The 71,519-nt window shown below is 38.6% G+C and overlaps 6 protein-coding genes across 10 annotated transcripts; 2 read left to right on the forward strand and 4 right to left on the reverse strand.

The window, feature by feature from the left end:
* The first annotated feature begins 9,895 nt into the window (after positions 1-9,895).
* Positions 9,896-14,812, forward strand: LOC143620373 (uncharacterized). 3 transcript variants are annotated; one of them, XM_077092081.1, is made up of 24 exons: positions 9,896-10,057; positions 10,156-10,330; positions 10,522-10,739; positions 10,805-10,910; positions 10,995-11,096; positions 11,191-11,250; positions 11,337-11,415; positions 11,494-11,641; positions 11,790-11,913; positions 11,995-12,178; positions 12,265-12,293; positions 12,385-12,533; positions 12,610-12,712; positions 12,801-12,896; positions 12,978-13,030; positions 13,113-13,239; positions 13,325-13,387; positions 13,457-13,516; positions 13,585-13,820; positions 13,919-14,012; positions 14,088-14,224; positions 14,297-14,377; positions 14,459-14,564; positions 14,650-14,812. In XM_077092081.1, the coding sequence occupies exons 2-24, from the start codon at positions 10,157-10,159 to the stop codon at positions 14,719-14,721; spliced, it is 2,601 nt and encodes an 866-aa protein (XP_076948196.1). In that variant the 5' UTR covers positions 9,896-10,057; position 10,156; the 3' UTR covers positions 14,722-14,812. The 3 variants fall into 3 exon arrangements, with proteins under 3 accessions (XP_076948196.1, XP_076948197.1, XP_076948198.1); XM_077092082.1 differs by lacking the exon at positions 9,896-10,057 and having other exon boundaries at positions 10,097-10,330; XM_077092083.1 differs by lacking the exons at positions 9,896-10,057; positions 10,156-10,330; positions 10,522-10,739 and having other exon boundaries at positions 10,884-10,910; positions 11,315-11,415.
* A 673-nt stretch (positions 14,813-15,485) lies between these two features.
* Positions 15,486-18,387, reverse strand: LOC143620375 (heterogeneous nuclear ribonucleoprotein 1-like). 2 transcript variants are annotated; one of them, XR_013151328.1, is made up of 3 exons: positions 18,005-18,387; positions 16,540-17,756; positions 15,486-16,128 (listed from the first exon to the last, which is right to left on the reverse strand). XR_013151328.1 is itself a non-coding variant. In XM_077092084.1 (2 exons), exons 1-2 carry the CDS (start codon positions 18,224-18,226, stop codon positions 16,641-16,643), a joined length of 1,338 nt encoding a protein of 445 aa, XP_076948199.1. In that variant the 5' UTR covers positions 18,227-18,387; the 3' UTR covers positions 16,135-16,640. The 2 variants fall into 2 exon arrangements, 1 of the variants encoding a protein (XP_076948199.1); XM_077092084.1 differs by lacking the exon at positions 15,486-16,128 and having other exon boundaries at positions 16,135-17,756.
* Positions 18,388-20,937: 2,550 nt separating this feature from the next.
* On the forward strand, positions 20,938-21,600 carry LOC143620206 (protein PROTON GRADIENT REGULATION 5, chloroplastic-like). The gene is made up of 2 exons (XM_077091940.1): positions 20,938-21,343; positions 21,422-21,600. The coding sequence occupies exons 1-2, from the start codon at positions 21,065-21,067 to the stop codon at positions 21,524-21,526; spliced, it is 384 nt and encodes a 127-aa protein (XP_076948055.1). The 5' UTR covers positions 20,938-21,064; the 3' UTR covers positions 21,527-21,600.
* A 1,473-nt stretch (positions 21,601-23,073) lies between these two features.
* On the reverse strand, positions 23,074-24,257 carry LOC143620207 (acid phosphatase 1-like). Its single transcript, XM_077091941.1, has 3 exons — positions 23,772-24,257; positions 23,478-23,687; positions 23,074-23,361 (listed from the first exon to the last, which is right to left on the reverse strand). Exons 1-3 carry the CDS (start codon positions 24,158-24,160, stop codon positions 23,184-23,186), a joined length of 777 nt encoding a protein of 258 aa, XP_076948056.1. The 5' UTR covers positions 24,161-24,257; the 3' UTR covers positions 23,074-23,183.
* Positions 24,258-27,818: 3,561 nt separating this feature from the next.
* LOC143620376 (uncharacterized) lies at positions 27,819-29,769 on the reverse strand. The gene is made up of 2 exons (XM_077092085.1): positions 28,193-29,769; positions 27,819-28,106 (listed from the first exon to the last, which is right to left on the reverse strand). Exons 1-2 carry the CDS (start codon positions 29,660-29,662, stop codon positions 27,951-27,953), a joined length of 1,626 nt encoding a protein of 541 aa, XP_076948200.1. The 5' UTR covers positions 29,663-29,769; the 3' UTR covers positions 27,819-27,950.
* Positions 29,770-47,916: 18,147 nt separating this feature from the next.
* On the reverse strand, positions 47,917-50,255 carry LOC143620208 (uncharacterized). Of its 2 annotated transcripts, XM_077091944.1 has the most exons (5): positions 49,504-50,255; positions 48,714-49,412; positions 48,432-48,623; positions 48,200-48,334; positions 47,917-48,031 (listed from the first exon to the last, which is right to left on the reverse strand). In XM_077091944.1, exons 1-5 carry the CDS (start codon positions 49,555-49,557, stop codon positions 47,924-47,926), a joined length of 1,188 nt encoding a protein of 395 aa, XP_076948059.1. In that variant the 5' UTR covers positions 49,558-50,255; the 3' UTR covers positions 47,917-47,923. The 2 variants fall into 2 exon arrangements, with proteins under 2 accessions (XP_076948059.1, XP_076948057.1); XM_077091942.1 differs by having other exon boundaries at positions 48,432-49,412.
* Between the last annotated feature and the right edge of the window lie 21,264 nt (positions 50,256-71,519).

Here is a 71,519-nt window from a genome sequence, read left to right on the forward strand (position 1 = left end):
TCATCCACGCTCTTCATCATATTCAGCTCTAGTTTTATGTTGAATCTATCAATTATGACACATAATTTTAATCAAAAGTAGTTATTTCATGATACATGTGAATTTAGATAATCATAATTTTTTTGGACAAGGATATATTATAAAACAAGGCCATTAGCAAGAACGCTAGAGTCTCGCAAACAAACAACAATATGTTCATACTGAAAGTATGCTAACACATATAAATTGGCTCAATGAGTATATTACTATATTATGCCGATATTTGAAGTTGTGAGTGTGTTATGTTGAACATAGAAACCTAAAAAGTATGTTATTTCCAAAAGGTTTAGATTAGAAGTAACAAGTTCACTTAAACTTAAAATCTTGTTCCCTAATTCAAAATTCGACTCTTTTTGTTCCGTCTATTAATGGTTGTGAGTTCTTCCATAACCCATTAGAGTATTACACCACCTGCCTACAAGTTCTGTTTGAGTTCCATCTGTGGAATTATGGTAACTGGTTTGAAGATGAAAAGTATATTGAAGAAGATTGAAAATTTGAAAAACAAGTTGAAAACCCCGCACGTTGCGACGACTCAAATTTGATTCGAAGGAACCCTAATGCATCCGTTGGTTACCTCGTCGGAAACCTGAAAGGATTGAAACCCACTCTCTAAAGTTGTTTAAAACCCGTAAGTTACGGTACCCTTGGAAAAAAAAATATATTTTATAACAACATTTGAAGTTTAATTGCCAAAGTATATGACACAAAAAGTTTGGTGGTCTGAGTATAATAGTCAGAAGTAAATTTGATATTCAAAAGATTAAAAAACAAAAATTGATGGCCAACGTAAAAAAAAAAAGAAGCAAAATTTATAGTTTGTGGCCAAAGTATAAAAACAAAACTTGTAGTTTGTGTCCAAAGTATAAAACTAAAACTTTTCATGTTGAAGTTTAATATATATACCTTTATTATTTTTTTAGAAGGTTGAAACTAATAAAAGTTATTGAAGTATGTATTTCGTGAATTCGTGGTAATGTTGATTTTTTACTGTTTTTTTTTCCTTAGTTTTATTTAGAATTTTAAATTAGAATAAATAAACGTAAGTTATATATTAAGGACAAACAGGTGATGTTTGTATTCATGTGTTTTATACATTTTCGGGTTCATGTAAGGATTTCATGCTTGGATCAAACACGTCAACCTGCAAGCCTTAAACTTGGATGGAGTGGACGGTTTGTTGGAGAGAAAATTGGGCCAAAAATGGGCTATGAACTGTCTTTTAAAATAAGCCTTGTTTTAGTATAGCGGGCCAGCAGGGTAGGACCCGTATGTTAACATGACATCGTGAGTCGTGACACGATGTTTTGGGCATCAAAACTGGGACTATTTTAGGCCCATTGGCGTAAAAGAATTCTGACACGATATTATTTTACAAATTTACATTTTTATGGATGTGTATACGATGAACGTTTAAATATTGTTTTTAAATTATTTTTGGCAATCAAATAAAAATAAATTTTAACATGAAAACAATGAGAACCAATTTGTTTTTTATTTTTTGTTCGTATTTGCTAATTTCAGATTATTAAACGTTATAAGTATTTGTTAATTTATATTTTGTTGTTATCATTAAGTTATTCTCCTTGTTATTATAAAACATTGTTTGTGTAGATTGGTATTATAGTTTGTATTGTTTTCTACTCTCATTTTTGATAGAATGATACATTTTCCTACGCTCTCATGTTAAGATTATTTTATGCATGAACTCTGCCCTACAAATTATTATTAGTATATTAGTTCTTTGTTGAGTTGGCATTCCCATTTTGGTGGGGGTGGTAAGGTGGTTTGAGTGTAGAATAGAGGTCAAAGGTTCAATCATTATAGAGTTTAACATTTAGTCGTTTCAAAATACAAAAAATCTTAGTTGAACTCGAGAATATTTATAGTAACGAGTGAGTATAAGTGAACCGGTATATGGCATGCCGTTTATTAGCATATTATTCGCTATTTCTTGGCTAGCTATAGAGGTAGTTGACTAGTTGTGTGTAAAATAAAACATTTTTTTTTCTAAAATTTAAATATATTTTTATAAGAACCGTCATATAAGTATATTAGGCACGTGTTATTGTATCATCAATGCACCACAGTTTCCATATGTACGAATGCGTTGAATGATTGTTTAATTGCTTTGATTTTTTTGTTAAACAGCCAATCAACCATAGTGCCTAACTTTCTTATTTTTCCAAGGCCATTTAAATAAAAGAACAAATTCGAACCTGCCTTTCAGCCTTTTCAACCAATCATCTTCGTTCCATTATTATTACAAGGAAACCCATTAGATCATTCTATATATGATAGGAGGCATCAAAGACCCTCTGCAGTGTCACGTAAACACCGGAGGGCATTGAAGTAGGGGGGTGCGTGGTGCGGTTCGGTGCGGTTTTTGCCTAAAACCGAACCAAAAACCAAACTTTCGGTTTTATAATTTTTTAAAACCATTCGGTTTCGGTTTTTTCGGTTTTTGGTTTTCGGTTTTTGGGTTTGGTTCGGTTTTGAATGCGGTTTTTTCGGTTTTGCTAGTCGAGCCAAAACTTTTTGAGCAAAAAACGCTTGACCCAAGATATTGAAATCGAGCATGCATTTTTTTTCTTTAAATTTATGATTAATAGAAAATTGAATATTTGGACCTAAAATATTAAAATATTAAAAGATAATAAAAGACATATTTAAAATTAAAATTCAAAATCAAAACCGAAAGTACCTATTATTGGTTTTTAATCATACTTGCAAAACAAATATATTTGTATTAAGAATATGTTAAAATTAAACAAATATTCATCGGTAGATTTTGTTTTAATGATTATGGTTAAGATGTTATGGTTATTTTGGTTCGGTTCGGTTTTTTCGGTTCTTAAAAAAATACAAAACCGAACCAAAACCAATATTTCGGTTTTTGCTAAAGTTCAAAACCGAACCACCGGTTTCTATTTCGGTTTGGTTTTTTCGGTTCGGATTTTTGGTTTTATTGGTTTTGTGCACACCCCTACATCGAAGCCCCAACCAATAATGTCCCTCTATGGTTTAATGTCCAAATAGCGTCCATATATATATATACATATATATATATATGCATATGTATGTATGTGTGCGTGAAAGATGGAGACTGGAGAGAGCTGTTGGAGGGAGGGGGGGGGGCACTTGTTTTACTCTTCATGTCGGGCGCGTTCCAACCATCGACAGCAACAGTGCCCACCACTAGGGCGCCCCTTAGTGGTGTTTCGCGCCCAACAACAATAAAAAGAGTTACTTGCAAAATTAAAAACAATAAATAATGTAGTTTATTTTGATAAAATGCAAAGAGTGTCAAAGACGAGGGAATATGGTTCTTTTGACTTAATTAAAGGAAGGGCTACGAAGAATAACAATTTTAATTTGTTAAATTGTTGTAGTTTTTATCTTTACTATAGAAAAATAGCTACTTGCTAATCTCGCCTGTTTTAAATGAAATTTCGCTCTTTAAAAAATACATTAGCTAAAAAAACTTAATTTACATATTAAATCTACCAGTTACGTTTTATAGATAAACGGTTAATGAAATTTTATGATTAGTTTAATCATTTCATCAAGGCGTACTCCCCATGCTATGCAAATAGAATAGCCCAATTACATTTTACATCTAATGGTAAAGAGCCGTGCTTCAAATAATTAAATATGATATATTGAAATATATTTTCAAGGATACGCTAAATTACTAAATAACAAGATGGATATTTATCAAAGAGCTATAGTCTTATGGTATCGGGCGAGTATAATATGATATCTCTTCCTATAAGATTGAGTGTCTGAGTATTATGGTGGACAACAAAATAGACTTGAAAGTAGGATTAGTGTGTGTTATAGACGTGCACAAAAAACCGGTTACGGAACCTAACTGGTGAAATCGAACCGGAACCGGTTCCAGTTCCTACCCGGTTTGGGTATTTTTGTACCCGAAAATCGTACCCGGTTCTCCTATTTGTATGTCCCCATCGGTTCCGACCCGGTTCCTACCCGGTTCTTATTTGTAACCGGTTCGGTTCCTACCCGAAAAACCGGTTCCAGCAGGTTTTTTTTGAAAAGTCAAACACAGGTCAAACTAGCCGTTGGAACCGGTTCCAACGGTAATATAGCCGTTGGAACCGGTTTTTGAGACACAAAATAGCCGTTGTAACCGGTTCCAACGGTAATATAGCCGTTGGAACCGGTTTTTGAGAGAGAATAGAGCCGTTGTAACCGGTTCCAACGGTAATATTGTCGTTGGAACCGGTTTTTGATGCCCGAAACCTATATATAACTTGTTTTCCACCACTTGTTTCACCACCAAACTCAAAAACAAACTAAAATACTACTCCTTTAGCAAACCCGTTCCGTTACCCAATCATCCAACTAAATATTATTATGGCACCCATCAAAAAAACTAACAAGAAGGCTAAGAAGAGTGTTTTTGTTGCCCCCGTTCCTGCTACGGAGGACCCAAGGGTTGTTACGGTAGTCAACCATAACCGCAACGAAGACATATGGAAGAATTGTGATTTGATTGTGGATGACGAAGGTTATCAAAAGGCTCGTTGCAAACTGTGTGGTTCACTATTAAAGCAAGATTCCAACTCTACTTTGAGAAAGCACATCGAGAAGTCATATTGCAAGGCGTTGAAAGGGATTGGCGCGACCGATCAAATTGACTTGGGTAAAGATGGTACACTATTTCGTTACAACACGACTCAAGTTCAAGATAGAATGACAAAGTTCGTTATTCAACGAGGTTTGCCGTTTAACCACTTTGATGACCCGGATTTGACGTCGTTGATTCACAAAACTCTACAACCGCGATACACACATGTAAGTCGTACTACCTTAAGACGTCATTGTATCAGGTTGTGGGAGTGTGCTAAAAAAGAGTTAATCGAGTCTTTTCATTCTTTATAAGCCATGGTTAGTTTAACTACCGATGTTTGGTCGGCACCACACAGGTTGCCCGAATCATACATATGTGTCACCGCTCATTGGGTTGATCCGGTGACATGGCAATTGATGAAACGCACCATCGCTTTTGAAAACTTCCCATTCCCACATACCGCCGAAAAATTGTTTGAATTACTTGATGAAGTTATAACGACTTACAACTTGAGAAATAAAATATTTTCGATTTCGTTTGACAACGCTTCAAACAATACTAAGGCGGCCGAAAAATTTATCATTAAATATTCACCACCTTGTTTCGGGGATTTTTTTCATGTTCGATGTGTTGCACATATCATCAACTTGGTTGTTTAAAAAGGTCTTGACAATGAAAACATTTGTGACGATTTAAAATTCTTTAGACTTATGTTACAAGATGTCTTCAAAAGTGGTAAAAGAAGACATCTTGAATATAAGAACTATTGCAAGTCGGTTGAAAGAAAGTATTTGGGGCCGAATTGGGACGTTCCAACCCGTTGGAACTCAACTTGTCATATGTTAAAGTGTGCTTTTGCCCAACGCCAAACTTTACAAGCTTTTCATAACAATCTTGTTGAAGAACGCGAGGCCGATATGTTTCCGGAAAATGTTTGGGTCCAAGTCGGTTATTTATTGGAGTATCTTGACGTGTTCAAAAAGTCAACAACAAAATTATCGGGAGTCTATTACCCTACTAGTTGTTGGGTTTTGCAAGAATCGTACTATATGTCTTGTGTTTTTAAAAGCTTTGCGGAGAAGAACAAACTCTTCAAGAATATTGTTGCGGTGATGAAGGAAAAGTTCATAAAATATTTTGAAAACATACCGCCGGTCTTTACTTGTGCCGCCGCATTAAACCCCTATTGGAATGTTAATGGGGTTGAGACAACGATTGAGGAAATATTCGACAACTTAGGTATGCACGAGATCGACCCGAAGTTCTCGACGGAAGCGAAGGAAAAGTTCAACAAAAACCTTCAAGACCTTTATGACAATTATTTTCAAATGTATGGTCCAAGCACGAGATCGTCTTTTGTGAAAAAACAACAACTAGTAAGTCGTGCAATGACCCACTTATAAACTTGATGAATGGGATTCGTGAATCGGCATCTAAGAGGCAAAGAGGAAACACACCAACTAGCGAACTTGGTCGATATAGTGGAGCAAACTATGTTGAGGGCGCAACGGTCGACGAAATTCGCAATATTGATTTGTTGGCTTGGTGGAAAGGTAAACAAAGCGAATTTCTCATTCTATCCGCCATGGCTCGTGATTTGCTTGCCGTACAAGCCTCAACGGTTGCTTCCGAATCGGTTTTTTCTCTTAGTGGGAGGGTGTTATCTATGCGAAGAACAAAATTAACTCCCGAGTCTCTAGAGGTTTGCATTTGCCTAAAGGACCATTTGGATGCGGTGGATCGTGTACAACACAAGGCGAACTTTGAAGACGAAATAACAAAAGAGCGTCATATTCATGATGAGAAGGCGGAGGACGGGTTTTCTTCCGATAACGAAGACGAGGGTGAAGACGAGAATGAAGACGAAGAAGAGTTGTAATTTGTGTTTTTTATTTGTTTTAGTAAAATTATTTGTAACTTGTTCAACTAATATTTAGTTTTGATTTGTTTAATTATAATTACTTTTGTTACTCATGATTAATTTTTTGTTACTTTTTTAATAACGACGAACATTTTATTTATTTAAACAATAACTATTACAAACATTATTAAAACATAAACGATACTAAACATAACAATTAAAACTTAAAAAACAAAGTCCGTCGTTTTAATTCGGGAATACTTATTTTTGGGTTGTAGAGCCAGACGATTCTCCCACTTCCGCTTTTTTAGCATCCAAACTTCTTTTCTCTCGACAATACTTATTCGTATGTTTTCGTAATGTCGAGTTGGACCCTGCTTTAAGAAACTTCGAGCAATATTTGCAACGTGCCATCTCATGTGAGTCGGTTATTAGACACAAATCGTAATGAACCCAAACATCGGGGCATCTTGTTGTTTCGATCACCATAACAACGTCGTCATTAGTTGCCATTTGTTGTCGGTTTAAGCTTAATTGTGTTTTGGAGTGTGTTTTATAGTTTTGGAAGTGGTTTAACAAGTACACACTCATACATTGGTATTTATAGAATGAAAAATGGCTAAATATAGTAATAAAACCGGTTCCAACGGTCAAAAACGGCTATATAGCCGTTGGAACCGGTTTCTAACGGCTATATTGTTTGAATTTCAAAAAAAAACCGGTGGAACCGGTTTTTACGTAATAACCGGTCCGGTTCCAACCCTACCCGGTTCCTAAAAGTTTGCATTTCTGGGCATCGGTTAAGGTCGGGAACCGAACCGGTTCCTGACTGGAACCGGTGTTATTTTCTACCCGGTGTAAAAAAACCGGTTCCGAACCGGTTCGGGTTTTCAAGGTGAACCCGATTTGTGCATGTCTAGTGTGTTAGCCATTAAAAATTAAATTAAAAGATAGGCAAAGCACAATATGTTTAGCCTATGGTATTAGCGTGTGTAACGTGATTTCCTTTCTCATAAAATTGAAGTTCGAGTTATGTAGTGAACAATAATCTTGATTTAAAAGTTTTACATGTTATCCATAAACATTAAAAAATAAGAGATTAGCAAAGTATCGTATATGTTAAAAAGAGGTAATATTAAGTTAAGTTTTCTTAACAGAACGCTTTTAAAAGTATTTATCCGGTTTCATAATTTTTTTTATCTTACTATTATTAATAATTAAATACTCGTATTATAGTAGTAGCAGCCGGAGGGTCCTACAACAGGTCACTTTTTTTTTCCCAATATTATTTTCAACTTTTCAATCTCTAGATCTATTAACTTTTCATTTCTTTTTTATATAAAACAATTTTGATATAAAATTTTTGTGTAGACTTTACTGGGGTATCCTTTTTTTATCGGATTTAGGAACATTAGATTTGTTGTTAGGCATGCTGTGCTAAAGACAGAAGCAGGAAAAATTGTTAAGCACGAAAGACGTGTGTTGTGAATCAACATGTCTTCATTCATTTTGTTTTTAATACATTTGAGTCTCTTGCCCTCGATACTGCTTCGTTTTTAAAAAGAGTTTAGCGGGTCATTCACAGTAACTTAAAGACGCCAAAGAACGATAACTTTGTTTTCGAATTCGTTTTGCCATTCAAAAGAAAGTGGCGGCGCAGTTTGTTGTCCGTTTACCTGTCTCTCTATTGTAATCGAATATTTTTTAGTTAAATAAATTTATGTTTCTGTTCAAAATACTAATAATAATTATAAGTAACAAAGAAATATATTTGAAAACAGTTTTATTACAATAAAAAGCATACACGTGTTGAGAAAAAAAATATATAATAGTTGTGTAAAGGAATAGCGAGTGTTGAGTGGGTATGGGTGGCCTGACTGGAATAGGTCCGTGACAACGAAGGTATGGGCCTGGATGAAATACGCACCTCCATACACAACCACACACATTTAAGGGTTTGCAATGGACCACGTCACATCCTAGTTTACAGTCTCACTAATAAACAATATTACTAGTATAACATACTTTAAATCAAATAACAACCTTTACGTTTGGTGGAAATATCATGAGATTTAATTAATGTACCTACTTTGTGTCGAGTCTTACGTTAATAGTACTGTTTATAAGCCGAATTGACCTGAAGAGGTTTTGCTCGTGCTTAGCTTGTTTACGAACCAAACTAAACCGAGTCAAAATGAGCGAGCATTTTTCATAGGTCTTGAGAGGAGCGTACCTTTGCTCGTGCTTGGCTCGTTTTCAAACCAAACTGAGCTGATTGGCTCGTTTACAAACCGAGCTGATATCAAACGAGCATATTTCAAGTAAGCTACTGCAAGCGAGCGATAAGTGACGAACAATTTAGACAACCCTACTTACATGTAGCAACTTAAATCTTATAGTCTCTTTTATAAATTTACAAAGTATATTATAGTTGATCTAAACATATATAACAATAAATTGAAATCTTACGATCATTTCATTTTTTTTTAATTAAAAATTGAAGTGTGATACCTTTCACAAGATCATGACAATGGCTGACATATTATGTATAGACTTTCTATATTACCAAAATTAAATAAAATATGTGAATTAAAGAAAAAGAACAAAAAATGTGTTAAATATCTATCTATCTATCTATCTATCTATATCGAATCTCTTATCAATTCCATCTTCGTTGTCTTACTTTGTCTTTAGCATTGCATGTGAATTCCTATTGGTTGTTGGCCATCTTTCTTTTCTTAGTAATAATAATTATGAACGACTAGTCCAAAAAGTATATTTTTAAAACTTTTTGCTTCACAAAACATTTAGTGATGTAGATTATGACACATGCTGTATTAACTTCTTCTATTAAATAACTTAGTTTAAGATGCAACATATCTATATAAATGTACTATAAACCATAGCCTCTATTATATTATGGACACTAAGTAACTTTATTATTATTAGTAGTAGTACTAAATACTTATATGAATACGTTAAAAATAATTATAAAAGAAGAAAAAATAATAACTAAATTATCTTTACAAAATTTTAACTTACACATGACTCATGTATTCTCTTTTGATATATATTTAGCTATCTGCATATACATATTTTTTTTTCTGATTTGAATAATAAAAATCTTCCAAGGTATAATACAAAGAACAAAACGTTATCCGCAAAAAATCATGTAACAACCGTATAAATGTTGGTTGAATATATATATATATATAATATAATAAATATATTAATAATATCAAACATTATTTGAATAGTCAATACTTCCATGCTAAATAGTTTTTCTAGCAGTTTGGCATAATGGCAAATGTTTGTCGGTATCACCAAGCATGATATATATATGAGCTATATATTTAAATTTGATTATGCTTTACATTAAACATATGCTCTATATATCTATTCACAACTACTTGATGTACTATACTACTATTATCTATCTATCTATCTAGTTAGTTAGTTTTGTCAGGTCTCCACATTCATTTCTGCCACTAACTAATTACTCTTTTACAAAGCAGTTTTAACTGTCTTCTGTGAATTCAACTGCCTGCTTAAGACTTTAGGTGTGTGTTTTATACTTTTATATATTCAGAATCATGTATATATAACTTTTGTTCTCTTTATTAACTTACGCTTGGTGTTCATATATCTGTGGTGACAGGATGAGAGTGGCGGTGGTTGGTGCGGGCATTAGCGGATTGGCGGCTGCGTACGTGCTTACGAAAGCCGGTGCCGAGGTGGTGTTATATGAAAAGGAAGACTACCTTGGTGGCCATGCCAAAACTGTCACCATGGATGGTGTTGACTTGGACCTGGGCTTCATGGTCTTCAACAGGGTATACATTACTTAATTACAAAAATTTATAAACTGGATTTTTAATTAGACAAACAGTTTTGAAAAATATTTTTAATTAGCTAATTATTTATTAAATATGTAATGTGGAAGTACTTGATAAAGTTGTAGAATGCATATATAATAATTAATAAACTGCTTGTTTATATTAAGTTTGTTAATATTACAACGTAGGTGACATATCCCAACATGATGGAATTGTTTGAGACACTTGGAGTTGATATTGAGCTTTCTGATATGTCGTTCTCGGTGAGCTTAGATGACGGAAAAGGCTGCGAATGGGGCAGTCGGAACGCTTTATCCGGTTTATTTGCACAAAAAAAGAATCTGCTAAATCCTTACTTCTGGAAGATGATTCGAGAAATCGCTAAGTTTAAAGACGACGTTTTAAGGTAGTAGATTTAGATTACATTCCAAATGTTTTATCCGACCGATTTATCTATATGCATATGTATAGGTATCTTGAAGAGGTTAAACACAATCAGGATATTATTGATAACCAAACATTGGGAGACTTCATCAAGTCACATGGTTACTCTGAATTGTTTCAAAAGGCTTATCTTGTAAGTCTTATATATATAACTATTTGTTTTCTTTATGAATAATAATATACTTAATGTCATTTTAAGTTAGAATTTATATAACAGGTTCCGGTATGCTCCTCTATCTGGTCTTGCCCTGCAGAAGGAGTTTTAAGCTTCTCTGCATTTTCGATTCTTTCATTTTGTCGCAATCATCATTTACTCCAGGTATTTTATTGTTTAACAATTTTTAAAAATATCTAAATATTTCATAACATGCATTTGAAAATAATATTTCATCATTGTCGATTTCTTTGGTCAGCTCTTTGGTCGCCCTCAGTGGTTTACCGTCAAATGGCGGTCACAGACGTATGTTAAAAAGGTAATTCTTTATCTTCAAGGTTATAAAATAAATTTTTTCACAAATAAGAACTATATCATCTTAGACTGTTAGTTATATGCTCAAAGGTGAGAGAAGAATTGGAGAACAGAAGCTGCCAAATAAGAACAAGTTGTGCGGTTAAATCTGTCTCAAAACATGATGATGGTAATTATATTTGCATATATATAATGTTTAGGACTCTTCTACTGTTAATGTTATTGATGTTAAAGATTTATTGAGCAGGTCGTTTAATAGTGTGTGAAGATGGATCTGAAGAACGATTTTCTGGATGCATAATAGCCACACACGCACCCGATACTCTCAGGATATTAGGAGAAGAAGCTACATACGAAGAAAAAAAAATACTCGGCGCTTTTAATTATGTTTATAGGTATGCTGATAACAAAAGAACACATTTTAGCCCTCGGGTAGGACCAAGATCGAGTACACTCACATGTGAAGAAATAAATGTGACATAATTCACATGTGAAAAAGATTCAATTTTTTTATCTCATAATTTTTTTATTTTTTTTTGGCAGTGATATTTTCCTTCACCGTGACAAAAGTTTAATGCCCCGGAACCCGTCAGCATGGAGTTCATGGAACTTTCTTGGAACAGTGGACAATCGAGCTTGCTTAACATATTGGCTAAATGCGCTTCAGGTTCATATCATTCATTCGCTTTCATCCTAAATTTAAACTGAACTACGCTTTTTGTATTCAACAATCTAAAATAAAATGCAGAACATTAACGAAATTAACGGGCTACCATTTTTGGTTACACTAAATCCACCCCGAAAACCAAAAAATACGTTTCTGACATGGACAACCGGACATCCGGTCCCATCAGTTGCTGCATACAAGGCTTCACTTTTGCTTAATAATATTCAAGGGAAGAGAGGAATATGGTTCTGTGGCGCATACCAAGGTTAAAACATAAAAAATTAATTCATGTTAGTGAAGCAAAATAGCAAATGTATTTGATATTTATGGATTGTAATTTGATGTTTATAGGTTACGGGTTCCATGAGGATGGACTAAAGGTAAATAACTACTTTAGTACATTTGACATGTGAGCATTTAATGTTTGTAACTTTGTATCGCATGTATCTCAATCTTTTTACATTGTTTCAGGCTGGTATGGTTGCTGCAAACAGCTTGCTTAATAAGAGTTGTGAAGTTCTCAACAACCCTAAACATATGGTACCTTCGTTAATGGAAACCGGTGCCCGGTTTTTTGTTGCTAGGTTCCTTCAAGATTACATTGCTATGGGCAGTTTAATGTGAGTAACACATAATCACTTTTAAACTCAATACATAAGCCAACTTAATACTTAATATATTGTTTAATTTGTATAGATTATTGGAAGAAGGCGGTACAATGTTTGCCTTTGAGGGAACTAGAAAGAAATGCCCTTTGAAAGTTTATTTGAGAGTTCATAATCCACAGTTTTATTGGAAGGTCAGTTAATGCAGCAGTTGTCAAGAAACGGTATCTTTTGTTATAGAAACAGTCCAATAAGTTATACTATTTATCTGTTGTTTTTCAGATTGTTACAGAAGCTGATTTAGGTCTTGCAGATGCTTACATAAACGGAGACTTTTCATTTGTTGATGAAAAGGAAGGTCTTTTGAATATGTTTGTGGTACGATTAATGGTTTTTGGATGACATATAATATAGTAGTTACTCTTTATGCTTCCTTACTGAACTTGTCATGTTTCATAGATCTTCATTTTTAACAGAGATTTACAAAGTTCTGCCTCCGCATCTACTAAGAGGTAGTTGAGTTAGTTAGTTAGTTATACATAACCTTCAACCGAGTTATACACTTCATTTATGGATTATGTCTAATTTTATTAGAGGAGGGTGGTGGACGCCTATGTTTTTAACAGCTGGGGTTGCATCTGCTAAGTATTTTTATCATCATATTTCGAGGCAAAACTCTCTTACTCAAGCCCGAAGAAACATATCTCGCCACTACGATCTGGTACTTCAAATTATATTTCATCGTTTTAAGACTTTAGTTAGCAAACTTAGCAAGCAGTTTAACATATTTCATTTGTGGTGTTTAGAGTAACGAACTATTCGCCCTCTTCTTGGACGAGACCATGACTTATTCATGTGCAATATTCAAGGTGAGAATTTCAACTTTCAGTTATATTTTTCAAATTCTTGTTAAATTTTACTCTTTGTTAATGTAATAGAGTGAAAATGAAGACTTGAAAACAGCACAGATGAGAAAAATCACTTCATTGATTGAAAAAGTGAGTTATTTTGTGTCATTTTAGTTTTTGTACTTAATCTTAATATTAATGAATTCTCTATATAATAGGCAAAAGTTGAAAAGAATCATGAGGTTCTTGAGATAGGATGTGGTTGGGGAACTTTAGCGATAGAGTTAGTGAAACGAACAGGGTGTAAATACACGGGAATCACCTTATCCGAAGAGCAACTAAGATATGCAGAAACCAAGGTGAAGCAGGCTGGCTTACAGGACCGCATCAAATTTCTGCTATGTGATTATAGACAATTACCACAAAATTATAAATTCGATAGAATAATATCCTGGTGAGCGCGAATGGCCTAAAAATATATATAAATTTGCTTCATGACAGTTGCATAATGTATCAATATAAATATTGTATAACATGCATTTGTGCTTGCAGTGAAATGCTAGAAGCTGTAGGGCATGAGTACATGGAAGAGTTTTTTGGGTGTTGTGAGTCCGCGCTAGCCGATAATGGGATATTTGTGTTGCAGGTATGCTGTGGATTAAGAAGTATAATTATGTTATAAATTTATAATAATGACTAATGATAACTTGGGAATGTTTAGTATATATCAATCCCGGACATGAGATATGACGAGTATAGGAGAAGTTCGGATTTTATAAAAGAATACATATTTCCGGGAGGATGTTTGCCTTCATTTAGCAGGGTGACATCAGCTATGGCTGCTTCATCCAGACTCTGGTATTTCCTTTACTTAATTTTGTTTAATTCTTTGACTTAGACTATAATGCTCATATGAAGAGATAATGGCAGTGTGGAGCATGTGGAAAACATAGGGATACATTATTACCAGACACTAAGATATTGGAGAACAAACTTCATGGAAAAGCAAAGGTAAAGATTTATGATAATTAATTACGACTTACGAGTTGTTTCAATGTATATAACTTGACATGACTTGTTTTCTGGTTATAGCAAAATCCTGAGTTTGGGATTCGACCAAAAATTTATTCGAACATGGGAGTACTATTTTGATTACTGTGCTGCTGGTTTTAAGACGCATACACTTGGGGTATATCAGGTAAATTTTACTTCAAATTACACCAAAAGCTTTGCTTATTAACCTGATAAACATATCTGATTATATTGTTGTTTGTTGATTGAAGATTGTGTTCTCAAGGCCAGGAAACATGGTTGCACTACACAGCGGCATTCCCTCCGCTTATTCTTTTCCTTGAATTCAGAATGTAATACATTTTCATTCATCATTCAACTCTGATTTTTCTCTTTCCTTTTGTATGTCTTCAATATTTAAACACAAAATAAAACACAACAAATGGTTGTTTTAAGAAATTTATATACACAGATGGTCACAGCTTTTCAAAATAACAGTTGCAGTCTTCACCGTTCACTGATGCCTCAGTAGAAACATATGTTTGGTCCTTAACACTAACTGTAGTAAAATTATGTTAAATCAATTTAAAATGGTCAGTTTAGCCTCACTAATATAACCCAATTTTCTTTTTCATCTTCATCACTCCACCTCACCCCCTCCTTACACATACCATCCTCATCGACCCCCACCTTCATCACCGGTTGCTCACACCTTCATCACTGGTTGCTCACGTGTCAGTGATCCGTCAGATTCCAGTCAACCATATTACACAAGGTGATCACCTATAAGCAAGTTGTCGTCAAATGTTGAGTTTGTCGCTCTGTTAAAGAGTATCATTCAAATGTGTTACGAAAAAGTTTCCAAATAGGGTGTTGGCGAGAGAGTGACGGCGAGTAAGAAGGGTTCAAATGTTACGTCACTGTCAACCTAGATCAAAATTATGAATTTTAAATATTCACCAGCTTGATTATTTTCTTTTACATTATATTGTGCTATAACTTTCATGAATCATTGAATCCATCTGTTTTGAACACAACTCTTGAATAATGGTATTTTTCTTGATGAAATTTGTGGAGTTTTAAAATTAACATTTAACCTATATATAAATTGTGTTCTGATTTAAAAAGTTGAGATAGCAAATCACTGTAATCCATTTCAGCATATACTAAAATTGACAATAAACTTCATGCCATACAACAAAATTACTAAAAGCACTGCTTCAAACTTCAAACCATACGTGTGACATCCAACAGGCATGGTCTTGTTTAAAAACACAGCAGGAGTGTTCTGTATCAGACGGTTCAGAAGCAGTTGCGGTTGCTTGATCAGCCAACTTTCATGCATCAAAACAAGTATGCAACAAAAACCAAATGTCGTCATAACAATGCGCACTTATTCTTACCATTTTGGTTTGTCTTTGCCTAAATCATATACAGATAAAATGACAAACATGTCCACTTTCTTACTTTAGCCCATCATTTCATATCCAGTCTAATGGACTAATGAAATATGTTAAAATCCTAAAAAATAACCCAAGCAATAACTACAGAGAACCGTGACTTGCAGGTATCAATAACCCTACCTAGTAGTCAAGTGAAAATAATAAAATAGACCCCTTCCTAAATTGACATACCATCCAAAAATGGAAACTCCACCCGAATGATGATGAATGATGAATGCAACGTGTTATGTGTCTTCTTCCACATCAGCATAATCACTTTCAAGCTCCAATTCACCGCTTTCTCTCCTCCTGTACAACACAAGGGCACAGGGGACAAATGATTATGCCATTGTCAAAGTTCAACTACCACTACCATTACCGCTACGACTACCATTATAACTACCGCTATCCACTACAACTAATCAATCAAATCCTTAAGCTAGCTTTACTCCTACAAGAAACTTCTTCTTACTCCTACTTGTATACGACCTCTCACCTGCTAAACACATCAGATAATCCATCCAGCACAGCATTCAAAATGTTAACAAAATTATCTTAAAACACCATTATAGATAACAAAATCTAGTACACACTATAATAAAATTAAGCAAGCCAACACAGAAGCAAATCATTAATCAAAACAAACTACTCAAAAACACTGCTTATTTTAAACCAGCAAAGTAAATAAACTGCAAACTACTGAGAATCAAGCAAGCCAACCAGTCTTGTTGTGGGCATGATTATCCATCCTCAAGAGCCATCATTTTTGCACCCGCAACAGAACAACTGTTTTGCATTCTCCATGATCAAAACCACTGTTTCTAACCCTGTCGAGCTGGAGCACTGCCATAACCGCCATAACCGGCTTGCCCACCATTTCCCTGATCACCTCTCCACCCTGAATTGCCATAACCTGAATTTCCATTTGCATCACCGCCATAACCACTTCCAACATAGTTACCGCCACCACCAGACTGAAAATCAGCGCCAGCACCAGCATTGCTATTTGGACCACTCCCAATACGGCCGCCAACAGCACCATAACCCGCAGGATTACCATACGACCCATCACCACTACCATACCCACCACCATAACCGTACGCTTGATTTCCATATCCAGCAGCTCCACTAGGAGATTGACCTGTAGGTGCCGCTGCTTGCGGACCACCAGCACCGCCAGCAACAGAACCGCCCCATGGAGCATTACCATAAGCTCCAGCACCACCATATCCAGAATTTGGCTGAGCATTCCATGAACTTTGTGCCGGACCAAACGGACCGCTTCCATAAGCAGCACTCGGTGCATTAAGATTTCCATAAGGTGCACCAGCTTGACCACCAAAACCTGGATTCCCACCACCATACCCACCATAACCGTTGTAACCCATTCCATTACTTCCAGGACCATACCCATATCCAGGCGTACCATATCCACCAGACCCATAAGCCGGAAACCCACCGCCATAACTCTTATTCTGCATATACCTACCAGAATCCATTCTACCCTCATAAGAACCCGAATCCCCCCCAGCCCCACCAAACCCTTGATACCCACCACCGCCCATCGACCGCCCACCACCACCACCAGGATTCGCATCCTTCGGAAGCGCCCGTTTCACCTCCACTTGCTTCCCATTCAAATCATGAAACGTCTTGTGCAAAACCCTATCCACCGCTTCCTCCGAATCAAACGAAATAAACCCAAACCCACGCGGTCTGTTCGTCTGCTGGTCATACATTACTACAACATCAGTCACCTGACCATACCCCGCAAAATAATCACGAAACGTCTCTTCACTTAACGTCGCTGGCAAACCGCCAACAAATATCTTCTTCGTCCTCATATTCCCACCACCTTCACCACCCCTACCACCGCTAGGGTTTGCAGCTTTTGATACCTGTTGTTCCTCTCTTGACAACGCTCTTTTAGCCTCAACCTAAACACATACACATATAAGTACATAACCACTAGAATTCGAATCAAATACAAATGAAATTAACGTACTAATTGTCAAAATCAAGTATATATACAAGTAGATTAATTATGTAATTACTCTTAGTGTATATATAATTACTCTATTTGATTCTCACAATTAGCACGTTAATTTCATGAATAATCAATTATCCCTAATTTACAAAATTAGGTTTACAAGATCTAGGGTTTGCAGGATAAATTAACACATACCGTACGGCCATCGATGGTGTGTCGTTCTTGAAGAACAGAGTCGAGAACAGAAGGATCTGCGAAGACGACGAAACCGAAGCCACGTGGACGGCCGGTGATCTTGTCACGCATAATAACAGCCTGTAGAATGTCACCGTAGTTGGAGAAATAGTCCTTGAGCTTATCCTCTGATGTCTCCCATGATATACCGCCGATTAATAGCTTGCCTTGATCTGAATCCATGGGGATGGATTAATGTGTTGTTAGGGTTTGGGTTTGGGAAGTATGGCGGATGGAGGCGATGGATGATGATTGGTCAAAGTGATGAGAGAGAGAATAATAATAATAATAATATTAACAAGTGATTTGGGGGTGGACGGTATTCTTAATCGACGGACCAGATTTAATCTCACAAGATATTTTCACCTCCGAATATATACTATCGCACCTCACACGGTTGTAAAAAACCCGTTAATAAGTCGACTAATTTTCGATTAATCACTTGTTAAATCGGTTGAAACTAAATATATTTGTATGTGTATTTGAAAAACTACATATATATTTGATCCCGGTTAATCGTGATTAGCTGTCAATGAGCTGGTGATGAAGTAGTAAGGAGGGACTTGGCGTTCTGTGTGACTTAGATTCGATCCTTGCACCCTTCATTTAGTTTTTGTGACATCGGATGATGATGAGAGACTAGACAAGTAAGTGACGTTCATTAGTTGGATCCTTGAACTGAACGTATTTTTATCACACCGTACTGGGATGGTGACGGTTTTTATTAATCTCGATTAATCGTTAGTCCGTGTTTGAACGCTGACTAATGTCAACGATTTTTATAACAATGATTACACTTCACCTAGGCAAGTAAAGGTAAAACTTTTATATTTTTGGCCTTTTCTTTTTTTGTTTTGTTTTTGTTTTTTTCTATTTAAGAATGTCACTTTTTTGTTATTAAAAGATTGTTTGGTGCAAAATGATATCGACATGGCTTGATCAAATTAACAACCGATAAAAATAGAAATGATAGATAAGATGGTTGGGGTTCTGCTTTTACCCTGTTTAGCTACTTTTGGTTTAGGTGTGTTTTTTGGTTTTTAAAGTCGATAATTGGAATATGAAAGTGGAATGATTAGATGTTTTCATGATTAATTGTTTATTTCACTTTGGCTGAGTCGGTTTTAACAAAAGTTTGAATTGTTTAACTACAATTTTAGGAAAGTTGAAGTTGTTCAAAACTTTAGTTGATTGAATCTAGGGTTAATATATTTTAATAAACACAGGTTTGGGATTGTTTATTTTAAGCAACTTATAACCTATTAATTTTTAGAAAAATTAAAAGGTGTTTGGTATTGTATGTTATTGTGTGTTATTATAAGAGGGTAAATTAATAAGTTTCAAACTTGTATCTTATTAACTTATAGAGAAAATTATAAGAAGGTAAAATAAGGAAATCCTAAACACCCCCTTAGTTGCTACCACTCCCAACTAATGAGTTTACCACCACCAATCTATACTTTAAACTTGTTTTCCTGTATTACTCCCCAAACTAACCAAACACTAACTTGGTTAGTTCAGGGACAAAAATTGTCATTCTACCAAGTTGAATGGGGACTTGCTGTCATAACCCCAACTACTACACCATTTCCGGTCATCATCTTCGGCAATTCATTCGATAGTTGGGGTTAGTAAAATCCAATAAGCCTTGAATCTATATTAAAACATGTTAGTTAATACGACGATATTTCTCAATGACTAGTTTTTAAAAAGTAAAAGCTCATACTGAACAAGTATTGAAAATCATCGTACTCAATATATCCCACCAATAGCAAAGCTATGGTAGGGTCTGAGGAGGGTAAGATGTAGACAGCCTTACCTCTACCCCATAGGGATAGAGAGACTGCTTCCGGTGAGACCCTCGGCTCGATAGTAGTTTTGCATCAAGCCTTGGACATAAGACACATGACACCTAACCATCGGGACACCGACCGATTGGTGCATGTACCCTTGTCTTTCGGCTATCAACGCCACCACATGATGCCTGATTAACCTTCCGTCACTTTTAACATTATTTTCACGAACTAAGCAAAATAACGTCAAAATTAGTGCAATTTCACTTTTGCCTACCCGAGGGTTCACACATATATACATTATATGTGTGAACAAATATTGAAAATATAGATTGTAATGTTCATTTTCTTTATCGAATGATATCATACTTTTATTAATTATTTGATATGCATCTATTTTTGCATTGTATTTTATTTATGCGACTGAAGTGACCCAAATATAAAATTCAGACATCAGGTTAAAGAAATCCAAGCAATTGTAGGTGTCATCCGTTCTATTGTATGTATAAAGCAACCTGTGTTGGTTTGGTTAGTTTAAAAGGTACACTCGTCTCCTGAAGATCTACAATATGTTACATATGCGAGCCTCGTCATCAGCTTCACTACAACTCTACAAGCAGGACAAAACAAGAAGAATATGCGATTGGTATGAATTAAATCAACAAAATGTGTCATTAAATGAAGCTAGAGGAACATCCGAACATGTACATCACATATCATTCATTACATTGAAACTAGAAGAACATGTATGAGGTTTACATCTTTTAAGGAAGACCAAAAACCCCTTAACCTGTCACTATCTAGTATCTACAGTGCAAGCTAAAGAGCATCTTCCCACATTAAATACATTTGTTTTGCTTGCACGTTGCAAGTAGTTTGAAGGTTATTTGTAGATAAATTCAATCACATTTTAAAAAAGACAAGAAAAAAAAAAGAATAAATGTTAATATTATTGGCCATGTATTGTTTCTATATTCTTGAATGGTTATTGGTAATTACAACAAAATAAACATAGGAGAAACTAATAATATTTTCATGAAATAAAAAACAAGTGGTACTAGTACCACCAAGAGGGAAGAGAATATAGTCATATACCATTGAATTTAAAACAAGTACACAACAAAATCAACCTAAATTATAAGCCACCAAAGTACATGTGGCTCTCAAGAATTCTAAAACCTCGTATATACATAAACCTATCAACACACATATCTTACCTCACACTTCAATGGCAACTTCATCAATCTCTGCGACCGTGCTTTCTTCTTCCTTCCATGGAAGTTGGGGAACCTCCATAGCCGGTGAAGACTATTCCGCCATGCTGGCTAAGAGCTCCGTTGCACCAACATGGGTCAAAGTTGGGAAACCGTTACGTTATGGACCGATGATGGGAAATGTGAATGAAGGTAAAGGGGTTTTTGCTCCATTGGTGGTTGTCACACGTAATATCGTTGGCAAAAAACGTTTCAACCAGCTTAGAGGAAAAGCAATTGCGTTACACTCACAGGTACACACTTGTCTGAACGACAATACATGTATGATTGATTTCAAAAACGAACTTTAATTCAATGTAATTTTGTTTCAGGTAATCAACGAGTTTTGTAAAACCATAGGCGCGGATACAAAGCAAAAGCAAGGCCTCATTCGTCTGGCCAAAAAAAATGGAGAAAAGCTCGGGTTTTTGGCTTAAATTTATACACAACACACATGTAGTTTGTATCAAGATTTCTCATCTTAATTGTAATATCTTCTCAACTCAACAGTTTCTTTGCTATAACATAGACCAATATAATACGGATAATTGTGTCATTTGCTTGTGAATAAAACCAAAAAAAAAAAAAAAAAGTGGTATTGAATGTAACAAGTGAATCTTGTTTATGTTCGGTATATGGTTTTACTCATTTCGGTGATTTTGGAACGAAGACAGAGGAGGACAGGGCCAACAGGCTATTATGTTGTCCGCCCAATTAGGTTTATGAATTGTGGCTCAATATAACAAAGCAAAGAAGTTGAATTTTAATTTCTCAAGTATAATATTATTGGATATGATTAAGTTAAGCTTAATGTCACTGGCCCGTGTGGTGTTTGAAGGCCAACCGATCCCTCTTGCTTATAATTAGGGTCCTTTAGTTTCGTCCGCCTTCGACTCATTAGGCAATCAATCGCAACTCACGACCAATGATGCGTTCAATTACTCCGTAACATTATTTTCGATTACAATGACTATTTTTTCATTCCTATTTTATAAATTTATTCGAAGTTATATAATATTACTTGAGCTTTATAAAAGATCGGTATTAAAGTGATCTTTCCTTCATTTAAGAAATATGACTCGTCCTTTTATACATATAGTTTTAGACTTCTAAAGTCATATATAGAGTAATAACTTGGGATAAGCGGATTAGACAAGATTTACTAGACTTTCAGTTTTCTCCAAACATGATCGAGAATAGGAAATTATGGAGAAATGGGATTAGGGTTAAGTGACTTTATGGGGAGGGTACAGTTTTGATGTAGCTATGCCTACGATTTCTTATTTTTTTTATTTTATGTTATTGGTAACTTACTATTTACTAATGCAATATTTTTTCATGCATATATTGTTTTTGTTATTTAGATACATAATTTCTAAAAAATATTTCTTGTTCATATATCATTTTTGGAGCTCTTGTCTCGCTATAAATATATTTCTATTCTCTAGGATAAATGTACGGTGTGTTTACATTTCACTCTCCCAAGACATAACTATGTGCTTCTCGCAAACATAGATTTGTGATTCCTTTTGAGTTGAGTCTTACATTTTGGTTATAGAATAATGTAGGCCATGTCTTTTGTGTTTAAGTTTTAATGTGTCTTCAGGGTTATGTAGACAAAGGGGTCACCAAAAATTCAATCTTTCCCGTCTTAAACTAGATATTAAATTGTGTCCTAAGTATTTTTAACTAAACATTTACCCAACTAATGTACGCACATCATTAAACGTGAAAATTGTAGTTCTCGTACGTCAACAAAATTGTAAAAATTGTTGTTTTTAATAACCAACATCAATTTCTACATTAGTGTAGCTCTTGGTTTTCAATACTAAATGTGAAGTTATCAAAGCCACATACAACACAACATGTACAACCCAATTCTTATATTCATCTTAGGGCATCCACTAACACTAACTACATTTTCACCAAAAACTAAAACCAATGTCTAATTAAAGAAATCAAATGTCCATTCTCATTTTATTCAATCCATCCAAACATAAGATCACATCACAAAAATACAAAATACAAATTTGGAAACAAACCAAAAAAGCCAATTGCTTTGGATTGCATGCAAAAACAAGTGAAGGAAGATGTTTAAGCAACATAGTAAAGAGAATTTGGGAGCTTAAATGTCCTTCTAGCAGTTGGGAATCCTCTAATACTACTCCATTGGTCTCCCAATATTCCCCAAATACGGTAACCATTTTTGATCAACTTGTTCCTTACACCCGCCTTGTATTCTTGAACCGTTTTACATTCGTCTTCCTCGCTCCTGATTCGATAACACCAAACACAAATTCTTAAGTAGGTAATCAAATCAAATTAAATCAAATCATCAAGACATACACATGCGAATGTGTGTATGTAAAAGACATAAAGTTTGCATACCTTAGATAAAGACTCTTCCAACCATAGAATCCAACATCAACAAGATTGTCAATAGTGGCAGATCTTAAATGTTCTCTTCTAGAAGAAACCAAAAAGATTTGTATTCCTTTTTTCTTAATATCATGGTACAAGTTTAAACTACACTCGATAGCGGTCGCCTTCCCTTTGCTCATCCATTCTTCAAGACCAGTCACATTCAATGTCTCCCCACTAAAAATTAAAACTTGTTGATTGTTAGTAAACTTTTATGATGATGAAGATGTTAATGATGATGAGATTAAGATACTAACTTACCCGTAATCATGTTTCTTGTAGTAAGGGACGGTTGATAACAAGGTGTCATCAATGTCAAAGATCCAAGCATCTTTGCCATCATTCTTTAGATCGCAAAGGGTGTTGAGGTATACCGAACATTCATCTATGGTGGCTTCTGAGTCAGCCTTGTATTGGGTCCCGGTCATGTACTTTCCAATGTAACTAGTACATTCGGATGGAACGACTGAGAAATCGCGAATGTTGTTCAACTCAACATTCATTCTCCAGCCCTCACAAAAGTTCTTTAAGGTTATTTGGAGACCAGACTTTGTCCTCGTCCTCTGGTTCATGATGTTCCAGTCTGCAGCCGATGTTGTTAACACGCCGGCAAGGAACAATGTGGCTAACAACAGACTGCATCTGGCCATTTTTTAGTGACAAAGATCTCTCTAAATGACATGGAGAATGAGTTTAGTTTAAATAGGCTTAAGTTATTGTTATTTAATTAGAAAGGTGGGGTCACACGAGTGTTGATGATTAGATAATTAATCAGATAATTGATTGGTTGTACAAGAAATGGATAATAAAGAATGTCTATTTGTATTTATTTTGACAAGCTGGAGGCACGTTACTAAATATTATAACATTGTCAACTCAAACATCGTGCCCTCAATTAAACATTTGACCAAATAATGTAATGTTTTCCAGCTCAACAATTTCATTATCCATCAAATGGCATATAGATGCAGCAAAGACCTTTCTTTAAATATATATAGTCTTCTCCATGTAAACTGGACAATAGATGACAAACAATAAACAAAATGTCCAAGCGATGAAGCGAATATGGCCGAGAGGGTTAACTAAAGGTCCAAAATTCGTTGTACTTAATGAAAAAGAAAGTGGTGTTTTACAAAGGGAAACAACTTAAACAATGACATTAGCTGCAAGGAGTAGTACGTATATGAGCTTGAAAAACATAAGCACAGCCATAACCTATAGTTATATATGAACCTATCTTGTTATTTTTTTCAGCAAAACAAATTTAAGAGCCATGCTATAACAAAAAAATACCTAACCAAATTCTAGCTAAAGAGTATCATATCATTAATTACTAGTATTAATTGGCCAAAAATGTTAAAACAAAAACAAAAATTTACTAAACATGGTCCATTCAAGTCTATACTATCCAAATGTGAGCATGACAAGCATTTAGATATGTAACATTATACCTGTTAAATCATATAAACAAGCAACAATACTGACAAATAATGTACATAAATTATGTCTAACACATAAAAATCATTTTTAAAGAAGCAACCACATTGAAGTTTATAGGTGCAACAAACACTTAATTACTAACACTCATTTTAACCAAACACATAAACAAGATAAAAGTGAGTATAGTATATGTAACCTTCAAAGTACATGAAAACACCCTCCTTTCGGTGCCACGACTTGCGTTGTCTGACAATAACAGCCGCCGGCATGACCTTTTTATGAAGATCAGGCTTGCCTTTCTTGACAGTAGCCATGCCATGTCACCCGTACAAAATTTTGTTTTAGTGTTACATATTAGTGTATTTTAAAATCGAACCCGTAGAAATTTCAGTAACGAAAGGAATAAATTTTGTCTAAGTGATAAACAATCGGTCGTCTGTCCCTCGAAATTTTCTGAACCCGTAGGAATAAATTTCTGGCTACGCCACTGCCCACATAACCTCCTCGTCCTGAACACAGTTGTTCACAAATGTTTAGTCGTTAACTATGAAAAGTAAATCAGACATTGAAGATGGGGATTATGGGCTCGATGTGGCCCAGTGGACTGGCCCATTTTTCATCTTTATATGATTGTTGTGGTCGTTACTCGTTAGGACTCAAAAGGAGTCTTGGAGAGTTAAGAGGTGCATAAATCGGGTTTGGGGCCTAACGTGGTTCGGGTTAGGCCCAACCTGGGTTTGCTTGAAACCGGTTTATAAGGGAAAGCCAACGTTGGTTTGGGTTTAATCGGTCTCAATGAGAGTTTTCAAACCAGTCACAACTCTACAATTCGGGTCAGGTCCAAGCTCGATTAAGAAAATGTTTGATTCGGGATGAAACCATCAATCCGTATTTTATTCACCTCTAGTTGTTGATGAGAATTGGGGCCACACAAGACACCTACTTGACATCTAAGGTTGTCCTCTATGTTGAGGGGCTTCGAAGCCCCTCCCCAGTGCCACGTCAGCGCCACGTAACCACCGGGGGCTTCGAAGCCCCCAACCAATAATATCCCGCTATGGTTTAATGCCAATTGACGCCCATATATATAAATATATACATATATATCATATATGTATGTGTGTGAGAGGTTGAGAGAGGAAAGTGAGGGCCCCACCAATTTGTTCAACCGCACCGGCCGTTCAAAGGAGCCCACCCTCGCCCCCACCATCCGTCCGCGCCCCCTGCGGTGTTCGCCGCCCTCGGCGCCCAAAAAAATCCTCCATCCGCGCCGATAACGAAGAGTCTAATGTGTCATTTCAACAAAACTTGAAAACATGGGTGTCATTTCATAATTAATAATATGTTGACTATGTCAACCATTGTCACTTTATTATTCAATAGAATCATGTTTATTGTATAATGTGCTTAAGATTTTTTTAAAATACTGTATTTATAGTCTTTTTATCAAAATGCATATGTGCATATACACTATACATACAAAACTAATTTAGAGAAAATAAAATTAAATATGTGACAATAGATGAACCTTTTTTTTCAATTTACTTTTTTTAATTGAAGCACTATCTCTACGTGTTTGTTTAATTCTTATGGTTTTCAACATAGTTTTGGCTTGAAATGAGCGCGCCTATTTAACAACAATGGTTAAATACACACATAATGCCCTGCTTGGGTGCGCGCATATAATGTGTATATGTGTGAACTCTCAGGTGGGCTAAAGTGAAATTGCACTAATTTTGACGTTATTTTACTAATCTCGTGAAAATAACGTTAAAAGTGGCGGAAGGTTAATCAGGCATCATGTGGTAGCGTTGATAGCCGAAAGACAAGGGTACATGCACCAATCGGCCGGTGTCCCAATGGTTGAGTGTTATGTGCCTTATGTCCAAGGCTTGATGCAAAACTACCATCGAGCTGGGGGTCTCACCGGAAGCAACCTCTCTATTCCTACGGGGTAGAGGTAAGGCTGTCTACATCTTACCCTCCTCAGACCCTACCATAGCTTTGCTATTGGTGGGATATACTGAGTACGATGATGATGATTATGATGGTTAAATACACACATGGTTACATACATGAAACTGTCATGATTAGAATGTAATTATAACTTAAATATATACATCACTAAACATCTTTTTTTAAGAAATAACTCACACGCTCACTAATGATTAGTAATTATAACTTAAATATATACCTTTTGTTCATCATGTGACTCGAACTCTCCAAATTATGAGGGACACTTTTGTATCATAACATGAGATCACTAGACAAGAAGCCCTTTGAACATGTTTTGAAAAACAACAATCCAATAAAAGAAAGAGAGAGAATCCGTATACGACTTATAATTGTTACAATATGCTCTTAAAAAATGTACATTGTACTAGATAATGTTCTATCAAGTAATGTTCTATCATCTTCTACTTTATTGAAAAAACAATTATGTAAGATTTGATGATATCTTGTTTGAAGCTGACGTTTAAATCGTTGTACATCAACTTCTGAGAGGCATTTCCCTTACCACACATGTCCCTTTTAAAACCAAATTTGTAACTAGTCATGTAACATGGGTTCATTTGTTGGTTGGCCATAATATTAAATAGAATGTTAGCTTTGGTCCCCTTAAGAGCAGTTGTAGTAGAAAAGATCATGGACCATCTCCACATCTCACCTTAGCCGAAACGTAAGCTTCAAATACGTGAGATGTTCGGTATTCATACAATTTCATAGTAAAAATCATGACCAATAAAAAGATTAATAGTCAAAAACATGAAACAAAAGGCATAACCATCCCATTTAATACTAAAACCATGCCAATGCCATCAATATCAATATCATCTTCTAAGGTGAAGAAAGTGCAATAATAAACGTTTCGATTATACTCACACGATAACTTTTGATACAAACAAGAGATCCAATTTACAAATCTGCTTTGCTTTCCAACAACATAATATACCTCAAATCAATCCAAGTATAACTAACTCTCTCTTCTCTTAATCCTACTCACTTTCTATATAATTTAGGTTTCAGGGTCGGACTGTGACTATGAATTATCGCCACAGCAACCGAAAGAGGCTGCAATGCAGACAGTGTTGACTGGTAATGGATATAATATAAACCATCATGAACATTTGTCACTTCTATAACCGGCACACTTCCCTGAAAACAAATTTTAATTTTTTATCAAAATTATACAACAAACTAACAATGCAAGAAGATTAAAGCAACAGCTTACGAGATCATACCTGTGTATATAATTCAAATCTATTACTCTTCCCAAAAACACCATCTTGGTATAACGCATCTTTATTATTCGGGCCGGAACTAAGAACAGTTAGCGGACAACCGACGTCCCAGCCACCACAGTCACAAGCACCACCACTTCTCCATCTCTTAACAAGGCCAGATGGGCCTCCGTGTTTTGTTCTGGGCCCACCATGAAACCCTGCTGGGACGACAACATCCATACTTACCGTATGATTATCGCTATTGTGTCTACAAGCTTCACAAGCGACTGACGGTGTCACTAAAGCTGCAGCCTTTTGTTCTTTGAGAAATTTTAAACCCCACCCTCCAACTTCCACCTTTTTACACGGAATATGATCTTTCACAACAATAGCGGCTAACTCAAGATTTGCAGGAAACTGATTCGATTCTTCATGTGAATGTAGCATGTCTTGTTGTACACTCGACCCGTCAAACTTAGAAGCGGTCCTCTGCCTGTAAGTGTGATTTCCTCTTAAAATACTCGCCACTTTCTTTGTCAGACCCGTGCTCTTTTTAACCACATGGTTTGGAGTATTCATACCCGTTTCATTATGATGTTCATTATGATGCCCCGTGGCTGTAGCAGATAAAATAAACTCGGTATCCATAACTTCCGTCCCAAGTGGACACAATGTGAAAGCGGTAGAAACTCTCATTTTACCCACGAGATCCGACTCGTCATCATTATTTTTAGAATAAAACATGTAAACGTAACCAGAATCGGTTTTCAAAAGATTTGTTGTGTACACTTCTCTCTGGTCCTCTACAGAGAAAACATAACGCGGAGATCCGTTGTTCCATGAGCAATGGAGCATTCCGTGATTGTAAACACTTGAAGACGAAGATGAAGATGTCGATGACGATGATGTGGAGTTTGTGCTCGAGAATGAAACAATCCGTTGATGGACGGGATCATGTCGAAAAACTTGATCTCCAGGTACTATTGTTTTCATTTGTACGTCGGTAACCTCCGTCAGACTCGGATTTTCATAATTAATATTACTATTTTTAGAAGAACCTAACCGGCGTAGCAACGTACTGTTCATAAGATTTAACATGCTTGTGCTTCCCGTAATCGAACCGACAATCGGGTTTACAGAAGAGCTTACGACTACATTTTCATCTCCAGATGAAAATAATAACATAGCATCACCGCAGACTACTCTTGAACCAACTCTATCATTAAAAAAGCTGACATTTTCTCTCATGGAGCTCATATTTATTAATTCAAGGCAATGGCAAATGTATTTTTCTTCAAGAGTCATGATTTGCTTCGGAATCGTCTTCTGTAAGACGGATAGTTGCTGAAGAAACAACTTCTGTGTAGAAACATCATTAATATGTAACCTTCTAATACTTGAAGACTCCCCTGCCAATACCGTAGACAAACAATCCTCTTTCGATGATTCAAAATCGTTGCTTTTGCAAACAATTGCACCATCCATCATCTTTGAATAAGATATACGACGAGATATTCCAAAATCGTTACATATGTTCAATTGACATTAATCAGCGCGTCTTGAATTGTAAATAGTAAGCTGACAAAATTATCATAGGCATTTAAGTGTTAGACTATTAACACGAGAATCGCAAACAACAAAACGAAATACCAAAATAAACAATAATACAACTTGTTACCAACACGAAAAAGAAAACCATGAATTGCTTAAGAATTTAAGATACACACAAAACGTCACATACTAGTCTTAATAATTAAAAGAATTTCCAATTCAAGAAGCAATATAACTAAATGTAAAACCTAAAAATCAACTAATAATGAGTTTATAGTATATGCATACCAAATTTCTAATTAACAATATATTTATATGCCAATAAAAAGATTATGCTGCAAATCCAAGCAAATACCCAAAAGAACTGAAACTTATGACTTGATCATCAAAACTCTAATTCCTTAAACCAATGGATGGTTGAAATTTGATTTGTAGCAAAAGAAATTGCAATTTGAAACCACCCACACAAAATAATTAAATAAAAATATATTTTTATAACATATATTTAGATACATACATACCAAAGATTGGAAATTTGTTTAAAGCAGCAGCTACACACAGATCAAAGCTCCAACGGATAAATAATTAATGGAACCGTCTACACACAAAACAAAAAAGACAAAATAACGAATAATTAAAATTAGTATGTGTGTATATAAACAGGAACAAATAATAATAATAATATAATAATATTGAAGAGAAGAGAAGACCTCACCAAATCGGTTGGAAACATGCAAATTGCAACGACAATAGGATGAGGTTGAAATTAATAAGCACCGGTGGATAAACAAACAAACAAACAGAAGCCAGAAAGAGATTGCGCGTAAGCCACGTATTATTTGAGGAAATGGTGGTGGGTCCCCTATGGCTATGTATGTAGATGTTGTTGTTGTTCTTGTTGCTGTTACTAAAAAATAATAATAATAATAATAATTTGAAACCCTAATTGAATTTGTGGAGGAAAGAGGAAGAGAAAGTGGTGTTGGTGTTGTTAACAATGGCAACCACCTAAGACATGTGTAGTCTTTTTTTTTTTATTTCTTTGTTGTTGTTTGCAGTGTGAGAGGAGTCCTAGGGAGAGAGAGAGTGGTGGGAGACAACACTTCTTCAGACATGTGACTGACTTCTGGATCCCATTACTGTGTTTCAAGTATGTGGTCAAATTTGCTGGTCAAAAGCTATTTTTACCATCCCACATGTATATAAAATTTAATTCATCTTTCTTCACAACAATAATAATAACTTCTTCTCGTATCTTCCATTATGGACATAATGATAAATTCACTAAATAAAAATAAGTGAGGGCCGACAGGTATGGTTTTTCGAAAAACACTCAACAAACTTTAAAATTGGCGTGTGAAGAGGTAGGTCCCAGCAGAGCCCAGTTGGACCCGCAAGACTCACCCTGAAGAGGGACGTCTGCGCAGAAACCAACTGGATCCGCAGGACCCACCATGCTCAGAGACGTGACGTCCTTACGCGCAGTACGCAAGCTGTTCCCGCAGGACATGCCTCCCAATGGTGAAGGACTCTGCCTGTTCCCGCAGCTGCGGATACAAGCCATCAGGGAAGGCCACCCGCGCAGCAAGGCTACACGCACAAGGCACTTAGCTCTCAATCACTCAGTATCACCTGAAGGAATGAGCAAAGCCGGGAACAATCCCGCACAAAGGCGGGAGGGGGAATACTCCCGCCCAAAAGCCAGTCCGTACGATACGGGAAGATCTTCTGTACTGTACCTGACGAGGTATGGGCAAAAGATCCGACTAAAGATACGACAGCTTATTGACAACAGTATGGCGAGCAGCATGCTCCTGTACTGTATGTCACTATTAGCCGCTGCCTACTCACCAACTCCTGTCATACCACGTGCATAGCCGGCAGTTGGTGGAAAAGGAATAGTACACAGCAGGCCTGGTCACTGTCAGCCGCTGCCTACCCACCAACTACCAGCAGGGCACGTGCGTAGGCCACAGTTGGTGGAACTGGAATACTATTCAGCCGGCCACACCTCCTTGGAAACCTACCTTCGGCTATAAATACCCCAAATGGTATGATCATCTCATCTTATCATATCTTATCACATTACCATCATATTATCATCATATTATACCTGATATCTGCTCTAGCAATCTCTTAATATACATTTATATTTAAAGAGCAATCTAGTCTGATTCTCACGCCGGAGGGTGGTCACAAGGAGGAACCCCCCCCCCCCTTCTCAGTGACAAGCTCACGGTGTCTGTTTTGCAGGTTATCAGAAGAACCATCTTTTCTGGGTCTAACCCCTCGTGGGAAACATCTATCTAACCCCCAGGTTACACGTAATCTGCCCGGGGTCCGGTTAGTGTTTCTTCATTGGCGCCATCCGTGGGTAAAAGCTAGAACTTCATTTCTTTTCAGTTTTTTTCAAACTTCTGGAAAGATGGTTAAGGAAACTCCGGTAACCACAACCCCAGCTACTGGGGGGAATAATTGCTACACAGTCTTTACAAACACTACCCCGGTTACCCAAGCCGGGGCAAGTGAAGTAAATCTTACGAACACTACCCCAGTTACCCAAGCTGGGGCAAGTGCAGTAAATAATCGCTCACTGGGATTCACCGATACCCAGTTAGAGAAACGAACAAGACTCCCCCGCCAAACACTCGATGAAATTAAGGCATGGGCGGAGGCACGTCAGAAGGAATTCCAAGCTGAGTTGGACGAACGCTTGCGTTCCGTCCAACAGGCTGACGAATTCGAAGAATACTTGGACGATGACTCGGAGGAATCCGACACCGACGCGAACCCTCGCCATAGGGCAAAAGGGAAGCGTAAGGAAACGGACTCCCAACCGAGAAGGCGTTTTGGAGAAGCCTTCAAACCAAAAAACACAGGTGGAAATCCACGTGACTTCTCCAAAACATTCAGACCAACTGTGGCAAATGCGGGAACGTCCAAATTTGCAAGGGACATTGCGGAAGCAATCGCCCCAAAAAGTGCCAAACAGATGTCCAACATCGGCACTTATGATGGTATATCTGATCCAGACGATCATTTGAACAGATTCATAGCGGGGGCAACCGTCAGTAGTTGGACGGAACCTACGTGGTGTTATATGTTCCAAATGACGCTTGTTGGGGCTGCTAGAGCGTGGTTCGATCGTCTACCGGTCAACCACATCTACGACTGGGCAGACTTCCAACAGAAGTTTAGCCAACACTTCAGCCAACAACGAAAGTATACCGAAGAGCAATGGACAATCCTGAAATGCATTCGAGAGGAAGATGAATCTTTGCCAGACTTCATCACTCGCTTCAACTCAAAGAAGCTAAGTCTGGGTAACATTAGCGAAGATCTTGTTCGCGCTGCTTTTATTCAGGGCGCGAACGACCCAGAGCTCATCCGCACCTTAACGGGAAAGGATGGCATGCCATCCACATGGGATGCCATCATGACAGCAGCAAAACGCTTTGCGTAAACGGAGAAGCAACTGGGTAGAGATCTCCCACAGAGCACAAACCTCTACACCCAGAAAACAAGAGAAGACAACGTCCTTACCGCCCGATTAAACAAAAAGCGGAAGCTAGGCATTTGGCAGTCAAGGGTAAACTTTGACACCTCATCCGGCTTGCAACATCGGTTAGGCGGAAGGGATAACGTACGGTCGAACCAGAACTCCAGATGGACGCCACTCACCAAAAGCGTCACCGAGATATTCGCCACTGAGGAGCTCCCATGGCCAAAGGCTCCAATAATCCGACATCGTCCCAACGCTGATCGGAGCAAATACTGTGACTTCCACATGACAAAAGGCCACAACACTGAAGAATGCACAGACGTAAAGGATATGGTTGAAGCATTTGTCAGAGATGGGACGCGCGCGCACCTCGTGGCGCAATGAACGCTGAGCAGGCTGATGCGTGTAGAACCCCAGCTGGGGAAAACACGAATAAAATTGCAGCTTCAATGTGGAGACTACATGCTGCGTAAAGAACGAGATCCCGAACCAGGTATCGGCTCGATGGCACTCCCATCCCAACAACATGGAAGGGAGCTCAATTACACAGTTTGCATGTAGATCAATTCCAAATTTGTAAAGGCCCAGAGCCACTTCTAATGGAAATGATTCTCCTTAGAACATCGACGCTGATGATTTTACATTTATACTTTATGAACTATCAACACTGATGCCGGTTTTCACCGCATACATAAGTGTGAAAGTCGTTGCATGGGGAAGGCGGCAAAACCCGCATAAACCCAAAAAACGGCAAACCTTCACGCAGGTCAGTTGAAGGGGAAAAGTTCAGTCATCCCACTAAATGAAAGTGCCGGTCTATCCGCATGAATCATGATAGAGGAAACTGAACACTAACCTATTAACAACCGCGCGTCGAACGGTTAATTTATTCAACACTAATATGCCGGTTTTCACCGCATAATTACGTGGAAAGTCGTTGCGTGGGGAAGGCGGCAAAACCCGCATAAACCCAAAAAACGGCAAACCTTCACGCAGGTCAGTTGAAGGGGAAAAGTTCAGTCATCCCACTAAATGAAAGTGCCGGTCTATCCGCATGAATCATGATAGAGGAAACTGAACACTAACCTATTAACAACCGCGCGTCGAACGGTTAATTTATTCAACACGGATATGCCGGTTTTCACCGCATAATTACGTGGAAAGTCGTTGCGTGGGGAAGGCGGCAAAACCCGCATAAACCCAAAAAATCACGCAGGTCAGTTGAAGGGGAAAAGTTCAGTCATCCCACTAAATGAAAGTGCCGGTCTATCCGCATGAATCATGATAGAGGAAACTGAACACTAACCTATTAACAACCGCGCGTCGAACGGTTAATTTATTCAACACTAATATGCCGGTTTTCACCGCATAATTACGTGGAAAGTCGTTGCGTGGGGAAGGCGACAAGACCCGCATAAACCCAAAAAACGGCAAACCTTCACGCAGGTCAGTTGAAGGGGAAAAGTTCAGTCATCCCACTAAATGAAAGTGCCGGTCTATCCGCATGAATCATGATAGAGGAAACTGAACACTAACCTATTAACAACCGCGCGTCGAACGGTTAATTTATTCAACACTAATATGCCGGTTTTCACCGCATAATTACGGGGAAAGTCGTTGCGTGGGGAAGGCGGCAAAACCCGCATAAACCCAAAAAACGGCAAACCTTCACGCAGGTCAGTCATAGGTAAACTTTGGTCAACTAAATGAAAGTGCCGGTCCTAACCGCACAAATCATGAGAGGAAACCAAACCTATTGACAACCGCGCGTCGAACGGTTAACTTATTCAAGATAATTTCTAACAAAAGGATGAGGAAAACCTACACGCATGTCAGATATAGGTAAAGTTTAGCCATCCTACTAAGTGCAAGTGACGGTCCTACCCGCACAATCACGAAAGAGGAAGCAAAACTTCAACCTATTATCTACCACGTTCAAAGGTTAACTTATTCTAAATACTTAGAAATTTCAAAAAGATGAGGAAAACCTCCACGCAGGTCAGACGTAGGTAAAGTTTAGCCATCCTACTAAGTGCAAGTGACGGTCCTACCCGCACAATCACGAAAGAGGAAGCAAAACTTCAACCTATTATCTACCACGTTCAAAGGTTAACTTATTCTACACTTGGAAAATTGCTAATTTAAACTAAAGTATGCAAGTCATATAACGTTTATAAAGCAAGGAATCCAGAGAAAGTAGCGGTCTTACCCGCACAAAGATTTATATTTCATAATATTCATTACAAGAATGGCCGGGTAACTACCCGCATACAAGAAAATAAATCTATACAAGCTAAATCTATCCTAGCAGTGGGAAGGGATCTTCAGGATCAGGCTTCAGGGCCACTTCCACTTGGACCAGCACCATCAGTAGAGCGTGGCAGTTCAAGGAAAGCTTTAAGGATAGCTAGCCCATCATCAGCAGCAGCAACTTGGTTCACCTTCTCCACCACCGGATGCGGGAAGGCGGCATACTGATTCACTGCTTGGTCGTAAACAGCTTCAGTATCAACATTATACAAAGGGAAGTTGGAAGGCGGGATGCCTTTCTCAACGAACCTTAGACCAAGCAGGAAGCCGGCCTTTTCCCCATCCTCGTGAGAAGCGTTGAGGGCTGCGCTCATAGCATCGTTATAAGACGTATCAGCAAAGACCCGATGCACAACCTACAAGAAAATATACAAGTATCAGAACCTTTTCTATTTACAAAGAAAAGTGTAAAGACATGAAAAGCATACCTGAGACAACGCTTCTCGAAGAAGCCATTCCTTGGCAACCAGAGCTTCTTGGAGGGCAGCTTGAGCTTCGTTACGGGCGCGTTCGGCTTCACTCTTGTTGAGGTTGGCAAGCAACACTTCTTTAGCCGCAGCCTCTTCGACGCCCTTTAGCTTCCGCTCAGTATGGTCAAGCACCCCCCTCTGGTCCAAGATCTCCTGGAGCTTTTTGGCGTCTTCCATCGCCAAGGCATCATGAGCCTGCTGGAGAGCCTCTAATTTGGCTTTAAGCTCTTCATTCTCCACGCGTAGAGGCTCAGCAACAGCTTCAGCCTTGGTGGCCCTCTCGGTTGCGTTCCTTGCAGTTTCCTTAGCCAGCCGAAGCTGTTCATTAACAGCTTGGGCAGCCTTGGAACGGGCCTCGAGCCGGGCCTGAACTTCAACCTCGAGGGCCTTGAAGGCCTTCTCCTTTTCCGCAGCAGCTGCGGTAAGCTTTACGTTCTCCTCCCGGACAGCCCGCGCCCGAGCTACTTCTTGAAGACGAGCTGCTTTTAACTTGTCGTTTTCACGACAAAGCAGCTCATTGGTTAGCCTACCCTCCTGGTAGCTAGCCATGGCTTCCCCCAACGCACCACTGGGAGCAGCGTGACGAGCCCACTCCACGCACTCCACAGGTGTGCGAAGGGTTGTTCCTCGGCGGATGTTCCATCGTGGAACATACACTTCATTGGAATCCGACACTGCAAAAAACATAAAGCAGTTAGGAAAAGATGATAAAAATATGAAAAGGGCCAAAAAAACCCTACGCACCTGTAGGGTCAATAACAGGCCGATAGCCGCCAAACCCATCACCTGAACCCAACGGAAATCCATCCAAGAGGTCAGGCAGATGGGAAGGAGGCAGAGGTTGGCGATAAGCCCCAGGCATACCTGAAGGATCGGCCGTCGTGGCCGATGACGGGGGCGGCATGGTAACAGCCGCCGCGGTCGCCGCTGCGGAATCCGCAGCAAAAGTAACCGCCGGCTCAGTGAAAGATGCGGTAAAAATGGCACTGACAGCCGGCGGTAACGTCATCACAGCTGGAACAGTCGGCTCAACGGAGTGAGCAACTGAACCAGTGGAAGCAGGCGCAGGCGCAGCCGCCTGGGTCGTCGCCTCAGGTAGGCTGACCAAGCCTACCGTCATGGGCGGAGGGGTACTCCTCTGCGCTCCACCCTGGAATGCGTCAACATCCACGCCTGCACAAAGAAGATAAGTGTTAATGATATTAAGCTATGAAGTTAAAGATAAAGGAAGTTTGTACTTACGGGTTTTCTTGAGCCTAAATGTACGGACAGGCGGGGTTGAACCCGATGGAGCCGGCCTCTTCATGCCGCTCACCATTGTCATCCGGGGCTCTCCGGAGGTGACAGTCGCAGCCTCCGGAGCGGTGGTCTTATCACCACCGGGGTTCCCCGCCACCTCCTCGCTCTCGGCCTCTGAGTCAGACCGAGGCACTGGATCGGCAGTGGAGGCCACCTTCTCCTTCCCCTTCCCTCCGGCAGCCTTCTTCTTCCGCACCAACGGAGGACCATCTGCGGATTCCTCATCAGAACATACGATTAGAGGAATTCCAGCAGAGGTTTCAACATTGAGGGGTCGAGGGTTGAATAGCGCCTTACCTGGCCGCCTGGCGCTTAGGATCTCGTGGCCTAGTGGGTAGACCTCCACGAACCGATCCGCCGTTTGTTCTAGGATGGGCAACTCGTTCTCGTCTATAGCGCGAGTACCCATCCGAGCGGGACCGTCAGCCTCCCGCGGGTACATGAGCGACTGCAAGTCGTTCCCCTCTGAAATAAACAGGAAAGAAGTTAGAAGAAATTCTAAATCAACAAAAAGAAACAGAGCATACCGTAAGGAACAGAGTTCGAACCGTATTCAAGGACGATTGGGATCTTTTGCGCATCTGCATCCTTCCACACCCGGCTCATCCCCAGCATCACCATCCCGGACTCCGCAAACCGGTAAACCGGAGATTGGACTCGGGATATCTTCGAAAACCATTCCGCCTCCTGGTAGTTGGAGGCGTGAAGGCTGGGAAGTGCTTTCCCATTCTTGAATTTCATGGCAAGGGGGATGGCGCGAGCGGAAATGTAGAAGAACTCCCGCTTCCACGAGCGAAGACTGCGCTCGGTTGCGCAAATCTTCAAACCCTTAATCCGGGTTATCAGAGTATACCACCCCTGGATGCACCTCCAGGAGTAGAAGGTCATCAGGCGGTCGACATAGGGCTCAATGCCCAGAATCCGGCACACCCACTCGAAGTGGCGAATCTTGGCAATCGCCATCGGATGCACCTCGGTCAGGTGCACACCGTGCCTCTCAAGGACACGGTAAACAAACTTTGTCAATGGGAACCTAAGATTCCCATAAACAAAGAATGCAGCATATACCCCGATCTTGCCTTTGGGGGCATCATACACCGTCTGATGGGGTTCAGGAAACTCAGGCTCGAGAGACTCGAGCATGAACTTCCTGACGACGTACTGATACAGATCGACAGGCAGAGCACACTGGCACTCGCCAGCAGTACTCTTGTCATCGGCAAACACCCCAGCCCCCTGGGCTGTAGATTCGAGATCACGAGAAGACATCTTGCAAATGAAAGAAGAAAACGATTTCAAGAGAATGCTCGACTGAAAGGTGAGTATTCGCCGGAAATCGTTTTGAAGATGAAGAGTGAAAGTGTGGATTACAAAGAACCCTCTCCCCCTTTATATACTAATCGCAATTAATGCGATGAATTTAATGCGGAAGAGAGAGAAATCGAAGGTGCAATGAAACTATGACACGTGGCAAAAAGCAAGCTGGCAACAGCTGTTGAAAGGACGCGTACCATTAATTTCGCGGCCACGCGCCCGAAAAATCGCGCCCACGCGCCTGAAAAAGCGTCTGGAATGACAGTACTGTCACGTCACCATAACTTCCTGCACATCCTGACACAGTTAGAAGAAACCGTCGCACGACGTTTCAGAGGTTTGGACTGTTCTTATCCTTTCACCAACTCTTCAAATTTCAAAATTCAAAAAGATTCAAAAGTAAGCGGGAAAATACCCCTTACCTTGGCAACCAAGTAACCATAAGACGGGTGCGGGTACAGTGTTAAGGCAAAACCCTTCACATACTTAGCACCTGCAGGGAATTGAAGCCAAGAATACCTCGGCAACCAAGTAACCATAAGACGGGTGCGGGTACAGTGTTAAGGCAAAACCCTTCACATACTTAGCACCTGCAGGGAATTGACGCCAGGAATACCTTGGCAACCAAGTAACTATAAGACGGGTGCGGGTACAGTGTTAAGGCAAAACCCTTCACATACCTAGCACCCGCAGGGAATTGACGCCAGGAATACCTTGGAAGTAAAGTAACCGTAAGACGAGCGCGGGTACAGTGTTAAGGCAAAACCCTTCACATACCTAGCGCTCCGCAGGGAATTGAAACCAAGGAGGATCTTCTGGGCAATGCTTGCGGAAACGGAAATAACATCCCCGCATAGCGGGAACGTCGAGAACTACATTGTTTGAAGCTCCAGGATGGAATTGGTGGTTTTAACATAATTGATCACTATGTTCAAAACTACCAAAACCTCATGGAGAATCCACACAAGTGGGACTCAACGCTCCTGACTTGCGAGGAGGTTACAGACCTACCCGCATCATACCCAAAGATCAAGCAGGAAAGTCGGGAATTTCTGCAAGTGACAAGGACTTCCGCGGGAAGAATCCCCATGGAAAACCTTAAAACTAAACCCTTTTCAAAACCCTTTGCTTAAGTCCAAAAGTTCACCTCACTTTATTAAACATTCATGAGATGAACATTGGACTGGGGGGACTTGAAGAGGTAGGTCCCAGCAGAGCCCAGTTGGACCCGCAAGATTCACCCTGAAGAGGGACGTCTGCGCAGAAACCAACTGGATCCGCAGGACCCACCATGCTCAGAGACGTGACGTCCTTACGCGCAGTACGCAAGCTGTTCCCGCAGGAAATGCCTCCCAATGGTGAAGGACTCTGCCTGTTCCCGCAGCTACGGATACAAGCCATCAGGGAAGGCCACCCGCGCAGCAAGGCTACACGCACAAGGCACTTAGCTCTCAATCACTCAGTGTCACCTGAAGGAATGAGCAAAGCCGGGAACAATCCCGCACAAAGGCGGGAGGGGGAATACTCCCGCCCAAAAGCCAGTCCGTACGATACGGGAAGATCTTCTGTACTGTACCTGACGAGGTATGGGCAAAAGATCCGACTAAAGATACGACAGCTTATTGACAACAGTATGGCGAGCAGCATGCTCCTGTACTGTATGTCACTATTAGCCGCTGCCTACTCACCAACTCCTGTCATACCACGTGCATAGCCGGCAGTTGGTGGAAAAGGAATAGTACACAGCAGGCCTGGTCACTGTCAGCCGCTGCCTACCCACCAACTACCAGCAGGGCACGTGCGTAGGCCACAGTTGGTGGAACATGAATACTATTCAGCCGGCCACACCTCCTTGGAAACCTACATTCGGCTATAAATACCCAAATGGTATGATCATCTCATCTTATCATATCTTATCACATTACCATCATATTATCATCATATTATACCTGATATCTGCTCTAGCAATCTCTTAATATACATTTATATTTAAAGAGCAATCTAGTCTGATTCTCACGCCGGAGGGTGGTCACAAGGAGGAACCTCCCCCCCTTCTCAGTGACAAGCTCACGGTGTCTGTTTTGCAGGTTATCAGAAGAACCATCTTTTCTGGGTCTAACCCCTCGTGGGAAACATCTATCTAACCCCCAGGTTACACGTAATCTGCCCGGGGTCCGGTTAGTGTTTCTTCAGCGTGAGTCCAGTTAACACAACATAATCTGACCAGAGTGGACAGCAAGGTTTCTAAAATTGAAGAGTAAAGTAACGTAACACACAAATAAAGTCGTTGTTCAAAAAAAAAAGTAAAGTCGCTGTTCATAAAAATAATAAACAATAATAATAAAAAGTACTTCCTATTTTTATCTTTACTTTCTTACCATATATTATTTCCATTTTTTTTGTATCATCGCTTATAGATAATTTATTCTTAAGGTTTTGTCTTTTAATAAGTCAATTCATTTTGTTTTGATACATTTGGGTCACTTGCCCCCGAAGCTATCATGTTTCTTAAAAGAGTTCAACTGGCCGTGCATAGTAACTTATCGACGCCAAAGAACCATAATTTTGTTTTCAGTAAGATCGGGTTTGCTATTTAAAAGGGGTGGCAGCGCAGCTTATTGTCCACTTATCCACCTCTCTATTGTAATTGGATGCTTTTATTCTTTAAAGCGTGTTGATTTTAAAGGGGAAAAAAAAGTCGAACAATAAATGAGCAAGTCACGAAAACTAACTGAACGAAATTTCATGTTTGTTTATTAAGAAAGAAATTTGTCCATAAACGATTCACGAACATAAAGATTGTTTTATTGATTTAGGTAACCAAGAATGGTTAGTGTTAAGTTGTTAACAGTTTGTTACAGCCCTACTCGTGGGTAACAAAAGAAAATGTGTGATTAAGCCGTTCAAAAAAATTATTTTGTTGTTATTATAAAATTATATTATTATAAAATGTTGGTTTTATGGTAGATTGAAAATTTCACATGTGCGCAAGGGACATATCAACTAAACAAATCTTCAAATTGGGAAAAAGAAATGGGAGCAGTTGGGACTTTTATAAATATTTTAAGATGCTATAAAAGTTCTTGTTGCAAGCTTTTTATATGTGTGACGAGTCTAAAATCGTTTGTCGTTACACAAATGAAGCTTTTCAAAATTCAGCATGCTAAGAAATTTATAAGCTAGATATTTTTTTAGTTTTGGTGATTAAATTGATATTATAAGTTTCCATGGTCCACATAAATGTTTGTTTTTGCGTCATTACGTGTATCAAACATTTTATTGTATAATATTTGATTCGTGGCCTCCTTTTCTGTAAGTCAAATATTGCATTTTCGAACGGAAAAAGCTCCATCTTTCCGGCAACTAATTCATTTTGAAATAAAGTATTGAAATTAATATTTAGGATATAAACTGAATTAATAAAAAAGGTTCCTTGTTCAAAATTTAAATATTAAAATTTGAAAAATGGATTGCCGTTGACAAAGCTGACCCTTGCTACAGGTTGAAATTTGAAAACTTGAAATGGCAAAAGGTCAAATTATTCATACAATAACTATTTATACACTCTTGATAATATTTCTTGATATTATTGGGCGTAGTGGAAAATCGTTGCCAACGTTTTGGTCCAAAACGCCGAAGAACACAACGCAAACCCCTGGCATTTTGGCCTTCAAAAACTCTCTCAACGTTGTGGGAAAAACGTTGGATGAAGAAAATGGTGGGATATAGTAGATAAATCATCAAATAGGAAGAGAGTTTATGACTTTTTGGAAGTTGTCCGTTATGCATAGTTTAATAACTAACATCTTTTCTATATTTTATTGGAAATATTCGCTAAGTGGCCCATACTACATTTTACTAAATTATAACCCAAAGTTTTTTTTGTTGTACGATCAAGTTGTCCCTTTGTGGACATAGCGTTTTATTTTATAAGTTGGTTGTTATAAATCATTCAACAAAATACGATGTTGTATTAGTTAGCCTTAGGTTGAGAGGGTGAATATAGAGATGCGTAAGGCATGATCGAGAACATCACCTCATCTTTGTTTGATTCCTCTCATTGCCTCCACTACTATTGATCGTCTTTTTCGTCTCTTCAACTCACCTGATAACAGAATTCATCACTCCATTAAATTGCTTTAGCTACAAGGTTTTGTAAACTCAAGAAAAATTATGAATTTCCTAAGAAACTTAATTCACCACTGTATTTATCAACAGTTATGAACGTTATTACGATATGTCACGACTCTTTGATTAAATTCGTATACGGGTCTACTTCATCCACTCATCGATTGCCAAATCACGAACTAGGTGGGTATTAAGATCCGGAACATGTCTATGGTTTTTGGTAGAAGTGAATATACCGATAATGTTGACGAGTTTTCCTTGTGTGAGAAAGGTTATGTGATGCTTCCAATAACGTGTTTGGTAGTGGACCAAATCTGTTACAAGAATACCACATGGACCACTTTCTAATAGCAATGAAAGATAGATAATGGTTGAGCAATGAGTCATAAAGGAGTTGATATATGACACTTACCACTTTTAATACTTGCTTTTGTTAAAAAGATCAATAGAGATTATAAATATGCTTTATAAACAACCATTTTATTCTCATAGTCATTCTCATTTTTATGGGAATATATGATGTGTAAGTTTCTTTTAATATTTGTTAAAAATACTTAAATGTATGTATTTTACAAAAACTTTGGGTGAGGTTGGATGGTGGGAGTAAATGCGATCATATTATGAAGCAGGTATCACTTCATTGAATGTATGTTCGGTTAGGGATAGGGAAAGCTTGTAGTATGGTTTGTTATTGGTCTTTGACAGCTTCTTTAATTAAAGGTGTTGCTTGTCAGGTTTAGTACTTTCCAATATACCTCATTCCAAACAACTTATTTCTTAAATTTTTTTAAACAACATTCAAAATTACCCACAATATTCAAGTAAGTCTCTCTCTACATGGATGACAACCACAGCTCCATGGACTATTATCGCCACAGTTATATAAGTATACTAGCTTGAGGTCCGTGTATTACACGGGTAGATTTTGAAAATACAATACGGAGTATATAATAAATAATCAGTATACAAGAAACAATAAACTCGTTAAACACTATTAATACAGTCGTTGTACAATAGTCTTTCAAACAATTTTAAAATAAAAGATAATTATAAATATCAAATGTTTGAAAACAAAAATATTAAGTAAATATTAAATTAACAAATTTATTATAAATTTGTTAAAAAGTGTGATGTTTAATGTATGAGTGACAAGTGGCAAAACTTGTAGTCTTTTATTAGAGAGTATAGATATATATATATCATAAACACGAAGTCCTCCATGAAGCCTTGCCTTACAAGGTTCGAAACCTCACCGACCGGAATCGGAGAAGCAACTACCAAAGTGAAGAGGTAGGTCCCAGCAGAGCCCAGTTGGTCCCGCAAGACTCACATTGAACAGGGACGTCTGCGCAAAGACCATCTGCTCCCGCAGGACCCACCATGCTCAAAGAACCTTACGCGCAGTACGCAAGCTGTACACGCAGGGAAAGCCTCCCAATGGTAAAGTACCCCGCTGTTCCCGCAGTTGCGGATACAAGCCATCAGGGAAGGCTACCCGCAGACAACAGGGCTACACGCACAAGACACTAGATACTTCAGTAGTCACATGAAGGAATGAGCAAGGCGGGAACAATCCCGCCTAAATGAGTCAGTCTGTATGATTCTGAAAGATCTTTTGTACTATACCTACCAAGGTATGGATAGGACAGACGATCTGACCAGAACAGCCCATGAGCCAATCGCAGGGTGACAGCTCACCGACAACAGTGCGAGGAGGAGCACCCTCTAGTACTGTTTGTCACTATTAGCCGCTGCCTACTCACCAACCCTTACTGTGGGGCATGCGCAGCCTACAGTTGGTGGAATAGTGTTACTGTTGGCCGTAACCTATCCACCAACCAGCATGGCCTGCGTACAATCCACAGTAGGCGGGACGTGCATAGTCTACAGTTGGTGGAATAGTGCAGCCGACTTTGTTACTGTTGGCCGTAACCTACCCACCAACCAGTATGGCCTGTGCATAATCCACTGTTGGTAGAACATGAATACTATTCAGCCGGCTGTACCTTCTAGGAAACCTACCTTCGGCTATAAATACTCCGACATCTTGGAATGGTAAGATCATCTGCTATCCAGTTATCTAGCAATCTCTTAATATACACTTATATTCAGAGCAACCTAGTCTGATTCTCACGCCGGAGGGTGGTCACAAGGAGGAACCCCCCCCCCTTCTCAGTGACGAGCTTACGGTGTTTGTTTTGCAGGTCTCCTGAAGAACAGCCTTCTCAGCTAGACCTCATCCGTGGGAAACATTACTTAACCCCTAGATTATCTATAATCTGTACCGGGTCACTTAGTGTTTCTTCACAAAGGCAACAAGGGGTGTATATTATATATATTTTGTACAGCCATAAACAAGTATTAATAAGACTACATAAACTATTTTCCCATTTTTTAATTATTTTCAGTAACAAAATCAACTTATGATTCTACAAAATTAACTGAATTGGTTTCATTAACCTTTAATTCTGCTAGATAAAAAAATTTGAGAAAAAGTTTTTTTAGAAATCAACGGTGGTGACGGTGGTCACAGGGAACGGTGGCTTTCGACGCTCTGGCTAGAGGCGGTGGTTGTCATCAATGTGGTGAAAGGCGGTGGTTGCCAGCGGTGTTGTGGGTTTGAAAACGAAACCTTAATTTATCTTAAAGAAGATTGTCAAGCTTGTATGTGATGCTTAATAACTTCTACAATAAATTACAAAAACACAAATTCCTCTCACTTAAGGGAGTTAGTGAATTTAACCAAGATGACAAGAAAATGAAACCATAAAGATAAACATGCTAAAAAAATTGTGGACAAAAATGCAAAAACTAAGTAAATTACATGAACAAAAATATATATACACACATCACATTTATCTAAAATAAAATAAAAACTGGAAAGTCTTTTAATACACGTTCATATTGCCCATGCCTAAACTTTGTTCCATTGTCAAAATGACAAATTTGGTACAACATATATATCTCCCATGAATGGTTGTTTTTAACTTAAAATAGATAATATTAATTGCACCAATTATGTGTTCTACAACCCTTATAACTTATTTATACATCTTATTTATACACATGTAGAGATTAATTTGTTACATCTTAGTAACCGTCTCAGACAAAAGTTGATACGTAGATACTTACTCTAATTAATAAATTTATCTCTATAGGGTTAACGTAGTGTGGATATTTTCTTCTATAAGTTATACAAGCAAAAATTATTATGATTTTAAAAAAAGTTGCAACCATTAAAATGCAACTGGGCGTCTGACTTTATGTGGTTGGTTTCCTCATTGATGGTGTCCTTGGGTGATTCAGATGCTTATAATGTTACAAATCAAAATAGATTGTTGATATCCTGTTTTAGGAAGACTTGTTTAGGTATTACGCATGATTCCATACGCAATTAAAAAAAAGATAAATGAATAAAAAACGTATGGTTTTGACTCTTCAATACTTGAAATGATTTTGCTCATCAAAATTTCAATATTGGTGTGTAGCAATATATTCTAAAAAGAAAATAGAAGAAGATAGAAAGGCTTGAATTCAAATGTAATATTGGGCCCTCGAGAAAACGATGCAATCAATGAAGACATTTTTGGTGTCTTTTGCTGATTCAGTTTTCTACTATTTAATTTAAAACGTTGATATGAATTCAAATTTATTTATTCATTATTATTATTTATTTAACAGCAAATTTATTTATTATTTAATAAATTTAAAATAAAATAGAGAGAAATGTCAATGAGATTTTAAAGTCCGTCATATTTGTTAGGCTTCTTTTAAGTTCTTATTCATACCTTTTATTTCAAACTCCTATGATCCTATATATCCTAAATTGAAATAGTATGCAATAATTTCAAAGTTATTCCTTCAACCCAAATTTTATTAATCTAGAGATTTCATTTCATTTAAGGAGTAATTGACAAGGGTAAAGGAGTTGGGGGAATATATAATCAAACTTAAAAACTAAAAAATAAGAGACTTTAACAGAAGTATGAAATCTAAAAGCAACTATCATACTTAAAACTGGTGTAGTTATAAATTTGTGATTTTTTCTACACTGTAGTTCATTTCATAATACCTTTGTAATCTGGCTCTAGCATGTTGACTTCTTGCTCGTTGCTTTTGGTTTTTAATACACCCACCCTTTTAAGAAAAAAAAAGGGGTTAAATTTCATTTCTATTTCTCATGTATAAAATTATACATACTATACTAAAGTTCTGGTTTTGAAATCCATGCACAAATATTTAGATACTTTACCCTTCAAGATTCATTAGCCACACAATTAAGTATTAACCTCACATTCTATTTACATATGGTATTCACAACTTTCATTTAGTTACATAATTAACCCCCAAATCTTTTTAACATGGTAATCATCAAGTTTCATTAACTATACAACTAACCCCACAAGGCCACAACCTTTTAGTATGCTAACCCTCATGTTTAATTAAACAAGCAACCCCATAAGATTTTAATATGGTACGGACTGATAACATAATGAAACTTATACAGACCGAGTTCTCTTTGCGTTCTCACCATAACACGTGAGTTTAAAACTAGTTAGCGTTAAGCATGCATCATTTAATCATTTGCTTATAAAATAAGCTCCTGAGGCTACACTTTGAAAATAAATATTAGACAAGCAAATGGACTCGGCTACCCCCAAGGCCCAAAGTGTTTTTTTATGGGCCTACACAGTTGGATTCAACAAGTTCAAGTGAAAACTTAACTACAATAATTCTCTTTCACACACAATATTATCTCATCCTAGTCAGGCAAATTCTCCAAGAAAAGGCGTCATATTAATTTAATAAATCGATTCGTATAAAATCATGTGTTTCAAGTACATAAAGGCCATGACCAATAAGATTTACAAAATGAAAAGAAAAAGACAGATGCCAAGAACCGAAAATCGACAAGAATCTTTCTTTTAATCTCCAAATCTTGAAGTTAAAAAGATATAAAAAGTAATAACCTCTCCCTATATAAACTTGATCACATGAAGGCTTAATATTCTAGTTCATATATATACAAAATGGCACTGTTTATTAGCCACCATATACATAATTACATAACTCTCAGTACATAGATCATACATAGACGATGACCGATCGAATCCATTAATATATGTTGTGCAAAAGTTGTAGATTTAACTTTGATTCAAGCACCAAAGGCCTGTTTCAAATCCAAGACTGAATGGGGTAGTTGCACTTGAATGAATTCACCCCACTGATATGTGCAAATATGTCTGATGATTCAAAATTCTCATCCTCTTCCTTTACAACCACCTGCTAAAAACCGACACATATTAGAACGGTACATATTATCATATCTATAAGACATTCAATCAAGTGTAATGCTATTGTTCTTATACATAGATCCTCTATGTAACCCTGTTAAACACACAATCAATATACAATATTAATCATGGTTTGTATCGGTAAAAGAGTAATTACATGGAAAGATTTCACATCTTCAGCGGTTTCCTCTTCATGACCGTGACCTCTATTGATCTCTCCAAATTCATCATTCTTTGCAAACCTTCCTCTCACTCGAGGCCTGCTGTCTGCTAGAGTTTTTCGACATGCATACTGTAACGGTAACAACCAACACATTTAGTTTTTTCCTTGGAGTTATATATAATATACAAAATATTCATCAAACAAATGAAGTCAATTTAAAACACACCTTGATTTTCTTGCTGAAATTCCTTTCATTCCTTTTCTTCAAGTATCTATGGATCTTTTCTTTCCGTTCTTCGGTGGTGAGTTTGTTAGTAACTCTAAAGGTTTCGGCTTCCAAGCTCGTGATTTCTGACGCCAGTGGAGTAGCAGAACTCCCACCTCCAGTTACAAGATGCTGGCTTTCATTACTAAGGGCCTGAAAACACATCTCAAAACAAAACACTATATATAAGTAATTACGTATATAACTAATGAAACAGTAATTATCTTGGATGAGGTTAATTACCTGAAGTTCATTAGAATTGTAAGGTCGCGGTAAAGGATCCGGACAGAATATGCCATTGTTGTCTCCCTTGAAGTCTAGCTCACCCAAGAACAAATCCCCATTGAAAATACCCGAAGGTTCTAATGGTAGAGGAGGGTTTGTGTTTCCAGAAAGGTACGAGGTTATGGACGGATCCATGAATGAACAATTAAAGGAAGACGGGTGGTTATTATTGAAGCGCATGAACTTTGAAGGTGGCATGGAAGATAAACTATCATCTTCACAGACAGTGGGCAATGTCGGTCCGATTATAGGGACACCATGGTCATGACTAGGATATGTCATGATTTGGTTGTTGTGATCATTTAGTGTGATTTGGTTTTGGAGTAAGCTAAGATCAAACTGGTCTTGGTTGGTGAATTGGTATGGAGGGAGGTTGAGATTGGGAGAGGTAGTGAAATCTAGATTGACCGAATTAATGTCGTTTTCGGTTATCTCTTCATCAAAGATTATGGAGAAGTTGTTGTCATCCGTGGCGGGAGCGGGTGTGGGGTATTTGATTATATCAGGAGGGCAGGAGAGGTTAGTGGTGTAGGAAGAGTGGTCATCATAGCAACAATTTGAGCTTGAAGCAACTTCAGAGTTTTGTATTGTTTCTGGAAATAACTCAGATTCACAAAACTCTAATAGTTGAGCACTCAATGGGCTAGAAACCTGATCCTGATGTATTCCAAAAACAAACATATATCAATAGGAAGCACAACATAATATCATATTTATAAAATATATAATGTATAAATATTAAATAAACCTTGATAGAAAAACCAGTTTTAAACAAAAAATTGGAAGCACTCAATATAGCCATAAAAAAACACTAGAAATAGCAACATTTATATATACACATAGGCTTCCTTGAGTCTACATCTAAACTGAATCAAAGAATCAAAAAATTGAAAGAAGACTACTTAAACATAACGCGGTCAGGAAAGTGACATATTAATATTCTCTTTCCAAATCATTGGAGAAAAGTAGACGGTGTTCTTGATTAGGTACTAGTCGAAAACAACAAACCGAACCGATGGAGTTTGGTAAAAAGACCATCAAACGCAAGGACACGGAGATGTTTTTGTTTTAGACGTCGAGAATCAAATGAAAAGAGATGATAAGCTAGGATAAAAAGAGCAAAAATGGAATTTTATTCAACCCCAATCTACAAACGTACCTCCTTTATACAACTTGCTAGCTAGCTATAGATAAACATCAAGTCCATCACCATCTCACATGTTCTTATATTACAAAAGTACATATATATAACTTTGGAATGCAAGCAAAATAGACTCATTGGCAATCTAGTTTCATTTTAACAACCAAGGAGATAGAATTCATTGAGAATTTCATCTCCAAAGGAATATTCCATTTCTTCATAAATTTCTTGAAATATGAAAACGTTACTGATCAGTAGTGGCAGACCCATGAAATTCTCTTTTGCCTATCAAGACTTTTACACTATAATAGTAACCCGTATCATAAGGGTAGGTCTGCCTCTAATGATCGGTTAACGATATATATGCATGAATGGACAAGAAGATTAATACAATATTGTACCATGGAAGGTTTTTCTGGTGGACGAACCGTGTCTCCCAACATTCTTTTTCTTCTTGAAAACAAAAACAATGATCTGGTTTTAAATCTCTATAAGGAAGTAATTAGGGAACGGATGGGAACCTGTAGCTTGAGAAACGATTGTCGATTGTCGTCCGAAACCATTAGAGGAAGATGAATGTCCATCTAATTAATATATATAATATACGTACGTAACAATGAAAATAACAATTTGATTGTAGAGAGAGAAATGAAAGTAGAGTGTTGGAGGAGAAAGAGACAAGTAAGGGTGCAATAATATTTGATCATGGTGAATAAGGAAATTAACGTTTATTATATAAGGTACAAATGTAGGGTGACCGTACCATAGATGTCCGATTAACTTGCTCACCCATTGACCATGCATGTGTTACGTTGGACAACACGTATTGGTCTTTCCCTTGCTTGGCATCTTCTTGCTGTCGTGCCACCTAGCTAGCTATATATGAGATAGGAACCATTGTCTTTTAATCCTGAACCTGGATGCTAATTATAACTAGGGAAAATCACATAAATGATTGTTTGTGGAATGTTTTCAAGGAAAAAAAAAACTGTTTTTTCATTTGAAATTTACATCTTGTTATTAACTTATTAGCCTGTCCTCTATGGGAGGGGCTTCGCACGTAACCACCGGGGGCTTTGAAGCCCCCAACCAATAATGACCCAAAGCCCCCAACCAATAATGACCCAATGTGGTTTAATCTTAGAGTTGGTCCCGATCGGATTACACCCTTGTTGAAAACAAGACATACACATGTTGCGCGCAGATTTATTGTTATCTATGTATTGTATTAAACTTGATTTCTCACCAACACGCAAGTGTTTGACGTTTATTTTAACACATGTTCAGGTTTGCAGTAGCTGTTTTGGAGTTCGAGGACACGTAGGAAGTTTTCTTTATTTTGGACCTAGATTAAAATGTATCGAGACAAGTTATTGCTGTTCGAATATTATGATTTATAATATATTGATTTATGATGATTTATGTTATCTTATGTCTACTTTGCGCGTGCGCGAATGAATGTATTTATTAAATATTGACACCCAATAGTGTCACGAGTAATGAAACAATATGTGGCGCCCCGATGTATAATCCGTCTTTGGTCGGGGTGTTACATTATGGGTATGACAAGAATGCTAATTTACATGGGTCACCTAGATAGACAATGATTGGAAGGTTTGGTGGTGGCAAATGAAGGGTAATCAATGAAAATCTACAGATCAATTGTAGTATGGAGGATTGAATCGCTACACATGGTTGAGGCACCTGCTAAGGGTGTGACCGTCCATGTTAAGCAAGACAACATCCAGATAGTTGAATCTGGTGCTAAAAGGGTTCATTTTGCAATTTTAAAGTCTTGAGCCATGTAGATGTCAGATGAATATGTTCGAAGGTTTAAATCAATCCACGGATTTGGTAACAGTGAGAGAATAAGACGTATTTTAAGCATAGTTCCAAAAGGTCATTGGGTTTTGAAAACCAATAGTCTTATTTTAAAATTCTCTCATGGCATTTTTTTTGTAAAATATAGAGAGTGTAATGGTTCTTGGTGTGTTCTTGGTGCTACACATGGTTGAGGCACCTGCTAAGGGTGTGACCGTCCAGGTTAAGCAAGACAAAACAAAATCCAGATAGTTGAATCTGGTGCTAAGAGGGTTCATTTTGCAAATGTGAAGTCTTGAGCCATGTGGATGTCAGATTAATGTGTTCGAAGGTTTAAATCAATCCAGGGATTTGGTAACAGTGAGAGAATAAAACGTATTTTAAGCACAGTTCCAAAAGGTCTTTGGGTTTTGAAAAAACCAATAGTCTTATTTTAAAATTCTCTCATAGGAATTTTTGTAAAATTTAGAGAGTGTAATGGTTCTTGGTGTGTTCTTGGTGCTACACATGATCGAGGCACCTGCTAAGGGTGTGACCGTCCAGGTTAAGCAAGACAAAATCCAGATAGTTGAATCTGGTGCTAAGAGGGTTCATTTTGCAAATGTGAAGTCTTGAGCCATGTAGATGTCAGATTAATGTGTTCGAAGGCTTAAATCAATGCGGGGAATTGGTAACAGTGAGAGAATAAAAATTATTATAAGCATAGTTCCAAAAGGTCTTTTGGTTTTGAAAAAAACCAATATCCTTATTTTAAAAAACTCTCATGGGAATTTTTTGTAAAATTTAGAGAGTGTAATGGTTCTTGGTGTGTTTTTGAATCTGGTGGATTGCCCAAACCAATTTAGAAAGAGGACGTGTTGTTGATGGGTATGGCCATGACCGATTTTCAGCTCGGGGAGTTTCAGTGGACTCTCGGGTACTTGGTGAGAGGGGTTGTTGCAACTATGGAAATATGACTGATGTCTTAGCTTGTTTATGAGAAACGGAGGCTTGAAAACTTGTTTATTGAAGATTACGGGAGTTACTGACGTAGTGCTTTCTTGGGTGACATTTGAAGATTTTGAAGATTGTTCGGGTTTGTGAAACCTCTAGGCTTGTCTTATTTAGGTCCATGAGTGGTTACTTAGGGGCTAAGTTTGAAACTCTAATCCTAGTATACTTATACCCAATGATACAACTGCAACATTATATGTGTCTGAGTTATTAAATAAAGATAGCTCTAGTTGCAACATGGACATTGGTCACCTTGACCGAACCATATAAATCCCGTGTTTTTGTTTTACTTATTCGTTTCCGTTTGTGTGTGTGATTATTATATTTTGTCGTGTACTGAATTGCTCTGATCGATACCAAACAAATAACAATAGGGTAGAAGCCCTTTGTTAATTATCCTCATGTAAATTTACAAGTTTTGTCGTTATCTTGAAATTCCTTTGTAGAATGTTTGTGTAGTCATCTCCTATAGCAGAGTCTAATCTCCTCCAAGCTTTAACATGATCTCCTCCGACCAGCGTTGCGTATGAAAATTTATTGATATGCATAACACTAACGGATAGATCTTCATCACATGAATCGAACCCTTCTATGTAATCTTTACCGTATGTTACTTAAATTTGTTTTTTTATAACCTATAATAGTGGTATACAGATATATAGCTTCACTTTATTCTATGAACAAAACAATATTTATTTATATATATTTAATAATTCAGTCAACATATTGGCACAAAGTTTATATGTAAAAAAAAGCTTAGTCACGCTTGAAAAGCAGTTAAAAGTATACATATCATAAAAAGATTTTTTTTTCATACAAATTATATGTAATGTTGATATCTGTAATAATTAATCTGAGATTCCATGAAGACTTTTACCAATAAGAATAATATGACCTTGTAGTTGTACAATTGTTGTCTACCTCAGTCAAAACATGTTTGGAATAGCATTTTAGAAAACTAGTTTAAATTTTATATTCTATGATCATTCATCAAATTATTAACATGCAAGACGTGATGGTGTATTCCTTATCTTTTGAAAAGAATCCTTTAACATCACGTATAGATGAGAATTTTGATGGCATAAGTAATAACTATTTTTTTATATATGGGCATTGAATTAAAATAAATTTTATTTAAGCATGTTAGGAAGATAAGGTAATTGTCTACGAACATAAGGTTGGACTCGGTAAGAAATGAGGTTTCAGGAAAAGACCGATAGTGATTAGTATAACAAGGAGGGGCAAAAATATTTGTTTGGGCATGTGAAGAGAAGATGGAAGTAACGACGTTGGCTAGAGTAGTGGAAACCCTCAATGTTGAGGGGAGGAGTAGATGCAGACCCAACCAAATAACTTGGGAGGAGTGTATTATGCACGATTTGCTAGAGTTGCACATTTCTGTAGAAATGGTCGATACGTCCATGATAGGAGTTTATGAAGACATAAGATTATGATTAAATATTTGTAGAGAATGACATTTTTGTGTATTAGCTTTATCTATGGAGCCTAGATGCATTTACATTTTAGATGGACTTTGTATGTGACTGTTTTCATATATTTATGTCAATATGTGTTCTATGATATCATATGTGCTTGTATGTTGTTTGCTTTTTAGGCCATGTGGAACAAATAGCTTTAAGTTTTAATCTACGTTATATCTTCTAGGCTATCCTGTAACAACTTAAATTACTTTAAAAGTATCAATGGTTTTAACATGGAATCTTCTAACAGGATTCATATGGACAATGGTGAGATATAAAGATATTATACTTAATTTGTTCATGTTTTTTTGAACTTGAAAATGTATATATAATGTATAGTAGGAAAGCCAAAATTTCACCAACAAACATTACAAGACGCGTCCGTCACATGTCTGCTATAAATTCGTGTTTAAGTAAAAAAAGCCTTAACTCAATCATATCCAAGGTCACATTAAAGCTCATTGATGAGCATTATAAAGAACAACACAAAGATCTTTGAACAGGCCCCAAAATCCAGTAAAGCCATGTACTCATTGGATTTAAATAATGCTTTGCATTGCAATCACTAGGTATAAATAATGCTTTGCATTGCAATCACTAGGTATAATTTAAAGTTGTAATTATTCATTTATTCTCATTGGATTTCCGCAAAAGCGGGATTTGTTCGATCTCATGGTAAGTAGTAAACACACCTTCAAATCCAACACCTTGTCACATTGTACTTTGAGTAAAGTAACAAAGTGTCTATTGATAGAAAGGCATAAAAGGTTCTAGTATTTGATCATTTTAATTGGTTGATCAAAGAATATGAATTAGTATAAAGTGCCCAAAAGAACAATTAAAGCTTATCAATCTTCAATCTATGATTCCAAACAGGACATTATGTGCCTCTTTATCTTCCCACCTACCTAGGTATTGACTTTAACGTCCGAGCTTCTCGTAGTCTAAGTAACTGCATCATACGACTACCACAACATAAAAAAATCAACAACCCATGAGGTTCTTGTCCTTTCAAAGATGTGTTGATTTGAGCCACTGTTTGTGCTGTGTTGCTTAAGTGCTTTCATTTGTTTCCCCAAACACAACAATAATAATCCATGGTACAACTTCCATTTAAGCTTTTTTGGCAAAATTCTTACCCCTACACGCAAAACTCCATGCTTCAAAAATTATTCTCCACTTTTGAAGATTCTGCTATAGTCTATCACATGGCTCTCAAATCAAATATTGTATTTTAGCCCAAAGTGCAAACAAGAAGACATTGATTTTCAGGTGAACTCATTTTGTCATCTTTATTATTTTCTCCATGCAAGTCTTAAATCATTGTAGACTCATACTTGCATCACCAACTCAAGATCCAGGGAATTGTCTTTTCAGCTCTAAGAACATCACATTGCAACCATGCATATATAAGTGCATTTAATGCTTATCTGCAACATAAATTAAAAGACATACTTAAATAACCAAAAGCCCTTTTGTTGTAATTTATTTGTCCACGCCAAAAATAATTGGCCTGTTTTGTTCTAAATCGACAAGGAATGGGTGTCACCTGATCTAATTGTTATATATTTTAGTGTAATTGGATTGACTTTTATCGACCAACGTAAATTATAATATACATTAAACAAGTTAGCATGTACAGGATGCACGCTTGTTTGAGTTTATTATGATAGTCGGACAAATGGGGGTTCTAAGAGGGCAGTGCCCCCTTATGATGGTCTGGGGGCAGCGTCCATGGTAGCATGGTCCAATGGCGACAACCCCTAGTAGGGTCTAAAGGGAAGCACCCCTGGCTGGGGTCGACCTGGCGGATTTTCGGATATTGTCACATTTATATCCAAAGTCAAAATATGAGCGGATTTTAATGAATAACTAAAAGTTGAATGGTAACTGCCAAAGGCAATTTCAAGCCCTAATCTCTAAAAATTACTCTTCGATAATTTGGTTTGGTACAGTGGTTCTAAAATTCACTTTCAGTTACATACTACAATCTTGATCTTGTTTAAATTTTATCCGGTTGATTTGTTTGAAGTACCACAAGTTCAATCTGAAAATGCTTATGACTCACAGATAATCCAAGTTAACAAATCCGAAATTCCCCTGCACTGATTATGGTTTAGGTTTACGTAAGTGTAAATTATACGAAAAATTCAAGTTAATTTTATTACTAGCAATACTCATAAAAGATTGTGTAGCGCATCCTCTAAAAAATAGCTTATTGATCTATATAAACTACCAAACACCTTTGAACTTAATATGTCCATGTACAAGCGTGTGATTGAAGAAAAAAAGTTACAAAAGCACCATGGTTTCTTCATCTTCGTAACAACTAAGTGGGGTTCGATTGTTTGAGTTCGTGAAATACCTCTCTCGCCTACATAGTTGAAATCTTCAATTTAAAGTTATAATTGTTCCTAGAAACAAAATAAAAGGTTCTTAAAGAATTTTGTTGAAATTAAGAGTAAAGAGATTAGAAGAAAGATGCTTAGTTGTAATCACTTGTATACATCATTTAAAAGCATAATAACCAACTCCATGCACACGTGGTTGTAACACAAGCACTTACAAGTGTCATGGAATAGAATGAGAATCACAAAACATAAAATGCAACCATATGTAAATTTTTAAAAACCACTATAACGTAAGCCTTGTGGAGTGCGGGCGGGCGCCACGCCACATCAACAATGTGAGGGCGGAACACCGCCATGGAGAAAGTATGGTGTGTGTGTGGGGTGGGGGGGGGGGATGTAGAGAATACACCGGGCTAGGAGGGACGCATTTTATTAAAAATTTTCTTTTAATTATATTAATTAATAATATAATCCAATCATTCATATCCATCTCACCCACCACCACATTTTATTTTTCACCCCATTACAGGATATGTTATTCGGTGTAATTCAGTGTAAATGGTGAAACCAACTGCTATACATGTGTTACCTATGTGGCATCACCTTTTGTTCGCATTTCACATTACGACAACACATCATCGAACCTGGTACACAATTGGAACACAAATTAACGATTAGAGAGTGGAACTTGAAGGAAGGAGCTAACTAAACCAAAAGAAGTATGGGACTACTACATGCAGTAACACTAGTACAAAAATAACCAAATAAGGCGGTCGTGAAAATAATTTAAGGCGGTTTGGAAGAAAACCGCCATATTTGAAAAGAGTTATGGCGGTTGGGAAGAGAACCGTCATATTTGATAATTTACCTTTGACTTTTCAATTGAATTAATTTGTGGACCGCCATTTTTGATAACTTGATAATTATAAAACCTGTAACCGTCATATTAAGAAACAACTCATATTAAGTTTATTAGTTTTCATTAATATATTAAATATCTGTTAATAATTTAAACAAAGAAGTGGTCATATATCTTTCCATATAAATAAAAATAACTAAACATATATATCCACTTAACTTAAAATTTAAACGAGAGTTTAAACAATGATATTTTAAAATGTAAAAAGTGCACATAAATCTTGTTTAATTAAAGTATATATATATGTTGATCGAATTTGGTTCCATTCTTTCTGCATACCAAATCAAAGTGCTGAAAACTTAAGGTAGGTTAAAAAAAAATACACGTACCAATTTGAAAGATACATTATATGCTAAAAGGTTATATGATTGAAGAGGTAGGTCCCAGCAGAGCTCAGTTGGACCCGCAAGACTCACCTTGAAGAGGAACGTCTGCGCAGAAACCAACTGGATCCGCAGGACCAACCATGCTCAGAGACGTGACGTCCTTACGCGCAGTACGCAAGCTGTTCCCGCAGGAAATGCCTCCCAATGGTGAAGGACTCCGCCTGTCCCCGCAGCCTCGGATACAAGCCATCAAGGAAGGCCACCCGCGCAGCAAGGCTACACGCACAAGGTACTTAGCTCTCAATCATTCAGTGTCACCTGAAGGAATGAGCGAAGCCGGGAACAATCCCGCACAAGGGCGGGAGGGGGAATACTCCCGCCCAAATAAGCCAGTCCGTACGATACGGGAAGATCTTCTGTACTGTACCTGATGAGGTATGGGAAAAAGATCTGACTAAAGATACGACAGCTTATTGACAACAGTATGGCGAGCAGCATGCTCCTACACTGTATGTCACTATTAGCCGCTGCCTACTCACCAACTCTTGTCATACCACGTGCGTAGCCGGCAGTTGGTGGAAAAGGAATAGTATACAGCAGGCCTGGTCACTATCAGCCGCTGCCTACCCACCAACTACCAGCAGGGCACGTGCGTAGGCTACTATTGTTGGAACAGGAATACTGTTGCAGCCGGCCACACCTCCTTGGAAACCTACCTTCGGCTATAAATACCACAAATGGTATGACCATCTCATCTTATCTTGTATCATCATATTATACCTGATACCTGCTATAGCAATCTCTTAATATACTTTATATTTAAAGAGCAATCTAGTCTGATTCTCACGCCGGAGGGTGGTCACAAGGAGGAACCCCCCCTCTCAGTGACAAGCTCACGGTGTCTGTTTTGCAGGTTATCAGAAGAACCATCTTCTCTGGGTCTAACCCCTCGTGGGAAACATCTATCTAACCCCTAGGTTACCCGTAATCTGCCCGGGGTCCGGTTAGTGTTTCTTCATTGGCGTCATCCGTGCATAAAGCTAGAACATTTTTCTCCAGTTTTTTCAAACTTCTACAAAGATGGTTAAAGAAACTCCGGTAATCACAACCCCAGCTACTGGGGGGAATACCGGCAACACAGTTTTTACAAACACTACCCCGGTTACCCAAGCCGGGGCAAGTGAAGTAAATTTTACGAACACTACCCCAGTTACCCAAGATGGGGCAAGTGCAGTAAATAATCGCTCACTGGGATTCACCGATACCCAGTTTGAGAAACGAAGACTCCCCCGCCAAACTCTCGATGAAGTTAAGGCATGGGCGGAGGCACGCCAAAAGGAATTCCAAGCTGAGTTGGACGAACGCTTGCGTTCCGTCCAACAGGCCGACGAATTCGAAGAGTACTTGGAAGATGACTCGGAGGAATCCGACTCCGACGCGAACCCTCGCCATAGGGCAAAAGGGAAGCGTAAGGAAACGGACTCCCAACCAAGAAGACATTTTGGACAAGCCTTCAAACCAAAAAATACAGGTGGAAGTCCACGTGACTTCTCCAAAACATTCAGACCAAACGTTGCAAATGCGGGAACGTCCAAATTTGCAAGGGACATTGCGGAAGCAATCGCCCCAAAAAGTGCCAAACAGATGTCCAACATCGGCACTTATGATGGTATATCTGATCCAGACGATCATTTGAACAGATTCATAGCGGGGGCAACCGTCAGTAGTTGGACGGAACCTACGTGGTGTTACATGTTCCAAATGACGCTTGTGGGGGCTGCTAGAGCGTTTTTCGATCGTCTACCGGTCAACCACATCTACGACTGGGCAGACTTCCAACAGAAGTTTAGCCAACACTTCAGCCAGCAAAGAAAGTATACCGAGGAGCAATGGACAATCCTCAAATGCATTCGAGAGAAAGATGAATCTTTGCTAGACTTCATCACTCGCTTCAACTCGAAGAAGCTAAGTCTGGGTAACATTAGTGAAGATCTTGTTCGCGCTGCTTTCATCCAGGGCGCAAACGACCCAGAGCTCATCCGCACTTTAACGGGTAAAGTTGGCATGCCATCCACATGGGATGCCATCATGACAGCAGCAAAACGCTTTGCGGAAACTGAGAAGCAACTGGGTAGAGATCTCCCACAGAGCACAAACCTCTACACCCAGAAGACAAGGGAAGACAACGTCCTTACCGCCCGATTAAACAAAAAGCGAAAGCTAGGCATTTGGCAGTCAAGGGTAAACTTTGACACCTCATCCGGCTTGCAACATCGGTTGGGCGGAAGGGATAACGTACAGTCAAACAAGAACTCCAGATGGACGCCGCTCACCAAAAGCGTCACCGAGATATTCGCCACCGAGGAGCTCCCATGGCCAAAGCCTCAAATAATCCGACATCGTCACAATGCTGATCGGAGCAAATACTGTGACTTTCACAGGACAAAAGGCCACAACACCGAAGAATGCATAGACGTAAAGGACATGGTCGAAGCATTTGTCAGAGATGGGACGCTCGCGCACCTCGTGGCGCAATGAACGCTGAGCAGGCTGATGCGTGTAGAACCCCAGCTGGGGAAAACACGAATAAAATTCCAGCTTCGATATGGAGACTACATGCTGCGTAAAGAACGAGATCCCGAACCAGGTGCGTATCGGCTCGATGGCACTCCCATCCCAACAACATGGAATGGAGCTCATTTACACAGTTTGCATGTAAATCAATTCCAAATTTGTAAAGAAAAGGCCAAGAGCCACTTCTAATGGAAATGATTCTCCTTAAAACATCGATGCTGATGATTTTACATTTATACTTTATGAACTATCAACACTAATATGCCGGTTTTCACCGCATAATTACGTGAAAAGTCGTTGCATGGGGAAGGCGGCAAAACCGGCATAAACCCAAAAAACGACAAACCTTCACGCAGGTCAGTTGAAGGGAAAAAGTTTAGTTATCCCATTAAATGAAAGTGCCGGTCTATCCGCATGAATCATGAGAGGAAACTGAACACTAACCTATCAACAACCAAGCGTCGAACGATTAATTTATTCAACACTAATATGCCGATTTTCACCGCATAATTACGTGGAAAGTCGTTGCATGGGGAAGGCGGCAAAACCCGCATAAACACAAAAAACGACAAACCTTCCCGCAGGTCAGTTGAAGGGGAAAAGTTCAGTTATCCCATTAAATGAAAGTGCCGGTCTATCCGCATGAATCATGAAAAAGGGAACTGAACACTAACCTATTGACAACCGCGCGTCGAAAAAACAAAATTCCTAAAAAAGGATGAGGAAAACCTACACGCAGGTCAGATATGGGTAAAGTTTAGCCATCCTAAAGTGCAAGTGACGGTCCTACCCGCACAATCACGAAAGAGGAAGCAAAACTTCACACCTATTATCTACCACGTTCAAAGGTTAACTTATCCTCAAAAAAGGATGAGGAAAACCTACACGCAGGTCAGATATGGGTAAAGTTTAGCCATCCTAAAGTGCAAGTGACGGTCCTACCCGCACAATCACGAAAGAGGAAGCAAAACTTCACACCTATTATCTACCACATTCAAAGGTTAACTTATTCCAAACACTTGGAAAATTGTTAATTTAAACTAAAGTATGCAAGTCATATAACGTTTATAAAGCAAGGAATCCAATAAAAGAAGCGGTCTTACCCGCACAAAGATTTATATTTCATAAATATTCATTACAATGGCCGGGTAACTACCTGCCTACAAGGAAATAAATCTATACAAGCTAAATCTATCCTAGCAGTGGGAAGGGATCTTCAGGATCAGGCTTCAGGGCCACTTCCACTTGGACCAGCACCATTAGTAGATCGTGGCAGTTCAAGGAAAGCTTTAAGGATAGCTAACCCATCATCAGCAGCAGCAACTTGATTCACCTTCTCCACCACCGGATGCGGGAAGGCGGCGTACTGATTCACTGCTTGGTCATAAACAGCTTCAGTATCAACATTGTACAAAGGGAAGTTGGAAGGCGGGATGCCTTTCTCAACGAACCCTAGACCAAGCAGGAAGCCGACCTTTTCCCCATCCTCGTGAGAAGCGTTGAGGGCTGCGCTCATAGCATCGTCGTAAGATGTCTCTGAGAAGACCCGATGCACAACCTACAAAAGAAAATATACAAGTGTCAAACCTTTTCTATTTACAAAAAAAAACGTGAAGACATGAAAACATACCTGAGACAACGCTTCTCGAAGAAGCCATTCCTTGGCAGCCAGAGCTTCTTGGAGGGCAGCTTGAGCTTCGTTACGGGCGCGTTCGGCTTCACTCTTGTTGAGGTTGGCAAGCAACACTTCTTTAGCCGCAGCCTCTTCGACGCCCTTTAGCTTACGCTCGGTATGGTCAAGCACCCCCCTCTGGTCCAGGATTTCTTGAAGCTTCTTAGCGTCCTCCATCGCCAAGGCATCATGAGCCTGCTGGAGAGCCTCTAATTTGGCTTTAAGCTCTTCATTCTCCACGCGTAGAGGCTCAGCAACAGCTTCAGCCTTGGTGGCCCTCTCGGTTGCGTTCCTCGCAATTTCCTTAGCCAGCCGAAGCTGTTCATTAACAGCTTGGGCAGCCTTGGAACGGGCCTCGAGTCGAGCCTGAACTTCAACCTCGAGGGCCTTGAAGGCCTTCTCCTTTTCCGCAGCCACTGCGGAAAGCCTTTGGTTCTCCTCCCGGACAGCCCGCGCCTGAGCCACTTCTTTAACGCGAGCTGCTTTTAACTTGTCGTTTTCACGACAAAGCAGCTCGACGCGCGGCTGCATCCGGGCCAGGAGAACCCGAAGCTCATTGCTTAGCCTACCCTCCTGGTAGCTAGCCATGGCTTCCCCCAACGCACCACTGGGAGCAACGTGACGAGCCCATTCCACGCACTCCACAGGGGTGCGAAGGGTTGTTCCTCGGCGAATGTTCCATCGTGGAACATACACTTCATTGGAATCCGACACTGCAAAAAACAAAAAGCAGTTAGGAAAAGATGATAAAAAATATATATGTATAAAATGGGCCAAAAGAACCCTACGCACCTGTAGGGTCAATAACAGGCCGATAGCCGCCGAACCCATCACCTGAACCCAAAGGAAATCCATCCAAGAGGTCAGGCAGATGGGAAGGTGGCAAAGATTGGCGAGAAGCCCCATGCGTACCTGATGGACCGGCCGTCGTTGCCGATGGCGGGGGCATGGTAGCAGCCTCCGCGGTCGCCGCCGCGGAATCCGCAGCAATAGTAACTGCCGGCTCGGTGAAGGATGCTGTAAAAATCGCACTCACAGCCGGCGGTGACGTCATCTCAGCTGGAACAGTCGGCTCAAAGGAGTGAGCAACTGAACCAGCGGAAGCAGGCGCAGGCGCCTGGGTCGACGCCTCAGGTAGGCTGACCAAGCCTACCGTCATTGGCGGAGAGGTACTCCTCTGCGCTCCACCCTGGAATGCGTCAACATCCACGCCTGCGTAAAGAAGATAAGTGTTTAACGATATTAAACTATGAAGATAAAAGCTAAAGGAAGTTGTACTTACGGGTTTTCTTGAGCCTGAAAGTACGGACGGGCGGGGATGAACCCGATGGAGCCGGCCTCTTCACGCCGGTCACCGTCGTCATCCTGGGCTTTTCGGTGACAGTTGTCACAGCCTCCGGAATGGTGATCTTATCACCACCGGGATTCCCCGCCACCTCTTCGCTCTCGGTCTCCAAGTCAGACCGAGGCACCGGATCGGAAGTGGAGGCCACCTTCTCCTTTCCCTTCCCGCCGGCAGCCTTCTTCTTCCGCACCAACGGAGGACCATCTGCGGATTCCTCATCAGAACATACGATTAGAGGAATTTCAGCAGAGGTTTCAACATTGAGGGGTCGAGGGTTGAAGAGCGCCTTACCTGGCCGCCTGGCGCTCAGGATCTCATGGCCTTGCGGATAGACCTCCACGAACCAATCCGCCGTTTGTTCTAGGATGGGCAACTCGTTCTCGTCCAGAGCGCGAGTACCCATCCGTGCGGGACCGTCAGCCTCCCGCGGGTTAAGGAGCGACTGCAGGTTGTTCCCCTCTGAAATAAACAGGAAATAAGTGAGAAGACATTCAAAATCAACAAAAAGAAACAAAGCATACCGTAGGGAACAGAGTTCGAACCGTATTCGAGGACGATCGAAACCTTTTGCGCATCCGCCGCCTTCCACACCCGGCTCATCCCCAACATCACCATCCCAGACTCCGCAAACCGGTAAACCGGAGATTGGACCCGGGAAATCCTCGAAAACCATTACGCCTCCTCGTAGTTGGAGGCGTGAAGGCTGGGAAGAGCTTGCCCGTTCTTAAACTTCATGGCAAGGGGGATGGCGCGAGCGGATATGAAGAAGAACTCCCGCTTCCACGCGCGAAGACTGCGCTCGGTCGCGCAAATCTTCAAACCCTTAACCCGGGTTATCAACGTATACCACCCCTGGATGCACCTCCAAGTGTAGAAGGTCATCAGGCGGTCAACATAGGGCTCAATGCCCAAAATCCGGCACACCCACTCGAAGTGGCGAATCTTGGCGATCGCCATGGGGTGCAACTCGGTCAAATGAACGCCGTGCCTTTCAAGGACACGGTAAACAAACTTTGTCAATGGGAACCTAAGATTCCCATAGACAAAGAATGCTGCATAAACCCCGATCTTGCCTCTGGGGGCATCGTACACCGTCTGGTGGGGTTCAGGAAACTCAGGCTCGAGAGACTCGAGCATGAACTTCCTGACGACGTACCGATACAGATCGCCAGGCAGAGCACACTGGCACTCGCCAGCAGTACTCTTGTCGTCAGCCGTAGATTCGAGATCACGAGACATCTTGTAAAAGAAGAAGAAAACGATTTCGGGAAAATGCTTGCCTGAAAAGGTAGAGTATTCGCCGAAAATCGCTTAGAAGATGAAGAGAAGAGTGAAAGTGTGGATTACAAAGAACCATCTCCCCCTTTATATACTAATCGCAATTAATGCGATGAAATTAATGCGGAAGAGAGAGAAAACGAAGGTGCAGTGAAACTATGACACGTGGCAAAAAGCAAGCTGGCAACAGCTGTTGACAGGACGCGTACCATTAATTTCGCGGCCACGCGCCCGAAAAATCGCGCCCACGCGCCTGAAAAAGCGTCTGGAATGACCATGTACTGTCACGTCACCATAACTTCCTGCACGTCCTGACACAGAAGAAACCGTCGCACGACGTTTCAGAGGTTTGGACTGTTCTTATCTTTCCACCAACTCTTCGAATTTCAAAATTCAAAATTCAAAAAAATTCAAATGTAAGCGGGAAAATACCCCTTACCTTGGCAACCAAGTAACCGTAAGACGGAGGCGGGTACAGTGTTAAGGCAAAACCCTTCACATACCTAGCACCCGCAGGGAATTGAAGCCAAGTAAACCTTGGCAAACAAGTAACCGTAAGACGGATGCGGGTACAGTGTTATGGCAAAACCCTTCACATACCTAGCACCCGCAGGGAATTTGAAGCCAAGTAAACCTTGGCAAACAAGTAACCGTAAGACGGATGCGGGTACAGTGTTAAGGCAAAACCCTTCACATACCTAGCACCCGCAGGGAATTGAAGCCAAGTATACCTCGGCAACCAAGTAACTATAAGACGGGTGCGGGTACAGTGTTAAGGCAAAACCCTTCACATACCTAGCACCTGCAGGGAATTGACGACAGGAATACCTTGGAAGTAAAGTAACCGTAAGACGAGCGCGGGTACAGTGTTAAGGCAAAACCCTTCACATACCTAGCGCTCCGCTGGGAATTGAAACCAAGAAGGATCTTCTGGGCAATGCTTGCGGAAACGGAAATAACATCCCCGCATAGCGGGAACATCGAGAACTACGTTGTTTGAAGCTCCAGGATGGAATTGGTGGTTTTAACATAATTGATCACTATGTTCAAAACTACCAAAACCTCATGGAGAATCCACACAAGTGGGACTCAACGCTCCTGACTTGCGAGGAGGTTACAGACCTACCCGCATCATAACCAAAGACCAAGCAGGAAACTCGGGAATTTCTGCAAGTGACAAGGACTTCCGCGGGAAGAATCCCCATGGAAAACCTTAAAAAACCCTTTTCAAAAACCCTTTGCTTAAGTCCAAAAGTTCACCTCACTTTATTAAACATTCATGAGAAGAACATTGGACTGGGGGGACTTGAAGAGGTAGGTCCCAGCAGAGCCCAGTTGGACCCGCAAGACTCACCTTGAAGAGGAACGTCTGCGCAGAAACCAACTGGATCCGCAGGACCAACCATGCTCAGAGACGTGACGTCCTTACGCGCAGTACGCAAGCTATTCCCGCAGGAAATGCCTCCCAATGGTGAAGGACTCCGCCTGTCCCCGCAGCCTCGGATACAAGCCATCAAGGAAGGCCACCCGCGCAGCAAGGCTACACGCACAAGGTACTTAGCTCTCAATCATTCAGTGTCACCTGAAGGAATGAGCGAAGCCGGGAACAATCCCGCACAAGGGCGGGAGGGGGAATACTCCCGCCCAAATAAGCCAGTCCGTACGATACGGGAAGATCTTCTGTACTGTACCTGACGAGGTATGGGAAAAAGATCTGACTAAAGATACGACCGCTTATTGACAACAGTATGGCGAGCAGCATGCTCCTACACTGTATGTCACTATTAGCCGCTGCCTACTCACCAACTCTTGTCATACCACGTGCGTAGCCGGCAGTTGGTGGAAAAGGAATAGTATACAGCAGGCCTGGTCACTATCAGCCGCTGCCTACCCACCAACTACTAGCAGAGCACGTGCTTAGGCTACTATTGGTGGAACAGGAATACTGTTGCAGCCGGCCACACCTCCTTGGAAACCTACCTTCGGCTATAAATACCACAAATGGTATGACCATCTCATCTTATCTTGTATCATCATATTATACCTGATACCTGCTCGAGCAATCTCTTAATATACTTTATATTTAAAGAGCAATCTAGTCTGATTCTCACGCCGGAGGGTGGTCACAAGGAGGAACCCCCCCCTTCTCAGTGACAAGCTCACGGTGTCTGTTTTGCAGGTTATCAGAAGAACCATCTTCTCTGGGTCTAACCCCTCGTGGGAAACATCTATCTAACCCCCAGGTTACCCGTAATCTGCCCGGGGTCCGGTTAGTGTTTCTTCAATGATAAACTATGCTCGACCAAAAGGTAGCATTAACACAAGTTTCTTAATGCCATATGTGTTTATACATGAGTGATCCTTACGACAATTTTTCACCCCTCTCATATTAAATATATATATATATATATATATATATATATATATATATATATATATATATATATATATATATATATATATATATGGGAGAGATATTTTGAGAACTTGATAAGTTGTAAGAACTTTAAGAACTCAATTTTAGACCACACATTTAATTAAATGAGTTATAATATGTGACTGAGATTAAATTTAATTAAAAAATGATTCAGGAGAGAGAATAAATATTTTTGTTGATTACGCAAGTTTAAACTTTAGTTACACATGTGTAAAAAGTCGATTCGGTGTGTAAAAAATTACGGTAATTTTTTGTACATTACTTGCATTTACGTATTACACATATGTAAAAAAAATCAAAAATAAAATTTGTTACGTTGAGTTCTTTCGAGTTCTTAAAACTCAAAGCGGTTCTCAAAAGAAATCAATCATATATATATATATATATATATATATATATATATTCTTATTAATAGTTCTATATTTTATTATTTTTTTCTTTATATTCTATTATGTTTTTTTTTAGTAACTATTTGCTGGTTTAGATTAATTATTTTATGAAAATCAATGTAAAAATTCGTTAGTTATAAACGAACCCATAAAAATCATACGTGTCGCGATGTGGTCGCTACTCCTTTTTTTGGAGTCACCAGATTTACTTGATTTTTAAATGGTGGCTTCTCATGCATTTGATCCGAATTCACTGGTATGAGTCTCATCAAACCAGATATTTCTTAAACGGGTTATAACATCTCAATAAATTAAAAACTAATATTACCAAATATTTGATATAAAAATCCTATAAAGTAGGAATTTACTAAAAATTAATATATGATTTATTTAAAAAAAAAAAGATATATATTATTTATAATTAAAAAACCAATTGTATAGTAAAAAAAATAAACAGGTATTGGGTCTTATCAAACACATATAACTTTTAAACCAGGTTATAACATCTCATTTATTTATGAAACAATTTATTATAAAACCATAAGTATATTATTGACATTCATACAATAAAAAAATAAAAAATTCAAAAATAAATAAATATTGAAAACAAATAATATAAAGCAACCCCCACGGAGGATAAAAACTAGTATTTATATAAAACAAAATAAGATATTTATGTTGGTCTTAATTTTTTGGAAAATTGGATTCCAAGAATCCCAACTTATTACAATTGGCCGATAATAATCCCAACTTAGAAAATAGTTGTCACCGCTCCCAACTTTCACACTGCTTGTTTTCATGAGACCCCTTTAAAAAAACTTAACGGCGTTAAGATTTTCCAAATTTCAAATTTATGTTTTAGGGATTTCGTTCGGAATTAGAATACGAGTCGATTGATGTTTAACTTACCTCAAAACGATGGACCGAATGACTAAAGGATGCTTCAATTCCGGTGTGTAAACTTTTATTCAACAAAATTCAAGTTGTTTGAAACACTGTTTCGATGTAAGTTTTACACTTTTACATCAATGATTCGTATCCTTATTCTCGAAAGCCCTAAAACATCAATTTGAAATTTGGTAAAAACATCTAACATCGTTAAGTTTTTTAGCAGATGTTCAATGAAAACAAATTTTGTAAAAATTGGGACCGGTGACAGTCATATACTTGATGTACCGTTTTCTTTTTATTTGTTAACTTCTTTTTATATGTGTATATAAATTATTGTAAGAACTTGAAAATATTAACTATCCCATGATTTTGATTATATAATCCATCTGGCCATTCGGAATTCATATCCACTGTTCACTTTTAAAATTCAGTGTTAAATTTCAAATGTTAAAATTTATCCTTAAAAGTATCCCAACTATTGAAAAAACAAAACATCGTGCAAAGCCCGCTCAATACCCCAAAAATTTCCAAACTTTTAGGCGCCATATCTTCCCCACCAAACCCTATTCAAACTCCCAAATTTCACAAAGTAAAGCAGTAGCTTCTCCAATCCAAACCCTAAACGATGCATTTATTAATTAATCAATTTGAAGCTTTTTTACTCCATTCGAAGAACCTAAACGACGAACTCTAACTTGGGTTATCTTCAGTTTGAAGCTTTTTACTCCAAATTTCATGAAAAGGTAATGTTTTGAAGCTTTATATATATATTAGAATATCTATGTGGTTCCTTGTTAGTTGTTCAATTATTAAATTCATGTAAATGCCTCAGTTTTTTAATACATGTGTATTTGCATAATTGCAACTTCAATTGCTACCTATGTTCTCTGTTGCATATATTAATCTCTGTTTGTATATTCATTATTTACTAAAAAACCGGTAAGTATTTATATATATGTTGTATATATTTATGCTAATCAAAATTTTAACTCTGACAGCTTTTAATAATAGTATGATTTATTTAAAGGTACACAGGATCATTCAGATTACGGAATTATTCAAAAAGGCCACAAAACAGAAAATTGCATTGGATATGGTTAATGTAAGTTCTCTTTTGTTCTTTTCAGATTGTTTATGTTTATGCTTAGTTAACAAACGGTTAATTCAATCAAGTATTTAGTGTTGTCACACAACCTAACAGATGGGAGTCTGGTTATTGTATTATGATGGCTATGTATAATTTTGTCTTTAGTAACAAAGAACATACAGTAAACATATTTTATTAACTCTTATTTATTTATGTTTAATTGCAATGTATATTAAAATGTAATCTAACTTTTATCTATATTTATGTTGTAGCTGGTAAATAATAAAAGAATGGTTCGTTGAGATGAAATTAACGAAATTGTAGAGCGTACTTTAAAGGTGTTTATGTTATTACTTGGTTATTGTGAGGATGTGGAGGATGAACGAAGGTAAGTATATTAATATGCTATCTCTTTTGTACATATTATATTTTTCATTTTCTTCATTTTTTAGAGTTAATTACACGAATGGTTAAGTCACTTTGACCCGTTTGTCCACTTTGACTAGTCATCCATCCATCTGACCCCAATGCCTACACGCTAAAGGGTTTGTGACAACATAGATCACATGCAATATCAGCTAGGAGCCCCAAAGGGCTTTGTATTAACTTATGCATTTAAATTCTTCTTTGATTCTATAGGTGGATCTTGTTTTATTTTAATCTTTAATGGTAGCTAATAGACATTTTTTTTGTGTATTGATCAGTGGCAAAGAGATTGTAGCTTATGGTTATTGTGGTGGATAAAGGAGGTTGCTTGAAGTCTAAACGAAGTTTTTAAATAGTTGTTTATATTTGAGTTATAGTGAGTGTTTGGATATATTTGTAAGTTTAAGTGAATGCTTTAGACTACGTATGGATGTTTGGCTATTTTATATAAATATCTTTCTGTTTATATGATTTTGAATTAATCTGTATAGAACAAATGGTGAAATTGTAAATTAGATAAATAATATATGAATTAAATATGAAAATGAATTGATATTTGGTTGAAATAAGGCGGTTTTGGTTTTAGTATATTTAGGTTAAATAAGGCGGTTTTGTTTGTTCAAATAAGGCGGTGGATACATAGTGTATTTAGGTTAAATAAGGCGGTTCCAGTTAGTTCAAATAAGGCGGTGCATATGTTCAAATAACGCGGTGTATATCAAATATAACGATGGCTTTTAAGGCGGTCTGTTAAACGTTATATTTGAATGAAAACCGTGATATTTGCTCTTTATTTTTGTACTAGTGTAAGTCCGGGGTTGAGTTGGAGGGCTCTACCTCCATCCATTGAGTAAAGGGTGGCTTGGTTGCCCTAATATTGTCACACATGGTCAGTGTGTGGAATAGGAAGAGAGAAACACAACTTGTGAAGCGTAAACATAACATGATGGGGCTCTACAATCGTATGGGCCTAGGCCCGATACTCAACCTCCATTAAAGTAGACGTGCACAATTCGGGTTCACCTTGAAAACCCGAACCGGTTCGGAACCGGTTTTTTTCACCCCGGGTACAAAATGACTCCGGTTCCAGTCAGGAACCGGTTCGGTTCCCGACCCGAACCGATGCCCAGAAATGCAAACTTTTAGGAACCGGGTAGGGTGGAACCGGAACCGGTTTTTACGTAAAAACCGGTTCCACCGGTTTTTTTTGAAATTTAAACATTATAGCCGTTAGGAACCGGTTCCAACGGCTATATAGCCGTTTTTGACCGTTGGAACCGGTTTTTTAACTATAAATAAGTTATCTTCTTTCTATAAATAGCAAGGTTTGTTTGTGTACTTGTTAAACCACTCCCAAAACTATAAAACACACTCCAAACCACAATTAACCTTAAACCGACAACAAATGGCAACCAATGATGACGTTGTTATGGTGATCGAAACAACAAGATGCCCCGATGTTTGGGTTCATTACGATTTGTGTATCATGACCGACTCACATGAGTTGGCACGTTGCAAATATTGCTCGAAGTTTCTTAAAGCAGCGTCCAACTCGACATTACGAAAACATACGAATAAGTATTGTCGAGAGAAAAGAAGATTGGAAGCTAAAAAAACGGAAGTGGGAGAGTCG

The sequence above is a fragment of the Bidens hawaiensis genome, unplaced genomic scaffold, assembly GCF_021521415.1.
Source record: "Bidens hawaiensis isolate Kalapana, Puna unplaced genomic scaffold, B.hawaiensis_p1.1 tig00002553_1, whole genome shotgun sequence".
In the NCBI taxonomy this organism is placed as follows: Eukaryota; Viridiplantae; Streptophyta; class Magnoliopsida; order Asterales; family Asteraceae; genus Bidens; species Bidens hawaiensis.

Coding starts and splice junctions, on each gene's coding strand:
- LOC143620373 (XM_077092081.1), top strand. CDS start 10,157: ATGAGAGTGGCGGTGGTTGGTGCGGGCATTAGCGGATTGGCGGCTGCG. Junction 12,534..12,609: donor ATTGCTATGGGCAGTTTAAT/GTGAGTAACACA, acceptor TAATTTGTATAG/ATTATTGGAAGAAGGCGGTA. Junction 14,225..14,296: donor GCTGCTTCATCCAGACTCTG/GTATTTCCTTTA, acceptor AGATAATGGCAG/TGTGGAGCATGTGGAAAACA.
- LOC143620375 (XM_077092084.1), bottom strand. CDS start 18,226: ATGGATTCAGATCAAGGCAAGCTATTAATCGGCGGTATATCATGGGAG. Junction 17,757..18,004: donor ACACCATCGATGGCCGTACG/GTATGTGTTAAT, acceptor GTATGTGTTTAG/GTTGAGGCTAAAAGAGCGTT.
- LOC143620206 (XM_077091940.1), top strand. CDS start 21,065: ATGGCAACTTCATCAATCTCTGCGACCGTGCTTTCTTCTTCCTTCCAT. Junction 21,344..21,421: donor CAATTGCGTTACACTCACAG/GTACACACTTGT, acceptor ATTTTGTTTCAG/GTAATCAACGAGTTTTGTAA.
- LOC143620207 (XM_077091941.1), bottom strand. CDS start 24,160: ATGGCCAGATGCAGTCTGTTGTTAGCCACATTGTTCCTTGCCGGCGTG. Junction 23,688..23,771: donor TACAAGAAACATGATTACGG/GTAAGTTAGTAT, acceptor TTTAATTTTTAG/TGGGGAGACATTGAATGTGA. Junction 23,362..23,477: donor TGGAAGAGTCTTTATCTAAG/GTATGCAAACTT, acceptor TTATCGAATCAG/GAGCGAGGAAGACGAATGTA.
- LOC143620376 (XM_077092085.1), bottom strand. CDS start 29,662: ATGATGGATGGTGCAATTGTTTGCAAAAGCAACGATTTTGAATCATCG. Junction 28,107..28,192: donor GATTTGAATTATATACACAG/GTATGATCTCGT, acceptor ATTTGTTTTCAG/GGAAGTGTGCCGGTTATAGA.
- LOC143620208 (XM_077091942.1), bottom strand. CDS start 49,557: ATGGCTATATTGAGTGCTTCCAATTTTTTGTTTAAAACTGGTTTTTCT. Junction 49,413..49,503: donor AAACTGGTTTTTCTATCAAG/GTTTATTTAATA, acceptor GGAATACATCAG/GATCAGGTTTCTAGCCCATT. Junction 48,032..48,199: donor AAGATGTGAAATCTTTCCAT/GTAATTACTCTT, acceptor GGTTTTTAGCAG/GTGGTTGTAAAGGAAGAGGA.